Raw genomic sequence first — 60,948 nt, 5'->3', positions numbered from 1 at the left:
GATCAATAAAGCTGACACTGAAATATGTGCTAGTATTGCAAATTAGCACTGCTACCATCTGTTTATAATGTAATTAAACAACGGTCATTCTAATGTGTTTTTTTTAACATATTTAAAATTTTGGCGCTTATTATTAAATCTAAACGTCTCTCGCATGCAGACAGTGCAGATGATCCAGGCAGGTTGTGACGATCTGAAAACACAGAGCATGATTACCGGGAAAGTTTCACGTGATGGGATTTTGCCGGAATTACGAGCTACCGGCTTCCGGGAAGATTTTCCGTCCGTCCGGCTCTGCGGACTCAAGGAGAGAAAGGTAACGACATGGTCCTCAGCTAAATTCTTTATTAAAATGTCCAAAATTGCACGTAACTGTCACGTCTCCGTTACACGGAGACGCGGGAAGTATACTCAAGCTATGTTTGACATTTCAGTGAGGGGAAATAGCTGTCTGTGGTGACTTTGTTGAGTGGTTTCTGCTGACTGGTGTTCCTGCTGTGTTTTCAGGGATTAGCTAGCTAGCTGCTTGTTAGCATCTCATGCTAAGACGACGTGGGTGTTCTTTCTTCACTTTAGCTGGTTCGGCTAGCATGATAACATTACGATAGACAGTCAACATGTGTCCTTTTCCGTGTGACGTGGGGAAAGATGTTACACTGTGTGTCATATATTACACGTGAAGAGCGACAGATGGACTGTCGCGTCACACTGTTGTTGTTTTCGCCGGTTAGCGTAAATTATGCTGCTAGCTACCCAGCCGTTAGCAGTGAAAACACTTTGGATGTGCCGAAGGCGTGTTTGACTGTGGTGACCGGCTTCTGGGAGAAAGTTGTGGAGCTTGTTTACCCATATTAAGAAGCCTGGCTTTATATGGAGGGATGTCTGTTAATAGTAGTAGTATATACTGATAACCTGATAGCTGGCGATGGGTACCAGCAATCTGAAACCATTTACGTTAGGCGGTAAAGTATGCATAGTTGGTGAAAGGATTAGGTTGTGTAAAGTACAGTACGGTCTGTCTGTGAATGAGACAAATGATGCCACACATATGAACCAGATAACACAAAATGTGTGCCAATATATGTTGACGGGTGTTAAGTAGCAGCTTAAATATATAGGGTTTATGAGAGCATGGATGGTGAATAGAGTTAGAGGATGATTTAACAGTATTGTTGTTTTCAAGCTTGTAAAAAAAACCTTTATGTGCTGAATGAAATGACAGCTTGCTGTGCTTTCTGGTCAGCAGCTGTAATGGAAGTTAAAGCTATATGGGACTTGGTAAATGTAGGATTCCCTACACACTGATGCATCCCCGTTGATGCATCAATGTGAACGTAGGCTGTCGCAAAGGTGATGTTGCTATCAAAACGGGCTGTGAAATGAAACGGAGGTGTCTGACTCATTCTAGCTAGTTACAGTACTCATCATTGTCACGACATTACTGGCAGCACAGCTGCTGTGTTTATACCTAGACCGTCGAGGCTTTCAAGCGTAGTTGGCTGCGGAATGTGAGTAGCACAATGAGCTATTGAATGCAAATGTAGGAGCTAACAGCCAGGAGCCAGGTCCGTAGCTTATCTTATCTGTTGGTTTGTGTACTTCTTCGTCTTTTACCTGATCGCCGTTAGGTTTGTCTCCACTAATAACTCCTTAAAGCATCGTTTGATTGGTATGGGTTATGCTTGTACGTGAAATAGATGGTTGTCATGGCTGATTTCGGCTGAGGTGTGGCTGGCATGAAGCCGGTAGCTGCGATGTGCATCGCGCCAATAGCAGGAGAAACCACGTGGTAAATCCAGGTTGGGCCTAGGAAAGTTAGCAACATGGCTAATAGCACAACATGCAGCTGCACGTCCTCGCACTCGTATTTGCAGGTGTTTTGGAAAGATCGAGTGCTGGACAGTTATGTGTTTATTATTATCACATGCTAATAGCTGTCTTTGTCGTTCGCTCTGTGCCAGAATAGACGGGCAGACACGCCCCTGTGTCATAGCAAAAGTGTCCCCAGTTTGGACAGACGAAACACCGGTGTTTTACCTTTGGATATTTAGCTCGGTATAAACATGTCTTCCGACACTGACATTGTGTCAGATTGTTTGTGTAGAGGCTGCCATTGCTGGTGTGTTTATGTTTGAGCCGTTTGTTGAACTCCCTGCTCGCTGCAGCAGGCGTGAGGCTGATGTTGAGGACTGCAGACATGTGACCTTAGCTGAGAATGTGGGTCCAAAATGGTTGCTCTTTCCAGTGCATCCTATGTTGCAAATAGATAATACAGAAATATATTTATTCCATGTGTTTCTCCATCTACAGACATTCACCCTTGTTATGCAGTGATCTCAGACATGCTTTAGCCTGAATTGAACCAATGGTAGAAGTGCAGTCGCAGGACAAATGCATGATGTGTCACAGTCAGACTGACACAGTTTGCCTGACATAAGGACTCTGCTGAATTTCCTGTTGTGAAACTTGAAAGTCTAGAGTCTGTGCATGTGTGGTTTTTGGCAGAATGTTACTAGTGGAACATGGTGGTGGACGTGGGGGTGACGGTCTGTGGTGTTGTGATGCTGTGTGAACGGGGCTAAACTCTTGCTGTATAAACATAATTCTCAGTTTGGAATGTCTGTGAAGTCATCGACCATAAATGTTCAAATGGATCATAGAAAACCAAAACTGAAATATATATGGGTAATGTCTGCAACAGAGAAGAGATTGTTAAAGTGTTTTTTTTCTGTTAATTCTATGTTGATTCATTAAATGAAGTTTTGTGTTTGCTTATGCAAGCAGCGTTTCAGTAATTTTGCACAAGATTTACATGGTAGTAGTAGCACTATCAACCTGTGACAACAGTGGTGCAGTGTTTTGTGTGGTTTTGTGGGGATCTATCTAAAATCTGAGAGAATAATTCTAATAGTGTCATCTGGGTTGTGTTATCTTGCATTGTGCATGAAGCTTAAAAGGAAGCAGAAAGTTTGTGTGTAAAAGCTGGGAGGGTGGTGTTTCAGAGATGTGGCATTAGGCAGGGATTGTATAATGTCAGGCAACATGGAGTTGTTCTGTGGGAAATGTAGTGTGAGTTACCAGATGTCGAATGTGAATATATCCCTGCCCTTTTCACAGCATATTTTATTAATTATCCTCCCTTTCTGCTATCTCTGTGTTACTGTTTTTAAAATTCGCTTCACTATGGGAAACAACATCAAGAAGCTCTGAGTTAGCTGTCTGTCTGCTGAAAATGGCAGGTTTTAGTAAAGATTTAGGCTGTGCAATAAGGCATGCTTGCTTGGTTATTTCAGGGAATTTGCCATCTCAATAATAGTGGTTGCTTCCTCATGTGATTCTGTTGTGAATACATCTCTGGTGAATGTCCCAACTTTGTGTCAGTGCAACTTTAAATAGGTGCAATATTATTTTACCAGCAGCATAGCACTGCAGAGACCTAACTGCAAGTTTTGGTGACCTGCTTGGCTCCTTGTGCCTAGATCAGTGAGCTTCAATACAGGCCTAATTAGTTTGAAATGTGTTTGTAATGCCTACAAAATTTGGACCCACAACAGTACTCTGGATGGTTTCAAGCTGCTGTAACATTTTTTGGTGGACCTTGTTACCACCACAACCAACACAGTAGCTCTGTGGCAGGTACAGACTAACATCACAGATTGCAGGTCAGTGAATTACATGCAGAAGAGGAGCTATTGAAGGCATGCATAAGCAAAAGCTGAGAAATGAGTGTGTGCAAGTGCATTCTACATATTACTTACAGGTAACCATGTATGATGAGTGCTTTAGCATTTGGAGAGTATATTGAAATCTGCAGAAGGTCATTGACTCATAAAGATTGTGACCTATATACTTTTTTCTGTTATTTGTCCTAGCAGTAAGGGTACTTAGTTGTCACTGCAGGTGGTGTTTTTTCTTCAGATTTTCAGCAAACACTTATTTTAGAAGTTGCACTGGGTACAGTAGGACTACCTCAAGTGTGAGCAGTGATCAACCCTCTATAGGTGACATGATAGCCAACTTCTAAAGCAGCCCTGTCTTTCCCTTAGCAGGTCATGGGAGTCCATGCGGAGGTTTATGCAACAGTTAAAGGAGTGTGTTTCACCACTGGTGGTGCTGGTGGCTGGATGTCCTCGGTGCTCCATGTCAGACCAGCTCAAATAACGGGGCGCTGTGTGATTAGGGGGTGGGATAGGGTGTGGATGCCTTGACTCAGCTCCTCTAAAGCATGGCTTCCTGATTATTCTCAATATATATTTTTTTTCTTTTTATGTATTCTGCAGTCTAATTTGTGTGGCCCTGTGAAAGGAGTTGTTGAAGAAACACGCTGTTTTTCGATGCTTCTCGGTAAAGCTTACACACCTAAAGTTTTTGTTCATGTTCCCCGTTGACTGAAGTAAAGCCTGAGAGACAGTGGAGGTTGTTCGTCTGAGACTCTCTTTTAACCCTGAGATTGTTTATTCAGCATTTCGTCTGCCACCCAGCCCCTCTTAGCCGGACAGTATTTCTGTCTGTGGATGAGCCTGTGGACCGTTGCATGTCACCCTTCTATTGCCTTTTCTTACCTTAACATATATTGCTGCCGTTCTATAAGCTCTGCTTCACTTTGCTGTGGATGGGCTTGCCATCGGTGTCAGTGCTTTTCTAAGCCAGGGGTTTCATCTGGCTGTATGGAAACCCTCACTCAGTTAAAGTCCATTGTGTGTTTGTCTTCTTCTGTTTTTGTGTAGGTATAGTCATGGTAACAGTGGTGATTACAACCATTTCTGCAGCGTGATTTCCTCTTTAAAAAAAAAAGAAAAAGTACACCCTGAATCATCATGACTCAGGCTTTTTACACTGCTGCTTCTCTCTGTGTGACTGAGAGTGTGTATCAAAGTAAGGGTGTGTGTGTGTGTTTGTAATAATGTAGGCTTCTTCTATAAATACCAGACATGTCACTAATGTGAGGACTATATAACTTAAGGAGGTTTATTGCATTGGAATCAGGAAATGACCCTTGAGTGAACTGGGTGATAGTATTTGATAAAACAAACTCGTAACCCAGATTCAGTCATAAACTACATTATGTCAGGCAATTATGTGTCAGATGTCATGGTATCAGACTGAGTTCAGAGAAAATTGCAGAGCTGGAGGAGTAACAAAAATTATTAATGGATGTTTGCCAGCGGATGCAAAATGTTAAAGATTTCTTCTAGGAATGGTCACTGGATTTGAGAACAGTTTAACCGTGGTTGGATGCATTGATCTAATATATTAGATCAGCATCATTGCCACATGAAATGTCCGGTTTATTGGCTAAACATGCCTCACATATTGTTGTTTGTCAGTGGTAATATGAAATTGTAGCAGTGCAAGTTAGTGAATCTCCTACAAACTCCACTTTCAACCTCACAAGATAAATACATTTCATTCTAAATTTTGCCTTTTTTGATAGACCATTATCCCCTTTGCTCCTAAAGAATATAACATGAACCTTTTTACTTATTTTCTTTTTACCTCTGCTCAACACAGTTAGCCAATAAATTTCTCGCCTTCCAGATAGTCATTATTATGTTTTGATGCTGCATGTTTTTTGAGTGACAAGGTAGTGGGATGTGAATGAGTGGATATTAAAAAAGGCGAATTATTAATTAACTTGCTAAAAAGATTTATTTTGAGGGTATTAGTCGCTAATGTTTCTCATGTTTTGTACCAAAAAGATCAGTTTATATTCTAAGACCTCTTAATAATGTTACACTAAAGGGCACTGTTAAAAATATAGGTTTTTGTACATGATAAATATAGATCTGAAAATAATAAGAAAAGTAAGTATTTTGATTGTTGATGGTGTGTCTTTTTAAAAAAAAAAACAATGTGACACTTGCTTGTTTCACTTTGGATGTAGTTGAATATTTTTGGGGTTTGGGCTGAATACACAAAACAAGACATATTACCTTTCACCACATGCACTGTTGGGTGTAGAGTATTTTACAAATGTTTTACCTTTATGTAAACGTTCAAATTGCAGACTTGTTATATGCTGTTACTTGTTCTTCTCAGTGTTGTACCAGACCTTCTTATCTCTCTGTTCGATATTCCACATAGTAACTTAATTGGTTTAAACAGGTAATGTTGGATCCTGTGAACTATTTGAAATGTGCTGCAAGCAGATACATGCTCATGCTAACAAGGTTTCTTTTTCTGTCTGCCTTTTAGGAAAAAACCTTCCTCACTGTACTCACACTAGGGACCTAAGAAGATTCATAAATGTAAGTGTAACAGTCCATTTTGATTATTACCAGGAAGTAATAAGTTTTGGAACTCAATATCTTCTCTCCACACCAGAATGGTGGAGGGATTCTTTTATTTCCCACAAGTAAACCTCTACCCTTTCTCTCTGGCTTCCTGTCACAATGAGCACCCTGGTCACTTTGTTGAAATCCCTGTTAGTAACATTTACATATCACTCTTAACAGAGCACAAATCTAAACTGCATACAGGCACACACAAGATTACGATGTACAGATGTACAACATTGTTATGTGTAGTAGACAACACAATAGTCCATAAGGTCAAACTGCGTTGTTAAAGCTACAGCCTACCCCCAGAGGAGGCTGACAGTTAATGCTACTTTTTAACTTGTTCACTCTGTACTGTCTCTGTCTCACTTCTATGACTTACTGAATGTAGTTTGTGGATGCAAGCCTGCTGTTGGCGACCATTTTAATCAGCACCCACTAAAATGTTTGTTGACCATTTATTGCAGAATATGTTAGATGCTCTACTTTGACTCTGATGCAGCCTCTTCTCTCTCTACAGTCACTCTGTGGTCTCGCCAGTTACCACCAATCACAACTATTGTTTACGCAGAGAACACATTTGCAGAGCGGAGTAGTTCCGGTGAATTAGCTGTGTTGACTTGTCGATGTTAACAAGTGGTGCACCTGAAACTTAATTTTCTGATGGTGTAAGGTTGCAGCTAAGAGGTTTGCTGTACTTGTTAGCCTGTGGCTAATGTTATCTACCCTAAAGCTGTGTCTGTAAAACAATAAGTAATAATAAGGTCTGGGCCTTAGTATGCAACAAAAATCACAGAACAGTAAAAGATTAACAAAACAAAGAGGAACAGCAGACAGAACTGCAGAAGACAAACTGTTACTGATAATCTGACCTACCTGACCTCACAGTAAACACAGAGCAATAAGCATCATGTGATGCTAAAGTGTCTTCACTCCTATTTCTTTTGTACATATTCACTTACTTAAGTAGTCTAGTTAATGTATGTACAGTACCAGTCGGAAGTTTGGACACACCTTCTTATTCAATGGCTTTTATTTGTTTTGATTGTTTTCTACATTTTTATTTTTATTTTATTTTTGTTTAGCCTTTATTTATACAGGTGGTCTCATTGAGACGCTGAGTCTCATTCTCAAGAGAGACCTGTCCTCAAATAACACAACATTGAGTCACTGACAAACAACATCAAGGGACCTACACTAGACAATATAACAATACAGTATAACACTAGGTTCCAGACAATCAGGGTCATAACAAAAACACAACATAGACAATAAAATTATAAATAAATAAACATTGTAGATTAATACTGAAGGCATCAAAACTCTGAATGAACACACATGGAATTATGTTGTAAACAAAAGGTGTTAAATCATAATGTGTTTTATACTTTAGATTCTTCAAAATAGCCACCCTTTGCTTTGATCACTGCTTTGCACACTCTTGCATTCTCTGAATGAGCTTCATGAGGTAGAACCTGAAATGGTTTTCCAACAGTCTTGAAGGACTTCCCAGAGATGCTGAGCACTCGTTGGCCCTTTTGCTTTCACTCTGAGGTCTATCTCATCCCAAACCATCTTCACTGGGTTCAGATCAGGTGACTGTGGAGGCCAGGTCATCTGATGCAGCACTCATCATCTCCTTCTTGGTCAAATAGTCCTTATACAGCCTGGAGGTGTGTTTGGGCTCATTGTCCTGTTGAAAAATAATGATGGTCCAACTAAACTGGATGGGATGTCATGTTGCTGCAGGATGCTCTGGTCGCCATGCTGGTTTAGTGTTCCTTTAATTTGGAACAAATCCCCAACAATGTCACCAGCAAAGCACCCCACATCATCATACCTCCTCCTCCATGCTTCATGGTGGTGAACCATGCATGTAGAGACCATCCATTCACCTTCTCTGGTCTCACAAAGACACAGCGGGTGGAAGCAAAGATCTCAAATTTGGGCTCATCAGACCAAAGCAGAGATTTCCACTGGTCTAATGTCCATTCCTTGTATTTCTTGGCCCAAAATACGGTACTTAATGTCTGTTCAAGATGGAGCTTTTAATTCTGATGTAGTGTTGGATAGTTTAATGAAGCACATTGTATAATATTTTATTTTCTAAATAAAACCACCGTTTCACTCAGCTCTTCTTCTGTTGCTGTCCATCGTGCTCTGATCATTCCCATCATCACAACATTCATTTCTACAAAGTGAAAAAAAGATTGCTTTCATTTGCTGTAAATAATCAGTGTATTTTTTTTATACATTTCACTGATCACATTATAGTACTAATTAGTGATTAGTTCAAAGCAATGTTCTTGCAGAGTGCTGCTCAAGAATGTTAGTTTATAAATTATTTTATATTAATTCTGTTCTTAATTTGTTTTTCTCTCTAAAAGTACTGATTAGAGTACCGTTAAATTACTGGATCAATAAGTAGTATTGATATGAGTAGTAGTACTGCAAAGATCTTAATGATACCTATCCTTAATCTGCATGTTGCTGTTTTCTGTAACCTCCTGGCAACAATCTACCCCACTGCAGATGTACGTTGCAGTCAGGCAGCCCTGTTATTTTTTTGATGGATTATCTGTTTTAATCACAGTTCTTGTCTCCCTGCATGCAAATGTTCCACCAAAACAATTCCAACCGTCACTATTTGAGGGAACACCAAAGCCGCATCCTTCCCTTAATTCTGCCCACAATGGCATTGATTGGTCTGAAGAAATAACGAATACAGAATGATAGTGTGGTGCAGCCAGACCATTATGTTCTACAAAATGAGTTAGCAAAGAGAGACCACCATGTCTACTATGTCTGTAGTGTGTGTGTATCTAAATGAAGCCGGCTGGAACTAATGAATGTAAAAGTGACCTTTGTCTGAATGACAGAATGCTGTCACTTTAATAGACTGATGAAACTCGCAGTGTTCTAGATCCCATCTCTGAAAAGGCCTAAGATGTGCCACATTTCACTCTGTCTCTTCTGCTACCTATTGTATTACTTAGTAAGCTTTACCACTGTGCCACTGAATGTCATGATATCTTCTCAAATTCATGGTCATTTTCAGAACAATCTGCCAATCTAACCATTCTGTCCGCTCTTTTGTCAGATTTGTGCACAGGCCCAACTCCGCCTCCCCATGCAGAACTCCATGAAATGAATAAAGCACCACAGCCTATAACAGGACCCCCCTCCACCCCCCATCCTGCCCCCTCCCCTGGCCTTTCACAGGTAATGTGCTCTGTTTTGTCGCTCTCTGTAAGGGTGCGGTGCTCTAGCCCACTTAAGTTTCTCGAAGAAAAAAGGCTGTTGTTACAGTGTTTGTTAATGAAAAGCAGATCGTACAGCAATGTTTCCTCTCTGCTGGAGGATGTTTGCAACAGCTGCAAGCTGTTCTTTGGTAAAACTACCATGTTGCAGAAAGTCCCGTAACTCCGTCTTTGTACTCCATAGTGATTGTCAGAGTTAACTACAGCCACATTTACAGCTGATACCAGGTCCATTTCTGTTCTTGGCAACACATTGCCTGTTGACAGTGTAGCTTGCAGCATTTTCACTGTTTTTATCCAGTCCAGAATGTGGTTCTTTCTGAAACCCTGTGGCGTTCATTAAAGTAGACTTAAATCAACTTCAGACAGATTTTTTACTATGTTTAAAAAGACATCAGATGCAACAAAAGAAAATGCTTTTATGCCCTTTGTCTGTGCCGAATTATCATATATATGAAAAGATGGATGAATAAAGGCCGAATATTGTGAACATTTACATTTTGTGCGGTCGTTGGCTTCTTGTCTACAATATAGCCTCACTTTTTTACTCCAATCTTCTGCTCTTGTTATCACTCCCCGTCTTTTGCAGCCCTCATTCCCCCCTGGGCAGCCCCCTTCTGTTGTGTTTGCCACCCCACCACCTCCACAGATGAACCCGACACCACAGCCCCGACAGGTAGGTGTGCTCAGGCCTCACCCACCTCACTGCACACCTGCAGCGTGCAAATGACTGCTTATTCTAAAAACAGTTACTTATTCCCTCACATATTTAAAACAGCATTTTTTAAAAATTTCACTAAATTCTGTGGTGCAGGATTTCATCTTTTTCTACACAAGTTAAGTTAATTTATTTGGTGCAGTGTAGATCTTTGTTTAATTTCTAAAAGTCAGCTTTCGATGAGTACAGACAAACCAATCAGGATAAAAAGTTGGAATAAACTGTTAAGAACTTCCTGCTGCAAATGTTCCAGTGTGCAAGTCTGCCAACACTATTGCTTCCTCGTGCTATCTGAAATCTTCCCAGTGAAAAGTATAGTATACACACTATCCTGAATCCATCTGTGGATTTCTTAGAATGCCTGCATGTCTGTTTGCCTGCCTCTCACCAGTTCTGCACCATTTTAACTGCCAGTGTCAGTATGGGTTACTCACAACATTCTAATTCGTACCTGCAATATTATTCGTCTTGGGCGATCTGTTCACAAATGGATAGCTTGACATTTCCATTTGCAAAGAACAAATGAATTGTTGTTTTTAAATAACAGGCCTAGTCTACTGGAAATGTAAAAAAAGAAGATAAACTGTACAGACTGGGTCAATTCCTCAGCTTGTTTCAGGCAAATTGAATCGACAAACATACTGGATACGCTTGTAATGTATGTCTTTGTGAAACTTTTAGATGTCATGGACAAAGCCATTTTTCACAATGTAAGAACAGAGTGAATACATCATTTATTCGGTGGGGCCCAGGACACGTTCACGCACACACCGCTGAAAGAATGTGGCCATATGTGACCCGGAACACCTCAGAACGTGGTCTGACTGATCAGATCTCAGTGTGTCTCGAGTGCATTCACACCTGTAGTTTGAGCTGTCTGCTTGTTATGGGATCACCCACGATGCGTTTGAAAGGTGTGAATAGGGCAGAACTGTAACATCTTACGGTGGTACATGCTCACATTGACTTTCTCTTTGTGATTTAAACTCTTACTATTGCCCCTCGTTGCCTGGAAGAAAGAGCAGTTGGAGTTGCGTTCGTTGTGATTTTTAACAGCTAGAATCATAAATTCACTTCAGATTTTTAATGTTTCTGTATCATCTCTAGGGGAGTCTGTTTGATTTATCCGTATGTGTTTCTTACAGTTTCAGTCATTTCTGAAATAACATTATAAAATGAAAATAAATTGTTAAGCTGAAGCTACTTCCGTGAAACACGTCCAGTCTAATCAAGAGAATGTAATCAATGTGTGGTCGATTTTTAGACACCAAGTTTCTGTTTCACAGCTGGAAAGCAGCAACTGAACAACAGTTTAGTATTACAAGTGCAGTTGCAAAGGTGCAGAACTGAAGGAACCTATTAATAGAGGCTGAAATATGGGCCATGAGCTTCTGTCTATAACCTCTGTCCTGTCTGCCTCTCCTCCTCTAGTTTGCCCCAGGGCCCCGGCCTATACACCAACAGGTACTAACAGCACAACTGACTAACATGAGCTGGGACGGGTCAGTTTTCTCTCTTTTGATACCTTGTTGGAACATTGGTGAAGGCTGGTGTAGTCAGACTAATAACTAAATACATTAGAGTCGACATCCTTCCTGAAATACAGACTAAATGAAATACCACAGTTTATTTTGACGCGTTTGCCGATGACATGATGATGTTTCATAAATTAGCAACTCCAGTTTTTATCTAATCTTTACAAACTTGACACATGATTAATGGTGGAGAATATTGGTTATCAGTAGTGCATATTGAGCATTATGTCATACTATTTCAGAACCATTTTCATTTAATGCTTAATTTCCTGTTGTTGGAATCTAAACATTCAAGTCTATGTGACTTAGCTGTAGTTAAATATAAAAATGAGCTTAAAACGGACCTGAAAAGAGTGTTTTTACAGTCTGTATTAAAATGTCATGATAAAATAATCAGTTTGTTAGGAAACATTTTTTTAAAAAGCTAACAAAAAAACATGGGCACCAGGCTGTGTGGGTGATTACTGCCCATCTTCCCTTGGTGGTTTCTGGGTGCAAGTCTGCATCTTGTTCAAAAGCAAGTAGGCCTAGTTCAGTGGGATTCACTGTTGTGCTTGTTCTCTGCATGCTGCTTGTTAATTCACTGCTTGGCTCAGAGCGGATGGTTTCTGAGTGCTTTGCTTTAACTGATTGTGGTGCTTTCTTTTTCTCAATCCTTCTCTTCCCACCCTCCTCTTGCTTCCATTTGATGTGTCTGTGTGTGATCTGTGTTTGTGCTGCTGAAGGGAAGCTTCAGGTCGCTACAGGTAACTCCGTTTTCTCTTTCTTCCCTTTTTTCCCTCTCACCCTCTTGAGGAGTGCATATGTGTGTGTCTAATATTTGGCAATGTTGTGCTTTGTTGGCTTAGTGTCATGTTGCTGGCTACGGCGGTTAGCTCCCAGGCCAGCAGCAGAATGTCAATGAGGAGGCTCTGAATGAACCAGCATTAGCTGCTTTATCTCTGCTGGCAGGCAGGACCAATATGTTTCCAGTTGGAGTCTAGCCACAGATTCATGGACAAACTATGAGCCTAGCTATTAGGCTGGACAAGCTAGTTTTACTTGGTCAAGATTAAAAATCATGCAAGGGCATTTTGTTTATGTCAGAGGTTTCGGAAAGGTAACTAATCATTTTCTTATTTGCCTCTGTCTCCTTTATTTCTGTCCCCTTTCTCTTCCTATGTTTTTCTGTCGCCTCCCTTTTGTCGTCTCCATTTGTTCTCTGTTCTCAATCACCGTTGTCTTCACCTTTCGTTCGTCTGTCGCCACCTTTCTTCTCAATCTTCGTACCCTCCGTGCTTCTCCTTTGTCATCTACCTCGGTTTGCTTCGCCGTCTCTTCCCTCTCTAGCCCTACTACACCAACAGGGCCAGCCTGCCTCCCAGCAGCGGGCCTCGGGGCGTCCCACCCAGCAGTGCCCCTCGGCCTGTGACCCCCACTCACGTCTACCAGGCGGGCCCTGGCTCCCAAATGATGATGATCCCCCAGCAACAGTTGCCCTTCCCCAGCTCACCACAGGGACCCGCCTACTTCATACCAGGACAGGTAGGGGGCCACGAATTCATGTTTTCAGCAAGTGATGCAGCAATAATCAGATGGTGGAAGCTGCTGAAGCAACAAGACAAAGAACCAGTGCACACGTTTCAAAGTTTATTGTTTTTAAAAGTGTGAAGCTGCTTTCTTTTTCTACAATTCTGCAATTTCATTTAGCAGACGCTTTTGTCCAAAGCGACGTACAACACAAGCAAGAATTCAGACATAAGGAAAAATGTTTTTGTGCAATAATTTCTTCTCTGTTTCTTAACACTGCATTCACAAAATCTTCATTTAGTGATTTAATATGCCGTAAGATGTGTATGGTAAAGAGAATAAAATGATCTTTCTGTGACAAAACTAATCATTTATATATCTGTAATATCTCATCTATTCCACGCTCCCTTTTGTTTTTTGCCCTTAGTACCGGTCACCGACCTATGTGGCCACACCACAGCAATACCCAGTCCCAGGAGGAACCCCGGGCTTCTACCCAGGCACCAGCCCCGCTGAATATGGTACTTATGGTAAGAGGCTCTACCTGGGGCCTCATCTGTGCCACTTATACACAGACACACAGCAAGGCTTTTAATGACACCATGCAAAGTTCACCAGTTACTCAGAATAAAGCATTCTGACTCTGAATTATAGCATCTAAACAACAAAGACATGGATTAACACTTGTTCATGTAAGGAAAACATTTTAACATAGATGAAACACTGTAGTAAGCTAGCAGGACATGGAATGGAAACAGGGAAGGACAGTTTAACCAATATCAGCAGTGATTACAGTTGACAGTCTTTCTGTAATCATTCCGTAGTGTCATGTCTTTGAAGTTTTTTTTTGACATTCTTGTTTGGCAGCCTTTTTGTTTATTCAGCTTGTCTCTGTATATCTGTGTTTACAGAAAAGCAACAGACTTTCGTTTGTCAATCTTAGACTTGTGATTTTGTTACTAAATTCTGCCATCTCCATCTTAAGTTGTTGTTCATCTCTATCTTAAGCCAGCCTCAAAAGGCTTGTCATTGCTTTTGCATCTCCCTGCTGAGGGCCCTTTTGGTTGTCATGAAATCAGAAGTAAAAGACCATGTTCAGAGGCAGGAATGAAACTCATTGTCCCTGGTGAAAATTTGTATCTGATTATACAGCGATCGAGCTGTTCTGCTTTAAAGAAGAGGAAGTAGCAGGATGTTTTTTTTAATTGAAAGTTTTGGTGTAAGTTCCTCAGAACTAAAGGGCAACAGCATCTCTGTAGGCAGTCAGCTGTGCAGTGACATTCAGCAACCATCCAGGAAGAAATCAGCACAGAGCACTTTTTCTCAACCAGTGTAGACCATATGACCATAATGAGATGCAGCAACGAGCCATGCAGTGTTGTCAGTCGTGGGTGTGGCTGCATTCGGCAAAGTTTTAGAAATTGTTGACTGTCATCATCAGTGCAGCTGAAGTGAAATGGGCATATCATAGCACAATTAATATCTGCTTTGAGTATTACATCTTAATATTATATATGGAACACTATGGTGTTTTTATTATAAACTGAAAGAAGGCAGTTGTTATTTTTCATGCAAGTGGCATGATCTTTTCTCTACTTTATGTTTATTCATTCCAGACAAACTACTATCATATGTTGTGGTATTACCTCACATTTCTTGCAGCACTACAGACATACTGTATTTGCTGCTGATCACATGCGTTGCCACTCCCTCTAGAGGTGACTGAGTGTCAGTACAACACAGGAACCGACGATGCACTGAAACAAACTTGCTGACCCCCTGTAGCAGGCATTTGAACTATGTGTTGTCTTTGTTGGACTGTAGCTCATCACCAGTACAATGTAGAGGCCTGAATGCAGACCTGTGAAAACACAATTCTTCCTGTGAGACTGTATGATGTGCACTGTACAAGATTTAAACAATGCCTTTGCACACTCTGCATCTGTGTATACATGTTTTAAAAAAATGCAGCTACACACGACGAATGTGACTTTTTACTCGACCGAGGAACACGGTGGAGTTATGTGATGATTGCCGTACGTGAATCCGTCTGTCTGTGCACAACATTACTCAGAAATGGATTTGGATGAAATTTTCAGGGAGCGTCAGAAACGACACAAGGACCACGTCATTAGATTTTGGCAGTGATGCGGCTTATAGTCTGGATCCACAGATTTGTTAAAAAATTCCCATTGCGAGATAGTTGCATGGCGTCACCATAACTGTGACAAGCGAACGCTACGTCACCTGCCTGCCAATGATCACATGATTGTGATCCTACTATAGATCCACCACTGTGGACTTATCTGGACTTATCCATTGGAAATTATATAAGAAACAATTAAATTGTGGGAGTGTTCCAGAGTCCCATCAATTCCCTTTATTTAGGTCACTTGATTTGGTGTCTGTACATAACATATGCATGCATATCACACACCAGTGTTCAGCGCAAGGTCATTTTGTTTGTGGATACATCTATATTAAATGGCCACATTCTGTGTCACAATGATTTCTGATCATCAGTAGCTAATAAACAAATGCTGCATTTCTAACTAAAATGTCGCATTTCTGACAATGCCATATAGGGGAATGGACAGCCTTGGTGGAGTACTGCACTCTGAGTGCTTTTCTAGTTATCTAATGTTGTGTTTTTACAGTAGGTTCTGTTCACACTACAAACATTAATGTTGTAGATGTTTGTATAAATATTCAGTGGAATAAGTTTAACTCTAAGGTTTATTTAGAGAGACTATACAAAGGAAAGTTATTCAACTCTGAAATACTAAGTTTTTTATATAGAAACTAGGCGCAGAGGATGTCATACTTTCTTTAAGCGTGTAACGGCCTGATTCAGTGCTAATTAAGTGGCTCTCTGTTAGCTGTCCCATTCAGTAATTGTCTTCAACGCCACAGGCTGCTGGTGATAGGACTAAGCTATGTTGCAGTTTAGGCTCCCTATTTTGTATGTGTGCGCAGAAAACAATCCCCCATGGGTTTAGGTGAAGGATATTTATCACATTGGACAATCTGAGAGGAGAGTCACATGGCATTACATGACATCAGATGGCACATGACCTTAAAAAAACTAGTCAAGTGAGAAATGACTAACACACTCTGCTGTCTGATGGGTTTGGCCAGAAAATAGTGCACATATACTGTATATCTAGAAAAGATGAAGCTTTTTTCTTTCAGACCTACTATGCTCATCATAAGGTTCTGGTAACTGCATAGTAACAATCCCAGAATATCATTTCAACACCCCCCTCTAGGGCTCTGAGTGGTGCAGTCTGTGACCACTGAGTCCTTTTCTAGCAGTCAGGTAAAACACGCACACATACACAGTGCTGACGGAGTGTAGCGACTATTTTTAAGTCTCCCACCCGCCAAGAGTGAGTCTTGCTTAACTCATGCCACGTACATACACACAGCCCACCCCCTTTGTTGTGGGCTCTGATGTCCTGACCGGCTCAGATCAGATAACCTGTCCATGGTGAACAGGCAAGGGAGTCTTCAGGCAAATCAGAGCCAGTCTGAATGGGACAACCTAACAGTTCAGCCTGCCTGCCAGTGTACTGTAGAGGGGGGAACGGGAGGGAGGAAGGAATCAGGAAGGTCAGAGGGAGGAGCAAAACTGAGACACGCTGGAAGAGGGAGGGCTGAGCATTAAAAGAAGTCATTCTGAGAGGGCACCTGTAGAGAGGACAGGAACAAGTTAGAGAGGGGGGTTGAAAAGAAGCCCCCTCTCCATTTTCTGTCCACACACAGTTTGGCATTCAGCATGGGGAACCGTGGGTCTCAAGAGCAGCAGGACTCTGATGGTAGGTGTCGTCTAGACAGTGTGCCTCTTTGCAGCCCCCTCCTCCCATTCCCAACTTCTGCGCTTTGTGAGTCATATCTCCAGTCTCTTATTTACTGTACTGGGACACCGTCCAAGAAAAGTTCTCACTCCGTTTTCTGGTTTCGAGAATGCTCCTCTTCTCCCTCTCTCTGTCCTTCTCTCATCGTCTTCCCTCCCTTTCCCTCTCGCACGCGCTTCCCCCAGCCGGTGTGGGTTTTTGACTATATTTAGGCTGTGCTGCTCCTGGTCAACAATGCAGACTCAGTAATGTGAGTTAGACTGAAATGCATGCAGAAGGGGAGAGAGGCAGAGAAGGAGCCAGCTACCGCCGGGGCTGAAAGAGGGGCCTCTCCGAGCTTCACTTTTCCCCTTTTTGCCTCAGTACTTTGAAAGCGGGCTGCAGCTGGTTCTGAACTGTAGCTGCGGCCGGTTACAAGGCCAGGTAATGTCACTGTTGGATGTCTTGTTGACATTATAGACCAGATTGTTTAAAAGAAGCCGTTTCATCTTGTGGTAATTTTTATAATGGAAGGTTGCACGGGTAGCCGCTTCAATGACAAATTTGTAAATGTATTAAATATTTACTGCCTTAAGGGATAAGAGGCAGCAGTGGAGAGAAGAGCAGAGGTAGAGACTGCTGTGTCATGGACTGAAGGCCTACCTAGGAGTTCTTCCAGGTGCCATGTCTGCTGGACCGAACTGGTGCAAACTGGAATATGTTAATAGTTGAAGCTGCGAATATTATTTATTGGCAGAGATTTTTTTTAAAGAGTGGTGGGAATGAATCAGTTGTGGTCTTTATTGAGCCACTTAATACTTGACTTCAGCCACTTCTTAGACTGCATGTAGACATGGGACAGATAGATATAGACTGAACAAAGAGAAGTCAATTAATCAATCAGTCGATCTTTAGATAATGTGCAGCTTTTCTGATAATGACAAAAAGCAAAAATGCCAAACATTTGCTGCTTTCAAGCCCTGAAATGTGATATTCTTTGTCATACATGACACCATATTGCATTTCTGTGCAGTTGGTTGGATAAAGCATGCAGTCTGTATTGGTCACATTGAGACGTGAAAACTACTATTTTATTTATTTTATTTTTACTTTATTGTGTGTGTGCGGGAGTGTAGGGGTGAGTGTGTACATGTGCTAGTTTGTGGTACTTTCTTGGTGGTTGTTTAGCTGGTTATAACAATAAAAGTAACATCAGAGATAATGAGGAGGGCTTAAGCAGAGGCAGTGTTTTAAACAGTAATTTCATAATAAATCACTAAAAAGAAAAGGAAAAAGAAACATGGCAAACAGACAACAAAAGGAAGTAGACACACATTATAGTATGATAATGTTAAATTGAGGGGGAGATGAGGGAGCAAAAGAAAGGAAAAGAAAAAAAACAAGGATCAAGGAAATGTAACAAAATATATTTGAAGGGAAAATTAATTAAATTTAGTCAGAGTAGTAGTAATGGCAATAATAGCTGAAAAGAACTGTAGGAAGGAACTGTCCAAAGAAAATTAAACTTCAAGCAACACATTGATTCCTCGTTAATGATTGTTTTGTATGCCTATTTAGGTGTGATGCCTTAAAAAAGTAAAGCTTACTGCCGGCTCACTTGGTGGTAGTATGTATTTGTCGATTTTGTGATGCATTAAAAAAAACAAACTGAGGGATAATATGTCACAAGATTTTTTTTTCCCCCTCTTTCTTCCCCTCTCCTTCCCCCTTATTCTTCTTTATAAATATATATGTATTTTATTTTATTTTATTTTTTTATTATCCTTTTTTTCCCTTTTTATTTCCCCCTCCCCCTTCACTCCTCCCCGATCCTCTCTCCTCTCATCCCCCCATCCCTTTTTAAACTATATACAATAGCAAACAAAAAATAGTACAAGTAAATCAATACAGAAAACAATAACGATAATAATAATAATAATAATAATAAATAGTAAACCAAGGCAGCAAAAACAAAAATAAAATAAAAATTAAAAAAAAAACTGCTATTTTATTGACAAAACAATTAATCTATTAATTGAAAACCTATTCCAGCAGATAAGTTAACAGCTGTTTGTTAAAACTTTGCTCAAGAGAACTGATGTGACCATGTAACTTGTATTTAGCTTCAGAGATAAGTAGTAAGTCGTGCCAAGAAAGCAGCTGTGCAGTTGTACATGTCTGATGCAAGGCCGAGTTTTGCCAGTGTACTCAGACTATAGAACTGGTCTTAATGAAAAATATTTCATATTGTTTTGTATTCTGGCATTGTTTGTGCAAAACATTTCTGCTAGGGACTGAATGATGTGCAGTTTTCAGAGCCAGTGTTGATGAGTCGGAATAAAGTACACAGATAGCCAGTGGACATTTGCATTAAAAATTCTAATTTTTGGTGTCAAACTTCAAGACAAATGTTCATTGAAAAGCCATTTTTATTTATGTTTTACATATATTTAATTTATAGAGGACTTTTAGGCATTCATCACTTTGATTGTTGAGGTTTTGGCATGCATTCAACCGATCAGACAGTGTTGTAGGTGCGTCACACCTTGAACACAGAAGGTGACTACACACAGAAACAGGTGGTTGCAATATAGATCAAGTTGTGCATTTTTAAGTTAAATAAGTCTAGAATCGCTTAAAGAAATATTGATGTTAATTATCAGTAAAATGCTGATTATTGGTTCCAGTAATCAGCCAGGCAGATGATGGATTGACTGGACTATTATGACAATATTTAGCAATGTCACTGATGATTTGGTCAGACGGTCCTTATAGGGTTTGAACCATCGGTGTTTGTCCTTTTATGTCCTGAATGTCTTTTAGTACACTTATTTAGTCACTTTTTTCCCCCTCATTAACACAATTTCATTCACTGGGCCAAGAATTACAATAAAATCATAAAATGCTGCAGCGATGTTCCTTTTAAGATGCTTACAGTAATAATGGCAGGGCTTTATTTTTAACTCTAACTGAATAGTGTTTTCGTAGATTGGAAGTGCTTTTGAGACTTGAAGTGCAACAAATCCTCATTTGGCGGTAAAAGGCCTTTAGTCCTTAACCCTTTACGCTTCAGTGCGTCGTAGGTGTACCGCCGGCGGTACACCTACTAATTTGCATAGGAATTTCAAGAATGTCCGACGGCTGCAAACACGATTATACAAACACTATACGCCGATGGAAAGCTTAGATTCTCATGAATCCGCCGGTATAAACCACTTTCAGATGCGATTACTACAGCGGGTGAGAAAAACACATTTGTCTGACAAAAACGAATATTCATCCATCCGTTCTCTATACACAGCTTCAACGCACACAGCGCGACTCACATTTCCGGGTTCATTACTACACACAAAAAAAAGATTCCACAAAAAACGGCCATAATCCAACCTTTTACATCCAGATGAACAAGCCAGTAAACTATTTTATCCAAAACATGTCCTGAAGTCGGTATAAAATCCCCGAATCGGTCATTTTCAAGGAAATGCACCTCGTGATGCCCGTCCAATATTCCCTGTATTTTTCGTAATTTTTTTTATTTAAAAATAGAATATTAGCGATTTTTTTGTACTGAAAACGGCTGGAATTGACTGAAGCTTAAAGGGTTAAAAGAGTACATTTATGCCCCACCCACAGTATCACACTGGATCAAAGATGTATTATTTCATCTCAAGTTGGAAAAAATAAGATTTGTGATGAGGGGCTCTGAGAAAAAGTTCTATCAGTTGTGGAGGCCTTTTTTGACTTTTTTCAGCCAACCATCAACAACGGTACAAGAATGACTAGGCTCAGTAGTGTGGTTGATTTGTGTATTGATGGTCTGAATGCTTTGTTTTTAAAATGTGTTTTCTGTTAGTGGCAGTAGGGATTGGTCAGTTTGTTTTGTGGGGGGGTTGTTTGTTCTTTCTCTGTTGTTAAAATTTCAATAAAAATATCAAACACCAAAAGAGTACATTTATCTCACTGAGATGACATTATAGTTTTCAGTGAATATAAAACTGCAGCTGTTGTACTGTAACTCATTAAAGAACTCAGGCCTTCACATTTTACATGCAGCTTTTCTAAGTGCTTTAAGGTGGCCTAACAGGACTTTAAGAACATTAGTGGTGTAGACAGTAAGGTCATTGTGGAACCAGAGGCTTGGGAGTTTTTGCCTGAATATGTCTGTACATCCTGTGGCCATCAGGCTGATATGTTTGTGCCAAGTTGCAGCTCCAGGATTAAGCCAGTATGTGTTGGTTTACATTCTTCTTTCTGTCTGATCCACAGCAGGGGCCTACTACCCCGCACAGCCTCAGTTCACCCCCTCGGTGCCGGCAGCGCCGGTCATTATGAACCCTGCCCCTCAACAACAGCAACCACCACCTCAGCCTCCCCAACACATCCCCACCAAACGGGAACGCAAACAGGTACAGTCAGCATTCCTTTACACAAAACATGATTCGCTAAACCGGCTCATTGTAGCTTTGAGAGTGCCTCTCTGGTTCACGATATCTATATTACCAGCTTGTTACTTATAGTTCCCCTACAATTCCACTTCATTTCTAATCTGTAATTATTTTATTCGCTGAATAAGGAGCTTATAAACCGAGAATATATTTTTTATATTATTCAACTTGATTGAGCAGGGGCATAAAGGAACAGTTTGTCTGAAATGGAAAATTTTGTTGCTAAATACTTGAACTTTTGTGATGTCTTTGTGGTATTTCTATCTGAATGCATCATATCTGTGTTTATTACGCATGCAGAAATTTCAGGCCCAAACAGCTCCTATTAGCTGAGCTTTGTGTTACTCACATTGTTTAGACTTCTCTAGGTAATATTGCAGACTGTTCCTAATAATTGTACTGGCTCTTGCATAGTGGAAAAAGGTTTGACCCCTGCATCGTATTTTGTCGTAATGCAGCAGGCGGCTGTCACTGACAACAAGCAGAAGACTTAATGCAAACCACAGTCACATCACAGTCACTCATCTGTGGGACGTTAGTGAAGAGTAAGTGAGAGTATATGAATGTAGATCGCATCATCACTGTGACGACATGGAAGAAACATTTGGACTTGCAAGTGCACAAGTCAGTGGTTTGTTCTTTATATTCTATGCTCTACAAGCCTATTTGAGTACATTTGTTAGCGTTTTAAAAAACAAAAAGTTTTCTAACTTATACACATCTGAGTAGTTTAGGTTGGCACCGTGCTTTACTAAATAACTGTTTACTTTAGAGAATCAAAATTTTATAGTTTCACATTTCCCTTTGAAATTGAATTAGATGGTGTGTTGAAAGCAGATCTGAGATGAGTGTAAGAGCTTTTCATTGCCCTGTGATTTTTACACTAAGAAGTCCTTGGGGAAAGAATGTGCTTTATCACTAAAGGGGAACTCCACCTGTATTACACATGGACAGGTACTTTCACATATCTTATAGAGTACATCTGTTAGGGTGGAAAAAATGGTATACAGCGTTTTGTGCCTCTGCAGGGAAAGTTGGGATCACTTGTATTTGAGGACCACAAGTTGTGAAACGAGGAAGATCAAGCTAGGAAGAAGTGAGCTTCCTTTATCTGTGTTTAGGCTAAAGGCTACCTCAGCTGCTACTAGCACATCCGTCTCTGACCAAACTTTCGGTTGGTAATGTAGATGCAAGCTTGTTTTACTGTCCATTGTAACTACAGCAGTCTTAAAGTAGTGCAATGTTAAATCTGCTGAGTAATGTTTAATCTTTAACCCTTTGTACCCCAAGCACTTTCTGGGTGGGTTTTTTTTTCTAGTTTTCTAAATCTAGTTTATGTTTTCATAGCCTCTACATTGCCAGGCCTTTTTCAGACTACTCCGATTATGCAGCCAGCACATACAGTGAAATACACTACCATTCAAAAGTTTGGGTCATTTAGAAATGTCCTCATTTTTGAAAGAAAAGCAGTTTTGTTCAATGAAGATAACATTAAATGAATCAGAAATCCAGTCTAGACATTGTTAATGTGGTAAATGACTATTCTATCTGGAAATGGCTGATTTTTAATGGAATATCTCCAGAGGGGTACAGAGGAACATTTCCAGCAACCATCACTCCTGTGTTCTAATGCTACATTGTGTTAGCTAATGGTGTTGAAAGGCTCATTGATGATTAGAAAAATACCCATGTGTAATTATGTTAGCACATGAATAAAAGTGTGAGTTTTCATGGAAAACATGAAATTGTCTGGATGACCCCAAACTTTTGAACGGTAGTGTATATTTTGTAAACTACCCTGAGAAGAGTAGGAGTGAGTGCAAAAGTTTTTGTGTGTGTGTGTGTTTGTATAGAATCTGGTGCAAGCTGTTTATTTTGGCAAAATTTTGAATGAGTCGTATAGAATAAAGAGATTTTGATGAAATGCCACAATATTAAACCTCTATTTGGTTCAGGGATGTTGGAAATTTGATAATTCTTTCTGTTTTTCAGTTTCTTGCTCTGTTAAACTGTGTGGTTTTGACATTTTCTTTAAAGATAACGCGTCTTCAAAAAAAACCTGATTTAGGGTTCAGAGGGTTAAATGATTCTAAACGGAGCTGCAGGTAAAATGCTGCTTTCAAAATGTAGGTTTAAAAACTGAAAAAGAAAGTTTTAGAAATGTATGCCACAAAGATTTAATGCTGCAGGTTTTAGATCTCATTACAGATCACATCTGTCCAGTTACCAAATGGTATAAACTGATCATTTTCTAAATCTTAACTGAGCATTAGAGTCAGTGTAGGCTGAAAATAAGAGGAGGAATGTGGGACGTGATTGTTCAACATTGACCTTTTTCAGTGAAAAAAAGTACAGCTCCCTTGCAGTGATATTAACAAACACTAAATTTTTACTCCAGGGGCAATCTAATGATCTGACGGTGCTGAAGTAATATAACTCCGCTTGGTGTGTTGTAATCTCTCAGAAGATCATTTATGAGTCTGGACGCTGAGTTCAGCTTACAGATTGAAACATAGTGGTGAACTTGACCTTATATTGCTCTGCCTTAATCTGCTGTACGACGTATTCCCTGGTTCTACAGTATGTCTAGTGTTTCCTCCGCTCTCTAAGATGGCCCTCGCCTGGTATGTGGTAGCTCTCCGCGAACTGAAGCCCCAGTTTGTGCCTCTCATGTAATCATCCTTTTAATATTTGAGACTGTGGTAACAGTGGTTATGATTGAGTTTAAAGTATATGCAACTGATTCTCCCAGTCCATCCCATGTGCCACGACCCATACTGTACCGTCTCTGTCTCGCACGCATTATTGCAACTCAAGATAACAGATCAGGAGTCATGGGAGAAATTGAACCACAAAACTGCTTTAGTGAGTGGTGGCTGTACTTTGGACCTATGTAAAGGCTTCCTTGTGTGCTGAAGTACATGCTACAGACTTTGCATTCTTGGCGGTTGGGAGTGATGCACTTTGAGAGAGAGCAGGTAGAGTTTTGATGTCTTGTAAGGAAGACTTCAACAGAAATAAGGCTGTTCTGTGGGCCATCTGTGATCTTCCATTTACAGGCATTGCACATGTAACCCCACAGTTCTATTTTGCTGCCAAAAAGTACACAGACTTTATATAGGCCACGGTTACATGAAGTTTGTTAATTCGGAATTAACTCATTCGGAATTAAAGTTTTGTGCTTCGCGTCTACGTGGAAATATTAATTCCGAATTAAGGTTTACATGGAACGCACGTTTATTTCCCTTCCTTAATTCTGCTTTAACGCGTTGGAAAGGATTCTGATTGGACAGGGAGTGGACATGATGTATCCCTGTTTACCAGAAGAAAACAGACTCCATTTGCCACGGTATTTCTTTTCCCCAACAACATGGAGGAACAACTAATAAGCACGCTTTTCGCTTTGCTTTTTATTGTATTGTATTGTATTGTATTGAAACATCAACACGACAATGGCGTACTACTTCTGTAGCGCCACTTGATGTGCTTGCGCCAGTAAGGTCACAGAACGTATACGTCGCTACGTCATCGCTACGTGAGGAGCCAAGTATGCACAGAATGACCGGAATTAACTGTATAGATGAATAGAACGTACACAGGAATTAGTTTATTCGGAATTTACATCGGAATAAACCAGATAGCTTATTCGGAATTAAGTTTATTCGGAATTAGCTTTTTAATTCGGAATTAACCCGTTGCGCTTCAGTGTCCCGCCCGCGGTACACTTTGAGATCTGCATAAGCAATTTGCTAAATGTCTGAAACTGCAAACGCGATTATACAAACACTATACACCGATGGAAAGCTTAGATTCTCATGAATCCGCCGGTATAAACCACTTTCAGATGTGATTACCACAGCGGGTAATATAAACACATTTGTCCGACAAACAACGAATATCCATCCATCTGTTCTCTATACACGGCTTCAACGTACACAGCGCGACTCACATTTCCGGGTTCATTATTACACACAGATGAAAATATTCCACAAAAAACGGCCATAATCCAACCTTGGACATCCAGACGAAACAAGCCAATAAAATATTCTTTGCCAAGACATGTCTTGAAGTCGGCATATAATCCACGAATCGGTCGTTTTCAAGGAAATGCACCTCGTGATGCGCGTCCAATATTCCCTGTATTTCTCGTCATATTTTTATTTACAAATAAAATATTAGCGATGTTTTTGTACTGAAAATGGCTGGAATTGACTGCAGCTTATAGGGTTAAGTGTTTACAGGGAGATTTTAAAGCGGAATTAACTTTAATTCCTAATTAAAGAGGAATTAAAGGGCTCATGTAAATGTGGCAATAGTTGCATGTTACAGTATTGAGCATTTTCTAGTCTACAGCCGTCATGTCTGACTGCTCAATCCATTCAGTTTTTGCACTTTTTGTCCTTTTTGTTCCTACTTTCCTTCTCTCTTGCTGTCCCTCCGTGTGTCAAAGAGAAAATGCGGAGGGGAGGGGGTTGAAGGACATGTCAGCACATCGCTCAGCTCCACGTGGCCACCGATCTCCTCCCCTTTCTGAGCCGGAAGGGCTAACCAGTCAGCCTTCCTCTGCTGCTGTGGCATCCCCCCTCCTCCTCCAGGGCTGGTTTCCTCTGCTGCTCTCTGAAAGCCTGAAAAAAATCTGAGGAGTGACTTGAGCCTGGTGGATGACAGAACAGAGAGAGAGAGAGAGAATGAGGAAAGGGGGAGTTTTTCTGCTAGCTGCAGCTCATTTGATAATGATAGCTTTTTTTTTCCTGGAAACCCTCCCATTCCCCTTACCATGCCCCTCCTTCACTCTCCGGCCCCTTTAACTGTCTGTTAGTCTCTGTGGGCGGGGGTGCACATTCCAATACCATAGCTTTACAAGGCCAGTCGCTTTATCCTTTTTTTTTCGGCCCTGTTCTGTTCAGCGTGTGGTGAAGGGAGAGAGTGAGTCAAGCTGCTAGCTAGCCCTGTGACAGTCAGGCCCAGTCCTGCTCTGTTCTGCTTTGTCGGCGTGTAGCTCTCCTTCGCAGTCTGGATGTGTATTGTGAGAGTTGAGCTGAGGTGAAAGTACTCTCTCTATCCACCCGTCGTCCTGCTCAGGGGGGTTTAAAGTCCAGCCCAGGGCCCGCTGGAGCGACTACTTCAGCCCTAGAATGAGAGAGGCCTACCAGGGTTTGTAGAGCTTTGGGAGAGGAGTTGCAGACAGACTGAACCAGGTAAAGGTCAGTAGCGCTGAGCAAATATTGCTGCACTTTAAGTCAAAAGTAGGCCAGAGAGCAAAAATGTTGTAGCAGTTCGTTGGTTGCTTTTACAGTTTCATTTTGTCGAGTGACTGTCTGTGTCACTTTAGTTCGTAGCATTGTGGCTCATAGCACTTTCATGACAGCTCTGACTTCATACAGTAAATACTTCTAGTGTGATTAGGAGGAAGAAAAAAACGCCAAATAGAAAACACGTGTTTGCAATGTATGGGCACTCCTTGTGAGTGAGTGATTAGATTTCCGCTCACTTTTCCCCCCTGCCTGTGTTGTGAGTGTACACAGGAAAGTCCTCTGCAGTCAGACCTGATTGTGCTTTGCCTTCATGCAAGTCAGGCATTTTCACAACAGCTCATACTAGCAGAAGAATTAGTTTGGCAATTTGGCTTCAAGTTGGCTAATTGATTCACACTCCCTCAGACAGCTTTTGTGGTGACTCAGAGGCTGAAACACATTCAGCTGTGCAGCAGAGGAATTTGCATGGCGGTTACTGTTTGGTTATTGTGTGTCTCGGTGCTCAGGCTGTGAGAAATGTAGCTTTCATTGAATGCGAGGCATCTAGCGAGTCACAGCAAAAAGGGAGGACACAAAAAGGGTGGACGGCTGTAGGCGTCGCTCCACGGGAAGGCAGCTCTTTTTAAACATGTCACTCTGCTCACTCTGACATTTTTCTCTTTTCTCTTCTTCGTTTGAAGTAGGTTTTCTGTCTCAAGTGCTGCTGATATGTTATTTGCCTGTACTTCTTTTTGTTTTCTGTTTACTTACACCAGCAGCTCCTCTGCTTCCTTTTCTCCATAGATAAGAATAAGAGACCCAAACCAAGGAGGTCGAGACATTACAGAGGAGATTATGTCAGGGGGCCGTAGTGGCTCTACTCCAACACCACCACAGGTGAGCTACACTACAGTGTTTAGAAGTAAAGCATTTATCACAGCAGATATATAAGCAGCACACTGTTACATTTTGCATGTTTTATTTTTAAAAACAAATTTAATTCTATGAAACGAAAGACAGTCTTTTTTCTTTTTGCTTGGAATAACTGGTTCTCTGTTGTAATACTGTCATGAATATCCTCTTTTTTTGGTTTATCCATCTCAGCACTCTTTGAAATCTGTTTTTAAAAGATGCTGTATGAATAAAAGTTGTTTTTATTATTGTGAAGAGTGAATAAATCAGTAGAAATGGCAACAAGAACTTACTAACGCTCATGTTATATCGTCTATGTTCAGTCTTTGATTTTTACCTGACAGCTGCAGCTCTTTTCTGGCATCTATCTAAACATAAAACATGCAGTCTGTATGTTTCTCTCAGTTTCTACTATGTAAACGTTAGGCTAGTCTGTTACAACACTTACATCTACAACAAGGAGTTATTTGCCCTCACTGTCCTTATGTTACTACTTAGAAGGACTGCTGCAGATTGCCAGTCCTCGTGTTACGCTGCAGCCTGTCAACATCAAACTGGCTTGTTCTTGGCTCTAAGAGTACTTGAATGTGGTGCCTATAGCCAGCTAAGGACTAACATGAAACCAGCTTTTTCCCATGTCAAATGGAAACATTTGTGTTGTGCTCTCCACTAAGGTCATTTTTGTGTGTATTTCTCCCCACAGACAGCCATATCGGGATCAGAAAGTACAGCAGTGGCCCAGGCCAACGGTGAGAGCGTCACAGCTGCTGCCACACCAGCACTGGTTAGACCAGGTGAGTGCAAAATGCAGTGAGCCTTTAACACAATCACACATAGATTGCAATACAACTATATCTGATATTAATCTCAATTATCTTTATACTTAAGCCGCTAATACTTGATAGACTTTATGGAGATTTCTTGGAGATCCTGTTTCCTGAGCAGCCTTCTGCATTTTTACAACTATTAGCTTTTATTTTGCCTTCAGCGAATCCTAAGTTCAACTTGAATAGCAGAGTTCTTGAAGTGTTTTATCTTACTGATTGAAAATCAGATGTTTCCAGCTGATGGTTTCCTCTGAAGATCAGTTTACAGTTAAGAGTAACGTTAACTGGGAAAATACCTTTTAGCTAAGAGAGAATTAAGTTACCCTTTTTGCAATGCATGAGTTCATGTTTCATAAATTTGCTTACTTACTGCAGCAGTTGGGGACCAAACCTAATTACTAAAAAAAAGAGAAAATGTATATATAAGAGCATTAAAAATCACAGCCTTCGGGGACACAGAAGATCCTTTACATGTTAAACTACAGTGTCTGGAAGGTGATGGACTACTAGCCAAGACTGTTAATGGAACTCAAAACAAGTCCTGATGGATGAGTGTGACTTCTTTTGAGCAGTTATTCAGGCATGTAGTATAAAAATCATGTCAGACACAAAGGCTCCTTCCTCTTTTGATGTCATTGTGAAAATCATGAGGAATTTAAAGATCGATGTGGCATTTATTGTTTTTTTATTTGTTCTTTTTCTCCCCACATCAGAGCTACACTTTCTCAAAACTCTGTAGTGCAGTTTACTGTGTTTTTAAGTGAAGCCATAAATCTTTCAGAATTACTGACCCAATTCAACGCAACTACTTTGACTGTTCGACATGGTGTTCAAAGCTGATTTAGAGGGGATGGTGTGGATTAGATATGTGGCTGTGCAGCGCAGATGTAGAAGGAGGTTTGGTCATGCTCGATGAGAACTGGTTTGTACAACAAGTTGTTCAACTACAGCAGAAGCCAAAAGAGTTCGTAGCCCGTTATAAAGACGACACTTAAAAATGAAATGAACAGCTGTCAAAAATGAGGAAAGCTGATAGTTGTTTAAATATGGGGGTAACGATATTATTTTCAGTCAGTTTCTCCTAGAAAGGTACTCATACTGCTTCTCTTAGTTGTTCACATGAAAAGTGACAGAAATATCACACCGAGGGCATACTTTCTAATTTTATGGGAGTAAACATCGCATGGTAGGTTTTCAGAGAACTTCATTTTTGGATGCAGTGTTGACTGTTAAAACAAAAAGGTCATCAGCTGACCTGTGTAACATTTTCCCTGCAGTCTTAGTAAAAACAATGTTTTCCTTTTGACCCTCCAGATGACAGAGGGAAACCTACACCTCCTCCTCTGTCAAAGACCCCTGAACTTGCTAAGGGTGAACCCATCCCCACAGAGGCTACGTCCTCTGACACGAACACTAAAGCCCCTGCAGCCCCTCCACTGTCAGAACCAGAGAACACCTCTCTCAACACTATTTCCACACTTGCACCAGGCGCTCCTGTTGCAGACGTGATGGATGCTCCCCCACCTCCCAGGGAACCCACACCACCCCTCCAATCAGCACCTGAGGTACCTGCGTACCCTGCACCTCTTCCTGACCCTGTCCCCAGCTCTGCTGCACAGAACAAAATGGACAAGAAAGCCACAGAGGCAAAAGAAGAGGTGGTGAAAGAGGTGGAGACTAAAGCAGAGGAGGCACCTGCCTCTTTGGACACATCCCCTGCTCCTCCCTCCACTACTAATGGTGTGGCAGAGGTGGAGCCTGAAAAACTGTCTGTTACGTTACCACCCACTCACCTGGAGGCTCCTTTAGAGTCCCCCATTGCACAGCCTGAGGAACTCTGCCTACCGAATGGCCTGCCACTCCCAGCTCCTCAAGACCCTGAGGCTCCTGCCGTCAGTACAGCTGAGCGTGACGACAGCCCCATAGCTGAGCCAGATATCAGCCAGCAGCCTGTAATGCAGACCTGTACGCCTGTCCTTCAGGCAGCACCTGCACCGGTTGTTCAAACCACACCTTCAGCTGTTGACCAGTCAGCACCTGCACCAGCTGTCCAGGAAGCTCCTGCTGAACCAGTCGTCCAAGCAGCACCTGCCCAGCCCGAGGTACAAGAAACAGCTCCTACAGTCGACCTGCCTATTAAGGAAGACGCTCCTGTATCGGAATCTAATGCGAAGGAAGAGACAGCATCTCCTGCAGAGATGGTTTCCATAGCTGACAGCACCCTGGAAACAGTGCCCACTCCTCCACCTCCCACAGTGGAGGAGAGAGAGGACACCCCTCCTCCTCCTCAGACCGTTGCCCCTGCCCTCGTAGAAACTACTATGCAAGGTTAGCTCTTTATCCATACTCGTGTGTTTATTTTGTGCTGTCTACAAATTGCCACAAATCCTTTATCAAGCATGACGGTCTACATCATCCACATAAAATATTCTCCTGCACCAAGACTCTCTTGTCAGAAATGTTTGAGCTGGTCTGAGTCTGCTCGTCTCCTGTCTTGTAGCTGCTGTGTCTGTGCCAAAAAAGAAGAGGAAGATGAAGGATCTGAACAAAAAGGAGGCGGTGGGAGACCTCCTGGATGCCTTTAAGGAGGTGTGTGTGCATAAGAGCATTTGTTCATTTATTTGCATACTTTTCTTACCTGTTTAACTCGTCTACAGTTGCTCCATACCTTTCATGCAATAATTTAAGCCAAGAATAAACACCTAAATAGCACAGTCCAGGAAGACGAGAGAAACCGTTGTCAATTCCAAGCATTTTTCTGTATCAGATATACATTTTAATGGTTTTAAGATTCTAAACTGTTCCGTCTTTTATCAAGGAGCAGGTAGTGGTCCCACCAGAGCCTGAACCAGCCCCAGCACCAGAGCCCCAGGCTCCTTCTGCTTCTCCTCCTGCCCCAGAGGAGGCGGACCTGACTTGGGAGGATAAAGAGGACAAACTGGACGCTGAGAACATTCAGCCGGACCCTCCGAAGCCGACTGACAAGAAGTACCAGTACAAAGAGGGTGGGTCTCTGAACCTTGATACCTTTCAGTGCTCTTTGCTGACAGTTCAGTTTGAACAGTGACCTTATCTTGCTGAGATTCCCAGGTTAGCTGTGTGTCAGTTGACTAAGTTTGTGATTGCTTCATTGAAACTGAGGGAGTGGCATTTTACCCGACTGTGCTTATGCTGATATGGGTGTTGAGTGGAAAACGATAGTAATACGATGGCAATGCAGATTATTTGATCAATAAGCTATGAGCAGCTCACTGAAACCATCAAGCTGAGTCATGGGTCTTAACACTTTGACTTGTGATGTGTTTTTTCTTCTGCAGCTCATTAATGCATGCTGCCTGCAGATTCAGGTCATGGGAAACTGGAGAATCTCCCGTGCCAGTTTTAAATATTTCAAAGATGTTCTTTGTGTTAAAGAAAAATAATAATTTATGAATTAATAGATTTGGTTGTTAGTGTTTGTCCTTGTGGAGATGATGATGTACTGCAGTATCTACAGTCTACGGTTACTCTCTCTCTCTGTGCAGCACCACTTTGTTGAATAGGTGGCATTGCATTTCTAACATGTTTCTATTTCCTTCTCGGTAAAAAAAAAAAAAGTTGCATAACCTTTTTAGTTAAACAACATTTTATATTTTACGCTTCTGTTTCAGAACAATGGAAGCCAATAAACCCAGAAGAGAAGAAGAAATATGACCGAGAGTTTCTTCTGGGATTCCAGTTCATCTCAGCCAGCATGAACAAGCCTGAGGGTCTACCAGCCATCAGTGATGTTGTCCTAGACAAGGTACAAATATTTACTCCTGTTCCTCTGAATAATTTCTCTTAAGCACATAATCCAAGCTTATTTTTCTTGTTTGTAAATTAAAGAACGTTCTATAAGTCACTGAAGTTTTTTTGCTTGTTTTTCATCGCTGGAGAAGCATTAATGGAATGTCAATAAATTTGTTGTATCGAGAAACATTAAAAGCCAGAATAAGATCCCAGCATTACATTTTAGTGAATACTGTAATTAAGTTCTATTCCTGGTTGTTCTCTGTGTTCAGGCTAATAAGACTCCTCTGCGTCAGCTTGACCCCAGTCGCCTACCAGGCATGAACTGCGGTCCAGACTTCACACCTTCCTTTGCCAACCTTGGCAGGCCTGGCATGGGAGGAGGAAGCAGAGGACCTGTAAGTTAACATTTTCTTGAGGTCATCTGCGTTCTGCTCATGAAGATAACAGTCCTTGAGTAAAATTATGTCCCTTATACCTCTCCCACATCTTTCATCCCAGCCTCCTGGTATGGGCATCGGAGTTGGTGGTCCACGTCGCTCTCAGCAGATCCAGAGGAAAGAGCCAAGGAAGATCATCACCAGCATGTCACTCAATGATGACGTGCAGCTGAACAAGGCAGAGAAGGCTTGGAAGCCTTCACTGAAGAAATCTACTCGCAGCCGCGGGGGAGAGGAGTCTGAGGAGAACGATTCAGAGCATGCTAAGACCCAGGACCTGTTTAAACGGGTTCGCAGCATCCTCAACAAGCTGACCCCTCAGAAGTTTCAACAGCTAATGAAACAGGTGACGGAACTGACTATTGACACTGAAGAGAGGTTGAAAGGAGTCATAGACCTCACCTTCGAAAAGGCCATCTCCGAGCCAGACTTTTCGGTGGCCTATGCCAACATGTGCCGCTGCCTTATGGGGGTAAGTGGTGCCACACTCAGGGTGGAAATATGTGTTAATAAGCTGAACATTTACAGTCGGACTGTTAGAATTTAGATATTACCTTATGGTATATCTGAATATGGTGGGTTACATGATAAACTTGGCTTTATGATGGTGTCTTTTTAGGCCAAAATACAATTTGGAGAACAATTTGGAGGTGGAATTAACTTTTTCAAATGTGATTTTCCTGGAAAAATCCCTACCTTTGTCTCTAATCTTATTGAGCAGCTGAGAACAATTTGGAGGTGGAATTAACTTTTTCAAATGTGATTTTCCTGGAAAAATCCCTACCTTTGTCTCTAATCTTATTGAGCAGCTAAAGTGCTGTAAATTCTTTCACGTAGTCAGTATAAAGTATTTTTCTCTTCTGTTTGATATCTGGACTTCTTCATTGAGGGTAAAAGAACATCATTACCTCAAAATAATGATTTGTGTGACCAGTTTATCGGTCATGTTTATGCGATTGGTTGATAATAAGCACTGAAGCATTTGATTCAGTCTTCAACTCACTGGTTATTTACTGAGAAATAAGATGAGTATCCTGCTGCCTCAACTCCTACTGCAGACACATCAATCTGCCACAACATTAAAACCACCGATATAGTATATGCCCTTCTGGTTCCAAACAGCTCTGACACTCAGGACCTCTGGGGTTCATCTCAGGACCTCTGGGGTTCATCTCAGGACCTCTGGGGTTCATCTCAGGACCTCTGGGGTTCATCTCAGGACCTCTGGGGTTCATCTCAGGACGGACCATGTTCCCATATAATAGTGAAGCGGATTTGTAGTAAACTTTTAGAGTATTGTAGAAGAAAATCTGCTTGTTTTCATTACCTGCTTTGGAGCAAATAAACTAGGTTGTAATGTTGTCAGAAGGTGGTATTATGGGCCACATGACACACTGCTTGAAAAAGAAGCATACGATAGCCATTGACAAGAGAAAGAAATGGAGGTTGTTGTTTTCAGTTAGCCAAATTGTAAATATTCTTTTATGTCAGCTGATATTTGCCGTGTGTTGTACCGCCTGGAAGCGACAACAGAAGAAATTATGTTAAATGTTGGCTATGTCAGCACTTATTCAAAAAAGATGATTCCTTGTTCCATGATATGTTTTAACCCTTTGTCAAAAAACAGTAAAACCAGCTCAAGCGAGCATACTGTATGTAGTTTTTAAAATTTAGCTGTTTCCATTACCTTTTGAAAACATGGCTGGTAGTAGGCAGTTGAATTCCACCAACAATCTTTTTAAATGAGAGAAGGTGATTTATTGACTATTTCTTGGATTGATTTAAAAGTGTATATTAAATATTTAGTAGGAAGAAGTAGCTCAACAAACTTTGATCATCTCCAGTTTTGGTGTTGAGATTTGCCTTTTTACTGTTGGTATGAAATCCAACCATGCTTTGGCAGTTCTGTGTATCATGTTTGTTACAAATTTCATTACTTGACTCCAGTACGACCTTAAATTAGTTCCACGTGTCTGGGCCACTGATGTAACTGATGGAGCTTCTCTTGACCTATATTGGCCAACATTCTGTGTTTTTTTTTTTGTTTGTTCTTTTATAACACACATTTTCTCTATTTTTCAGCTTAAAGTCCAAACCACAGATAAGCCGGGAGCCACTGTGCAATTCCGCAAGCTGCTGCTAAATCGATGCCAGAAGGAGTTTGAGAAGGACAAGGATGACGACGAGATCTTTGAGAAGAAGCAGAAAGAGCTGGAAGCTGCATCAGGGGTACAATGCTGTAATACGAAATATGGGCTGGGTTCTTTATTTGTGCGCAAAGGAAATGTTGTTGATGGTTTAGCTTTGCTGTGTGATAAGTATTTGAACTTGTGTATCACATCTATATTCAACATAGGGATGTTTTACAGGTAATATCTTGAACTTCAGAGCTACAGCTAACCTTCTCTCCTCTACAAATTCAGTATCATGTACGTGTTAATGTTTCCCCGGCAGGAGGAGGAGAAGCAGCGGCTCATTGAGGAGCTAGAAGACGCTAAAGACAAGGCCAGGAGACGCTCTCTGGGCAACATCAAGTTCATCGGTGAGCTGTTCAAGCTTAAAATGCTCACAGAGGTCATCATGCACGACTGCATTGTAAAGCTCCTCAAAAACCATGACGAGGAGTCCCTGGAGTGCCTGTGTAGACTGTTGTCCACCATTGGCAAGGACCTAGACTTTGAGAAGGCCAAGGTACAAAACACACATTTACTCACAGTGGCGGAGTGTGAGGAGGAAGAAGAGCTCGTTAGACACTCACTAAAAAGTTGTTCTTGTCTACAGCCACGTATGGACCAGTATTTCCATCAGATGGAGAAAATAATAAAGGAGAGGAAGACCACCTCCAGGATCCGCTTCATGCTGCAGGATGTTCTGGACCTAAGACGGGTAAATAATAATGCAAACACACATATTGTATACATTAAGTTAGTTTGTATGCAAAGCTGGAGGACTACAAGCTTTTCTCCTACATGGAAAATGGTCGTGAGAGAAATCAGTCGTCACTGTGAAGTGTTGTGAAAGCAGCTCTGGGTATAGAGTCACATGTTGAGTAATTACCTCCATGTCAAAGGCAGGCCATTATCAGCAAAGTATTTCATCAAACTCAGACTTGTTCAAGAGAATTTAACAAGAAATTCTGCCATATTACTTAGGAATTGTTAAATACTGTTTACTGACACATCACTTGTCCTCAGACATTTCTTTTTTGTTGCACGGGCATGTTTTGTGAATTATTTGTCATCTCTTGAAGTGCTCAGTCATGGTTTTTGTGATTTAGCACTTTGTGGTAGTTTTTGTGACTGTGTGTGTGTTCAAGACTACGTCTAGACTAAGCCGGCTAAATTTGAAACCACGTCTTTAGCTCTGAATTCTGGCCTTTTTCTTCTGTTTTGGGATTATACATCGGTAGCCTTTCACGTGCCGTGCACTTTACTGTTTGGACGTAGTCTGTGACTGTGTGTGGTGCTATACACAGCCCAGAGAAGCCTGCACTGGTCCTTTAGCCCTGGCCTGTGTGAATCTCATGTACGGGCTAAGAAAGAAGCGTCTTCCTCAGCTGTTTAATGCAGGGCAGCTCCCAAACACAGAGCTACTCTGTGCCGTAGGCTGAGACAACACTGTCCCTTTTAGTAGCATGTTAATTCATCTACTCTTGGCTGAATTAACACATCAACATAATCTTTAAAAAGACTATGTTGTGTCATGTGTGTGTCTCATGGTAATTTCCGGGTTTTTTTTAATTTTCCTGAACTTCCTTCTGTTTATTTCTGCTTTGTGAAACCAGTTCAGTCTCGTGGTGTTGGAGCTTATTCCTCTGAAGAAATGCTGCAGTCCCGTAGTTATTCTTCCAGTCCCACCCACACAGTGTTACAAAACCTGCTGTCTTTGGTCTTTTTTACAAATCAGCTGCTCCAAGTCAGTGTGGTGGCCCAGTTTCACTTTGTAACTCATACTGTATCTTTTTTTTTTTCCCCTTTCTCAACAACAACCGAGGTGACAGTAGGATGTTAGTCTTTTGATCCCTTTTAATTCTAGTCCATCATGACCACAGTGGTTGTAATAGTTGTACTGTGACACTGATTTAAAGAGAGAAATGCATGTTTATGCGGTGGTACCATCAACCAAAATGAGAAATACTTCAGTCCAATTAGATCAGTGTTGCTTATGTCTTTATAGTCACTAAAGGTAACATGGACAGAAAAATAGCAAATTTCCAGTCTTTTAACACATTTGATTGAAATTATCATTATTTTTTGCCTGTTTGTGTGTTTTTTAAAGACACATCCAAAACTCCTTGTGAAGGCAAATCATGTCAGAACCAGAGCAGCTGTTGTGTTGTTTTGTCATTGCTCACTGCTGTTCTGTTCTCCCCCATCAATCCCAGAACAACTGGGTGCCCCGGCGAGGCGACCAGGGCCCCAAGACCATCGACCAGATCCACAAAGAGGCTGAACTTGAGGAACATCGGGAGCAGATGAAGGTGCAACAAGCCCTCATCTCCAAGAAGGAGTCTAGTGGAGGCCCAGGAGGCAGGATGGGTGGAGGGGGTCCTGGAGGTCGTGGGGGCCCTCACACTTCAGGTCGTGGGGCTCCTCCCCAGGACGAGGGCTGGAATACAGTCCCCATCTCCAAAAACCGACCTATTGACACCTCTCGCCTTAGCAAAATCACTAAGGTAAGAGAGGACAGGCATGTTTCACCTGGTTAGGGCTGCAACTAACGACGAGTCGTTTGAGCGCGATACGTCATCAAAAGCGGAAGTGAGCGCGCAATGCAACAGAAATCACCTTCCGACTGGAGCGCGGAACACGGACGAACGTTGGCGCGGCATCGTGCATGTATTATGTATGCACGATGCAGCGCGGACGTCCGCGTTTAGATACAGCTGTATAGTAAACGCTGACATCCATGTTTACGATAGAACGCGGACATCCGCGCTGCATCGTGCATACATAATACATGCACGATGCCGCGCCAACGTTCGTCCGTGTTCCGCGCTCCAGTCGGAAGGTGATTTCTGTTGCATTGCGCGTTCACGTCAGCTTTTGATGACGTATCGTGCTCAGACGACTCGTCGTTAGTTGCAGCCCTACACCTGGTAATAATAGACATCGTAGCCATTCAATGCACACAAACACATTTTCATCAGTTTAATGCTACACAAACCAGTTTGTCGCTTGTTTCCAACAAACACTTTCTGTTTTCCAGACTCCTGTTCTTGACTTTAACAATCAGTTACTCGCCCCTGGTGGAAAAGGCACATGGGGGAGCTGGGGTAAGGGCAGCAGCGGTGGCACCAGTGCCAAACCTGCAGATTCTGGTAAGTCTTCCAGACGGATATGGTTATACATCAAATGAAAATACAGCTGAGCAAGTCAAAATGAAACTGAACTTATGTGTCTATTTTTCTCTCCAGGCTCAGAGTCAGGCAGCCGTCCAGCCACCAGCACTCTGAACAGGTTCTCAGCCTTGCAGCAGCCTTCGTCCTCCTCAGGCCCCTCACTGGACTCGGACAGAAGAGTTCCTCAGAGGTGAGCACCGTAACAATTCTCACTACCACCTACCATCTATTCAGATCTTGCTGACAAAGTGGGACTGTATAGAATTCTCAATTCCATGATGTATTTGTTGTGTTTCTCTGCAGAAACAGTTCGAGTCGAGAACGCAGTGACCGATTCGACCGCTCTGATCGTGGCAGTGACCGCTATGATCGCAGAGATGACCGCGACAGAAACCGGCTGCAGGTCACCAAACGCAGCTTCAGTCGTGAAAACGAGGAGCGGAGCCGGGAGAGAGAGCAGCGTGGGTCGGCCGATCCCGTACGCCGAGTGGCGAGTATGACAGACGACCGAGACCGAGGTAGCAGAGAACGAGCCAGGAGCAAAGAGAACGGTACGTGGTGGAACATAGCTGTGGTGTGGACTTAAAGTAGATGTTTTATATGTTAGCTGAAGATCTTTCTACCGGGCTAAGTGATAAATAAAAACTGAGTTACAAGCTCGATCCTACTGCAAAATGGAGGACTCTAAGGTTAACAGTTATCCATTTCAGAGCTCCAGGGTCAACACCAGTACAAACATAGATACATTACCAATTCTCCTGATCTTACACATGCATGTGTGGAATATTTATAGGTCGGAAGTCTATATGGGGCTCTGTGGCCCTAAAGTCATATTTTATTTACACTTCTTCACCTGATATGAAGGAATAAAGTTTGCAAGACACAGCTTCAGTCTTATGTCAAGCACATGTAGTCATAGGTAACTACTGGCTGCTTATCTGACAAAAGAGTGTTTCGATCAAAATTTCAGTGTCCGTTAGATCAGGATTTTTATATGAATGGCGACTTTAAAATTTAATGAAGACATGATCTTTGCCAGACTTTAATAACTGCATGTGTTTTCTGCCACCTGCACAATTAAAATGCATCTCTAAGAATCTGGTTCCCTCAGAGCTCCAGATTATGTAGATGTAATTTTGGAGGGGGGGGGTGAGCTAATATTGGCACAAAAACAGCTGAGAGGCAACCAAGACCCATTTTTTCCTGCCACGTCCGAACTGTAAAGAAGCTGTTTTGCTTTTTTTTTGTCTGAAGTTGCATATCTTTAAATTTCTGGAGTTGGTGTTTTATTTCTATTTTTGTTTTGCGTGTGAACAGTGAAGCGGGAAACAGCTGCCACCCCTCCACCTCCCCAGACCCCCACCAAGCCTGCCTTGACAGAGGAGGAGTTGGACAAGAAGTCCACGGCCATCATTGAGGAGTACCTCCATATCAACGACATGAAGGTAAACACTGAGTAAACTCCCCTGCAGACATCGGTGTGTAGCCCAGAATTTGTGAGTGCATGGACTGTACACATTACTGGTGTGTTTGCTGCACGAAAGATTCTCCATCATCCACACTTTTACAATTTATCTTTAGTAGAGTTGTAATTGAAGTAGTCGCTGTTGGACTTTGGAGGTACTGTGATTTGTGCACAGTTTCTATTGACTGTTATCTAAACATCGTAGGAAGTTCTAAATTCTCCAGAAATCTTGTGCTATGTCTCGAAACTATGCTTCAGACAGAAACACAACAAACTCAGCAGAAGGGCATTCCAGAGTACTCACCCTGTGTGAGGAATAATCACTGACACGGTTCGGTCACCAGTTGCTTTATCCTGTAAAAAAAAACTCCAAATCACAGCCTGTCTTTCAGAAAGTTTCACAGGAGTTCATGTGTTTCTTCGTTTGATGTAAAAGGTGTATAGGTGCGTGTGTGTGTTGTAATATGAGTGGAACTGCCTACCTGTCTACTGTCTGTATTTACGGTGTGTTTTGGTCAACACACACAAATGCAGAAACCGTGAACTGGCCTTTACCTAATAACAGAAGAATGCAGGTACACGCTGCCAAGCAGTTGAGGCCGGAAGAAGCCTTATGAGTTACCACTGACTGTCTGTCCCCCTCTGTCCCAACAGGAGGCTCTGCAGTGTGTGCAGGAGATGAACAGCACTCCGCTCCTGTTTGTGTTCGTACGAAACGGGCTGGAGTCGACACTGGAGCGCAGCACCATCGCCAGGGAGCACATGGGCCTGCTGCTGCACCAGCTCATCAAGACCGGCATCCTCCCAACACAACAGTACTATAAAGGGTCAGTATGGAGCTCCACAGAGGTGGTGCCACAAATAAATACAAACTAATAGACGGCTATTAAAGTAAACATGAACATATGAGGCAAAGAGCAAATTCAGTTTGACCAAACTTTTCTGTGAGATACATTACTGTTTTAAGAGTTTTAAGACTTGACTAATAAAGTTTACAACAGCAAGACTTAAAATTACCAGATGCCCACAGGGAAAATGCTGGCTTTAGCTTTGAAATTAGTCTCTGAAAAGTGATTTTCTTTTCAGCAGTTGGTGAAATTAATAAATCTTTATAGCACTCCTTTGCCAAAGAAAGGCAGGTTCCATATGTCGGTGTCGGCGTGGTGCCGGCCTGCGTTGCTGTTCCATCTGTTGAGAAATGTTCAGCTTGTTCTTCATTCCTTAATCCTTAAATGAACTTTAATGTCGGTGTACTCTGTATGTTTTTCAGGCTTCAGGAGATCCTGGAGGTGGCTGAAGACATGGCAATAGACATCCCCCACATCTGGCTTTACCTGGCAGAACTGATCACTCCCGTTCTTCATGAGGGAGGCATCCCCATGGGAGAACTTTTCAGGTTAGTCCCACAACTCCAGAAAAAGTGACACGAACTTTCAAGTTGTTGTACATTTGGTAGTTTTGTGTTTAACTCATGCTGACCTGTTTGATCTCCAGGGAGATTTCAAAGCCTTTGATCCCGCTGGGCAAAGCTGGAGTCCTTCTGGTCCACATCCTCACTTTACTCTGCAAAGGAATGGTAGGAGTGATTATGATAATCAGTGTTTTATTTTGTTGTGTGTACATGTTATTAGCATGATTTAATGCAGCTTTTTTCACTGAGCAGTTTTACGTAAACCCTCAGTGTTTTACAACCTGTCAGTTTGTTACGGTAGAAAAACCTCTTGAACACCATAATTAACACATGTTGGAATCAAAGTCAGATCAGTGTTAATGTGATCAGTGAATGTGTTTGTGCATCAGTCTGCTTACGTCTGTATCTCCTCCATCAGAGCCATAAAAAGGCGGGCACAATGTGGAGGGAGGCAGGCCTCCGGTGGAAAGACTTCCTCCCTGAGGATGTCGACGTCAACAAGTTTGTGACAGAAAAGGTGAGAAATGAAACTGATGGTCTGACTCCAAGTCTGGTTTTGTCATAGACATCAATGTAATCCTGTGTGTATTAAAAAATAATAAGAACCAGGAAGCTCAGGTCCAGACTGTGTCCCTGCTGGATTCTTGCAATAAGAAAACAATCATGAAAAGTTAAATGTGAGTTTGTTTTTACATACTGGAGAACCAAAGGGAGAAAAGGTAAAGAGTTAAAGACGCTGATTTCAGTTTCATCAAAAAAGACTTAAAATATTTTTTCTTTACTTCTGTCAGTGTAACATTATTTATGAAAAGTTTCTGAATGCACTTTCAGCAAAACCCGACTGGAAAATCCCCTCTGACAAAACATAAAATTCCAATATCGACTTATTAAATTGGTTTTATTTTTAAATGTCTAATGCACTTATTCATTTATCCACTTGTTTTCTGGTGCCTATTCAGATCCATGATCGATAATTGCTTAATGATATTTGGGGTGATTATTGCTAATAGTGCTGCATTTAAGAATGATCTAGATTGTTGATGAAGTGCTCGGTCGATACAATGTGGAAAACACTGAGAAAAATACCCATTAGAAGAGTTATGTGATCAGATTTATTTGTTTTTTTTTGTGACAAGCAGTTTGTCAAATTGAAAATTTGTGATTTTTTTATATAATACACACACACACACCCACACACGTGTGTGTGTATATATATATATAGTGCAGCCCAAGAAAAATGAACTTGTGTTTTTATGATAAACCTGTAGATCAGTCAACTGATCTGTTCAGCTTAAATTGTTCCACTACTGAAAATCATTGCTAAAATGTAAATCACGTGATAAAAATGTCGATTAGTTCTTGCTCTTCTTCCATGGGTGCTTGGTATGGTGTTATGGTGGTCTTTTAAAGTCTGAAGTGAAATATGGTGAGCTCTCATGCTCATGATGTCTCTCTGTGTTTAGAATGTGGAGTTCACACTGGGCGACGAGTCAGAGAAGAGCCGAAAGAAGGAGCTGAGCTCTACGGAGTTGACCAAACAGCTGGACAGACTGATCCAGGACAAGGCCGACAACCAGAGGATCTTTGACTGGGTTGAGGTTGGTGTCCTTCTTCATTTTTGTTTCTTTGTAGTTTTACTGAACGCCTAGAAGAAGGCTTCGTTGATGTCTGGGTCAACAAGTTTTTAAGTAGCACACTAATGAAATCAGCTTTAGCAACTTTTAGATTTTTTTCCTTTAATTCAATGAAGTCAGGTTTAGTTGTGACTGCAGGGAGGGGGCATACAGAGGAAATTATTGCGATTACAGATCATAAACCAATTTGCAGTTTTGCAAGCCCAATTTAGACCAATGTAGCTCAACGTAGGATCAACTAAGAGCTAAACAGGAATGAAAACACAGAGATAACACATTAGCTTCCTTCACAAATACCACAGTATTTCCTTTAAACCATAAAGTTTAGAATCTATTGTACCTTGTTGCCATTTTCAACTGGAGTCACACCTTCCTCTACTGCTCATCTCTACTTATTTTTATCACTTATTTCTCTCTCTGTGCTCCTTATTGTCTGTACCGTGTGCTTTTCAGTTTGCTACATGCATTCAGTGGCCTTGCAATAGAAAACTTTTTATCAAAAATGGCAACATAAAACACAAGAAGTACATTTCAAAATAAAACTCCACATATTTTAATGCCGATTTCTGCATGTGTGAATACATTTTTCTGTTTGTAGGCCAACCTAGATGAGCAGCAGACCTCCTCCAACATGTTTGTCAGAGCGCTGATGACCTGCATCTGCCAGTCAGCGATCATCTGTGAGTCAATCCTGGAACGTTCTCAGTCCTTATTAAACACTGTTAGTAATAGTGGGTAATTGTGGATTATATATAGAAAGACTGAGATCACTGTGAGCATGTGAATGAAAATATGCCAGCGAGGTACAAAATATGCTCCAGTTTCAGTGTTAAACTAACGTAGAAACCCACACTTTTGTGCTGCAGGTGAAAACCCCTACAAGGTGGATGGTGAGCAGATCAAGCAGAGGGCCAAGCTGCTGCAGAAATACCTGAAAGATGAACAGAAGGAGCTGCAGGCTCTGTATGCCCTGCAGGCCCTAATGGTGCAGATGGAGCAGCCTGCCAGTAAGTAACTCACTCAAACTCATGGTGTCATTTGTCATATAAATATGAGACATGATCAAAAAAATCAGTGGCTATAAAACAGAAAAAACTGTTCTGGATTTAAATTTAACAGCTTTCCCCTTCAAAGTAATCTTTCCGTGCAGTGGTACATTCTTCCCACTGTTGCTGTCACATTTGGAAACATCCAGTTCTGTAAAGCCTTAGTTATGCTCCTTTGGGAACACGTTCATGAGCAGCTGTGGACACCACAAGCCCAGAATTGTTATTATAATATCTTATAGGCTGCTTGGAAAACCTGTTCCATTATTGATACTAGATAAACTTTATATGTAGCGTTCAAGTGCACCACACTCCTTGTAGTCCGTCATTCGGATCTCTAGAGATCCCGGTAACACTGGTCTGCTCACGTCAAACACAACACACGCTGCATCTCCTCCACTGTGTCGGAATATTGACCCTTCAACTTTAATTAGATTTTGGGGAGGAGTAAAAAGCTGCAGGGGGCAAAATCTGAGGTGGAGAGTGACGATGTGTTTTGGTGCAGACAAGTTACTTGCATGTTCTCAGTGAGTGAGTGCATTGTCATGATGGATCATTATTTATTTGCCAAAATGTTTTCCCTCAAGTACCCTGGGACTTTACAGTAGAACTCAGTGTTTACAGCTCAGATATGGGGACTCATTTAGAGTACAACCCCATGAATGTAGAACAAGGCCGCACTCCTCGTTCAGTCCTGGACTCTGTGCACTCGTTATGTCCCCAGAGCCAGGGGATGAGGAGAGTATCAAATGTAAAGAAAGCCGGGTAATGAGGCAGGAAAACTGATCATGTAACAAAAAGAATATTTATCTACAAAAATGATGAACGAAACCAAATCCAGCACAAAGCTTCCTAAACACGAAGCTGATCCCACTATCAAAGTCCTTTAAGCACCACACTCTTGGCTTTAGGTAGAATGTGAGACATGACCACAGCACAGTAGCAGCTGATCTGGTCCACTGGCAACGACGATCAGGGTGGCTCAGCTTTAAACAATCCCCGCTGTTTGTAAAGGAGACACAGGAGCACCTGGCCACTCCCACTGGGGATAATCTGAGAAAAAACACAACCTACCTTACCTACACACAAACACACTCCTCCACTGCAAACAGTGGCTGTTTGATCTGTGGATGGGAGCTGCAGATGAACCTCTCATCACCAGTGATGGTCCTCAACATGAAGGTTGGCTAATCCCAGCCTGCTGACTGAGATCTTCTCTGTCCTCAACACAGTCCTGATGTTCACCGGTGATGTTACAGAAAATCTTGCATCATGAGAGTCACGTCACGCCTGATGTTTGCACATCAACGCTCTGCACTCTGTGCTCTGCAGGAACAGATTTAAAATGTTTTCATCACACCTCATATTTGACATTTGTGACCACTTTCAAATGCACATTTCTGTCACTATATATATTTTCTGCTAAAACAAATGAGATCGATTCACTTCATTCCCCAATATGACATTGTCAGAAATGCAGCATTTTTTTCTTTGTAAATGCAGCATTTGTTTATCAGTTATTGATCAGGAATCACGGCAACATAGAACGTGTTCATTTAATATAGATGTACCCACAAACAAAATGATCTTGCGCTGAGCACAGGTGTGTGTTCTGCATGTGTACGTTATGTACGGATACCGAATGACGTGACCTAAATGTGTAGCAGGCGGGGGAATTAATGGGACTCAGAAACACCCCCACAATTTAATCAGTTGTTCCTTGTATCATTTCTGATGGATAAGTCCTGATAAGTCCTCAGTGGTGGATTTGTCGTAGGATCACAATCGTGATCATCAGCAGGCAGCTGATGTAGTGTTCACTTGTTGTCATGGTTACAGTGAAGCTGTGCTGCTATCTCGCAATGATACAGAAATCTTCAACAAATCTGTGGATCTAGTCTATAAGTCGCGTCACTAAAAATATCTAATCAGTTGGTCCTTGTGTCATTTCTGACCTTCCCTGAAAATTTCATCCAAATCCGTTAGTCTGGTTTTGAGAAATGTTGCGAACAAACAGACAAACCAACACTGATCATCACATAACTCCTCCACTTTCCTTGGCGGAGTAATAAATGTTTATGTTGGTGGCTTTGTGGTGAAATTTGCTTTAAATAGGAAATAACTTGAACCTTTCCTGTCTCCCTCCCCCCGTCAGATCTGCTGCGGATGTTCTTTGACACTCTGTACGATGAGGACGTGATCAAAGAGGAGGCCTTCTACAAGTGGGAGTCCAGCAAAGACCCCGCTGAGCAGCAGGGTAAGGGCGTGGCCCTCAAGTCCGTCACCGCCTTCTTCATGTGGCTCCGCGAGGCCGAGGACGAATCCGACAACAGCTAGGAGCCAGTGCAGAAGCAGCGGAAGTTCAGAAAGGATTCTTGGGGAGAGCGAATGTTCTGTGGATGATTCAGAAGCTGAATCAGCGAAATCCTTCTGCATAAACAGAAAAAAAATCAAGAAAAAAAATTCTTCAACTGGGAGAGATTGTATTATGGATCGAACGTTCGATCATTTTTTTTTTGTTTTTTTTTGTTTGTTTTGGGTTTCTCGTTTTCCCTGCGCAACCGAATGTCTTTTTTGAAATAAATAAAAATATGGGATTAAATAGAGAGAATAGATATGAGAGAGAGAGAATGCTGAGAAGCGTTACAAGCCGTGGGAGATACAGTAATGCTGTTTCCTCCAGTATTTTTTTGAGATTGTTTTCAAATGGCTTTTCCTCGCCACGGCAACACTATTCAAGACATTTTGCTTAATGACAGATATTAAAAAACAAACTTGAGGCTGTTCACATCTATATTTTTGATGAATCACCCTTTGTCATGTGGACGCGACGCGGCACATGTACGCTGTTTGATCTACATGACGCGATGATGTAGGCAACTGGCTTTTTGTTTCTGTTTTCCGACGACGGATGATTGGAGTGCGTGTTTTTTTAAAAAAAACAGAAAACTACAAAGAAAAGTGGTGAGAGCTGTCTAACAGACATTTCAGACAGGAGCGACAGTAACAGTTGTGGACTACCGAGGATTTCACGCTGACTTTATGAGGACGTGTCACTGAGGAGAGGGGTAACGAACACTGAGCGTTTTGCTGCTGGGGGTGACGATGCTTCCCTGACACCCCGGCCCCCTCACCCATCCTGTAACGTGTCTGTTTTACTCGTGACCTGCGCTTCAAAAAACAAACTGTGGACTGAGAAAGGGAGAGCAAGAGCGAGGGCTCACGGCTGCACCCTCCTCCAAAGCCTGTTGTTGAATTTTAAAGGAGATAAAATATCACTATTGAAACTTGAATAAAGTATAGAGACAAAAATCCACTTTAATGAAAAAGGACTTTAAAAAAGTAAAGTTTAACAGTACCAATCCTAAGGCCTTTTTTTGCTTCCATGAATGGAAATGCATTTCAGGAGAGTTCTGTAAATATGTGATGGATAGTTTTTTGGTTTTTTTCAAAGAGAAAATGCTAATGTAACCCCCTCCTCTGAAACAAAGTGGCAGTTTTTCCCTGTATTTATATTTTTCTCTCCACAGCTGGCAGAAGGTGCTTGTAATTATCCAACCCAAGTCATTGATTACAGTTTAATTGAAAATTTGTAAATACTTTTTTGCTTTACTTTATTAAAAAGATATTTAATTAAAGAAAATTAATGCCTCTTTTCATGTCCAAAACTGGAAGAGTTAATAAAGATCGTTGCAAATACACGTGAGACGCCAGTGCTTGTGCTTTTATGATGGCAGGTCGACTTTCCTTTGCCTCCTTGATGCTGAATGTTCACTTCCCTCTGTGCTGCCAGACAGTTTTATGGTGGTGGTCAGGCTGAGACCACCACTGACGTTAGGGAGGCAAAATGTCATGTACATTTTTTTTTTTTCAACAAATCCCTGTAGATAACATACAGTGCCTGCCAAAAAAAAGGTTGTCGCTTGGATTTAACTCAGCAAATAGTTAAGATCCTTCCATTGGATAATTACTGCAGTGATGAATATGTTTCAGCTGCAACAACTTATTTATCCCTAGCTGATGCAGTGAGGAGCTTCTCATTTCTTAAACAACCATGTTGGAAGACCTATCCTGTAGTCATGGAAAGGATGTTAATCTGTTTCAGAAGGGTCAAATTATTGGCCTGCTTCAAGCAAAGAAAACAACTAAGGAGATTTCTGAAACTACTAAAAGGTAAAGAACCGTCTAACGCGTTATTAAAAGCTGGTAGGGTAGTGGTGAACCATCATCTACGAGGAACAAATGTGGTCAGAACGAACTCTTAGCTGATTGTAGGAAATCAACAGTAGAACTAACGGCTATGTTTAATAGTGACAGTAAGAACATTTCCACTCTTGCAATGTGAAGGAAACTCAAAGGATTGGGACTACACAGCTGTAGCTCTAAGAAAACCACTGAACAGTGAGGATAACCAGAAAAAAAGACTTAAATTTGCTAGGTAACAGAAAGATTGGACTCTGGAGCAATGACAGAAAGTAATGTGGTCTGATAAGTCCAGATTTACCCTGTTCTAAAGTGACGGGGGCATCAGGGTAAGAAGAGAGGCAGATGAAGTGATGCACTCATCATGTCTAGTGCCTACCATCCTGTGGGGGTTAGGGTTATGATCTGGGGTTGGTCAGGTTCAGCAACGTTATGTTCCCAAAGAATGAGGTCAGCTGACTACCTGAATTATCTGAATGACCAGGTCTTTACATCAGTGGAGTTTTTCTTCCCTGATGGCATGGACATGTTTCAAGATGATGATACCAGGATTCATGGGGCTCACATTGAGAATGAGTGGCTCAAGGAGCATGAGATGGATCGACCTCCACAGAGTCCAGACCTCATCCCTACTGAGAATCTTTGGGATGTTCTGGAGAAGACTTTGTCCGACTCTCCCATCATCAATATAAGATCATGGTGAAAAATGAATGCATCTCTGGGCAGAAATAAATGCTGTGAGACTGCAGAAGCTTATTGAAACGATGCCACAATGAATGAGTGCCGTACTCAAAGCTAAAGGCGGTCCAATGAAGTATTAGAATGTGAGACTTTTTTTTTTTTGGACTGGCAGTGTAGTTATGTACTGAATTACTCATTCATGTTATTTACCAAAACTGAAAAAAATGTGTTTAGAAGTACATGAGAGCTCATGTACAGTATACCGGTAATTACTTTTTTACGTTACCTTTAGTTGATTACAATTAGGAAAAGTCGCTAAATTTATGTTTTTTAAATTGTTAATAAAGCTTATTAGATAATTACTTTTTAATGCCATATGATAATTACAAGAAAGACACTTAAAAATGTCCTTGTTTGGTTGAGATATCACACTGTCCATCCAACTTTTGTTTTTTTTCACTTTCAGCTGCAGATTCTGGGTCAGTCTCCGTTGTTCAGAAGTTTGTATGACTTTTTTCATAACTCTTAAATGTAGCTTTCATCCCTACAGTCTTTAGGAGTCGTCTGTGTAGGATCTCATTCATCCAGGTCATGGTTATCCAAAGTAGTTGAAATCAATCCACTGGACTTAAGAAAGTTCCTTGATGACGTTTCACCTCTCATCCAAGAGGCTTCTTCAGTTCTGGTGGTGGTTGGTGTTGCCTCAGCTTTTAAACCTTTGTCTTTAGGAGTCTGTACAAAAGCTTCAATCAAATCCACAGCAGGATCTAAAACATAAACTCTTTACATTCTAAGACATGTACAGTTTCTTTATATAAAAAGGTGCATTTTTATATTGCATAAACTTTTCAGTAGCGATAATACAAAATCTTTGAATTGCTACAAAATCAGTGTAAGTATTTGAATCAGTCTATTTAGTTTTATATGGTTGAATGAAGGGATCAGGGCTGGAGCTAATGTCAAGCTAACGGCCTTCCAAAGCTTCCTTTCTTTTTTGTTTTTCTAAAAAGCTGAGGCATGATATTTGTCGCTTGGCTTTTAGCTAAACCTTGGCATTTACCAGCTCTAGTGTAGACCTCACAGGAGCTGTAGCTGCTGACGTGTATCAGTTGTTAGAGCAGATATCCCGTTGCAGGTTGGAGACTGATTCCCTGAGAGACGGTGCGTTGGGACAGACAGCCTGTTGGTTGGAACGTTTCAGCTGGCCTCAAGAAATAGTTCTGTGGTCAGCGGGAGAAATTATGTAACTGGTAGCTGGGACCACAGGCCAGAAAAACATGGATGAGGCATCTGTTATGTCATCCCCGTGTTTCTAGCGTGATGGCTGCCTACAGTCAGGAGCTTCACACTGAACTCAACACTGCTGGACTTTTAGGGGAACTCCAGACGGCGAGGCATCTGAGAACCTTCATTTGGTTACAAAAAAAAAAAAGAGTTCAAGATGGACAAAGAGCCAAGAAACACCAGAATGATTCTGCAGAGTTGCAGTTTTGAATAGATTTCAAGCGTTTATTTTCCTCCCTTAGGCTTTGAGCACTGCAGTGTTTTAATTCATTGCAGTTTGGGAGTTAACGCCGTTTAATGTCATGAAACAAAGACTGATTTACAAATGCTGAATTATGTTTTAGTCAGTATTCAGACAAATAATACAAAGCCTAAATGTTTACAGCAGAAAACTTGATGAAGTAAAAGGAAAATATATAAACAAATCATCATTTTTAGAATTGGAATATCAAAGCATTCAGTACAAAAACCCACTGGAGTGTAAATGTCCCTGGGAATTGCAGTCTTGACTAAAACTAAATTAGATATGTAGAAAATGTAGGTAGATGCAACATTAAATGGGGTTGATCCCATCAAATATTTCTTGATAGGTTCTTTATAGGTGCAAATGTACATTTTAAGTTCCAGCTAAACACATTTTCTACTTTCACTACACTACCTGCAGCTGCCTGTCTCAGGTCTAATCCAGTGTCATTCTGGACAGTTGTAGAGACCAGTCAAACCACTACATCCACTGGTCTCACTGGCGTTGTCAGCTGTGAATGTCAAGGTACCGTGTATGATTACTGAGGGCTTTTACACTACACAGTTCATAGACTGTTTCCACAGACCTCCTCATTTCAAAAATCCTCAAGTAGTTTCTCTTTACAAAGACTGTTGAATACAAACTGAATCTTTTTTCCTGCTACGGTGTATTCACACACCCTATTTGTAGGAGTTTGCACTATTTATTTACCATAGCATGTTTTCAACTGTGTAGGGGAAATTATTTCTATTTCTATTATGACACAATAACTGAGACCCAAAAAAAGTATTCAGCTTCTCAAACCCGTTCCAGCTCCTTTAGTGACATGAGTTGTGTTTATGTTTTGCAATCATCAAAGCAATTCATGCCACAGACTTTCACAGTTCTGGTCCACAGGATTTCAAGGTGCATCACATTGGCGGCTCCCCATTTGTATAAAGTTTATGTTAACGCCACAAAGCATTTGTCCGTTAACTGTAGCCTACTTTTTCACAGACTCAACTGGTTTCCTGTTGAAGAGCACCTGCCAATCATCACCAGTCACATGCCCATCAAGTTTTCAAGCAGCACAATCCCTGACATCCAAAAAGCACTTTGGACATCCATGTTTCCTTTGATCCTGCCCAGTTTTCCAGTCCCTGCCAGTGCAATTATCCCAACAAAATGATGCTGCCGCCACCATGCATGTTGTTGATAGGATGAAGGGAGGTGTTTGTTTTTGTACATGATGATCAAATAATTCAGTTTAGAATCTCTGTGTGTTTGGGGAATCTGTCACATGCTGTTTGGTGAACTTTATACATGTTTTCCTGTTTTTTTTCTTGCTTTTATATTGAATACCTGCAGTGGTCACATGAACAGGTACCCCCACCTCTGCTGCAGATCTTTGCAGCTCCTTAAGTGCTGTATTTGGTGTCTTTGGAAGTTTAAAAACAACATAACAAAAAGAACAAGGCCTCAAAACTCCTCAGTTTTGATCCAACATCCATCGGAAAACCTATAAAGAGCTCAATCCACGGAGGCCCCACCCTAACAATCACAGGACATAAAAGATCCTTTGCCAACGTCCTGGTGCCGTACACAGGACACCACCAGAGCCCAACAGGTAATACTGGGATGATCCAGCGTAGAGTTAATCACATGCATGTTAATCACACAGTACAAGTTAGCCTCAAGCTGACTTCACTTGTTAAATATAATTAAACTTTAAAACATCCATGGCTCTGGTGGCAAAACGCTGCCCCCAAACTTTTTGTCTGAATGTAGTTGTGATCATGCCTGTGCTGCAGTCTGTACTTTATTAAAGGCAGAGGGCTGAGCATATTATGAGAAAGTTGTCAGTTCACATCTCCACACATGTTCCACAAATATCAGTGCTGCAGAGGGAAGTGGGCTCTCTGTGAACGCTCAGCCCCCTCCCTCCCTCCAGCACCAGCCAGAAATAGAAAGTGTGGTTGTGCTGGACAGCTCCTAAATGCATCTCGGTCCAAAAGAGTGTGTATGCTCAGCAAACTCTGCTTGTACAAATAAGAAGCAGCACTGTGTTGCCACATTTTTAGGCAGTCGATTCTGGACTCACAGTTTCCCTTTCGGCCCAACACCCGAGCTCTGATGCTCTCTGTTCTGCAGCACTTCACACAATGGACCTACAGCAGAGCCCTTTGTAGGCTGTAATTCAACCTGTGTGTAACCTTACCCAGAGGCAGGCCATCATTTTAAACTGCCAGTATCAGCTTATCTCACTTGTTACAGGACCTGCTCTCTCCCTGCTGACACATCCACCTCAGGGAGGACAGGGGAGGAGGTGGATCGCCTTATCTGTAACCTGCTTTCACTCGGCTGCACTATCACGGTCAGCTGGAGCCGGTTTGCACATGACATTTTCACGCTGTTGCGTCACTTGTGCACCTATCATTCTTTTCCATGTAATATTTCCAGAGTATGTTTGCACACGGTATTCACTGTAAAAACTCCAAGTCTACCAAGTCTGTCTAAGTTTTAGTCAAAATGTCTCATCCCACTTGATTTTAGATAAATTTACTTAACAAGAGACATTTCAGCAGATGGAGGGACTTGTTTTAAGACAATGCATCTTAAATATCTTGTTAAGTCAAACAATCTTGAAATTATCTTGTTTTAGAATAGATATTTTCACAGTGAAAACAACCACATTTTCACAAATTTTTTGGGAGATTTTTGAACATTTTTTGGTGGAATAAAGAAATGTTTTAAAAAATGTTTCTTTAAGAAACTTCACATAAAAATCAACCTAAATCCACTGGATTTTGGTTGATTTTTATGTGAATGTTCTTAAAGAAAATATTAGAAGTTTTACTGATATATATGGAATCACTTTAGATATTTTTGGGATATTTTTTGAAAGATTTTCTTCATTTTTGGAAAATAGTTACAATTTTTAGATTTTTTTTAAATTTTTTTAATTCTTATTTCTTGCCAAATTTGGGGATTTAAAAAAAAAAAAAATTGTCCGAGAAGGCCAAAAAAGCCTAACTCTCCCCCCAGTCAAATCAGATGATGGGCAGTTGGCCATGGCTCGGGATTGGAGGATGCTTGTTGATATTGACCAAGAAACTAACATTTCCACTGGAGATTGCAGCCACAACCCTAACAACACGGTCTCACGGGGATTCGTGAAACTGTTACGTAAATTTTTTGTTTCTTTTTCGTGCGCACCAACACGATTTCGTCATGTTTTTCGTGCCGCTCACCACGAAATGTTTTTCGTGTTGCTCACAACGAAACCCGCTGTGGTAATCACAGCTGAAAGTGGTTTATACCAGCGGATTCATGACGATCTAAGCTGTCCATCGGCGTATACTGCTTGTGTGATCGCGTTTGCGGCCGCCGGCCGCCGGACATTCTTGAAATTCCTATGCAAATTGGGAAAAAAAAAAAAAAAAAAAAAAAAAAAAAAAAAAAAAAAAAAGGTAAGTGTACCACCGGGTTATGGTTATGGTTAGGGTTATGGTTAGGGACGATGTCATGCAAAATATAGCGTTGGATTCGCCATGGTTTTACATTAAAAATATAATACACACATTCGTTTGAAATACGTTCTGGGTGGCACGAAAAGTCCGCCGTTTAAAATACATTGGTGCGCATTTCGTGGTGAGCGGCACGAAAAACATGACGAAATCGTGTTGGTGCGCACGAAACCGAAACTAAAACTTACGTGACAGTTTCACGAATCCTCGTGAGATCGGGCTGACCCTAAGGCCAGACTTGGTCCTTTGGTCCCCTTCACTGAAGTCTGTGTGTATCATGAAACTCACAGTTCCATGGGAGAATTCCGCAGAAGAGGCCTATGAGCGCGAGAAATTGCGCTACACAGAGCTGGCGGCAGATGCACAACAACGAGGATGGAATCCAAAAGTCTATCCAGTTGAAGTGGGATGCAGAGGATTTGTGGCTGCTTCGTTCATCAGGCTGATGAAGGACCTAGGCATCCGCGGACAGGCTCTGCGGCAGACGATAAGATCAGTCTTTGAAGCGGCCGAAAGAAGCAGTCAGTGGATATGGATCAAACGGAAGGACCCTTGCTGGGCTCATAGAACAGCAATATAATTCACTTGAGGTATGCGCCCAGCTTAGGGGCTGGCTCAGGGAGTTGCCTTGCAGAGCCCCTTGGGCTATCTCATGCCATTCATTCCACAGCATTTTCTGTCATTTCAGGACTAGAGTTGGGGCTTTTGTTCCCTGTTCCTACATTACCAGGTTAATGAAGTATGATTTGGTGCGGACACAAGCTGAGGCTTGATCAGCCTGTTCCTGGCCACCTTTGAGGGGGCTGTCTAGTGTTTAAAAGGCTGAAACACCCTATGATTCAAAGGCACACTACTGATGATGTGTCCCGAAAGTAACATCTTTCCCAAGTCATACTCTCCTTCCATCCCACATCAAGGTATACCTTATGTGAGTGCATACCATCTACTGGCACAATGGATAATTTAACATCTTATCCAGTGTTTCATGATTCTTTTAAGAAGTTTTCTTCCTGAAGATTTTGCAATTTTTTTTATAAATTTGGGGAATTTTTTGGCTGAATTTTTGGATCTTTTTCAGACAAGGCAACAATATTTTTGGTGCTGTAAATGAGGACAACAGGAGGGTTAAGACACATAAGCTTGACAATTCTGGTAAAATATAACTTAAAATAAGTTTTCCCAGCTAATTTAAAATCTCAGTATTCTAAATATCATATATTATTTCAAGAAATCTACCAAGCCATCTTTCACTTGTTCAGTTGGTAGATTTTGTCCCTTATTTCAAGGTAAAAGTTCTTTGAAATAAGTTTTTACCGCTCGGCAAAACTGCGTTTTCCGGAAGGTATTGTTTTGAGCTGCATGGTCTTGGTTGGTTGCTTGTTTGTTTGTCTGTAACAATTTGGTTTCCGTGCGATAACTCCATAAAACATTGATGTAGCCTCACCATATTTGGTACACAGGTGTACCATAATAACACACAGGTCAAGTTCCAATTTGGTGACCGTGACCTCATTTTCAAGGTCACAGGGGTCATCTTTGTCGCCGGGCGGTCCAAGTTTGGTAAAACTTCTTGTTTTGTCTTGTTTTGAGAGGGGCATTTTTTTTCCAGTGTTGTGAGCAGGTAAGCGGCCGTGCTGCAGTTTATTATTCTACAGAGGAAAAACTCTTTGACAGATTGCAGAAGATTCTTTATTTCCATGTGGATCAGCACGTTTTAGCCCACTCTGCCTCAAATCTGATGAATGCACAGGCCTGAAACTGCAGTATAGAAGCAGTCCCCTCTGCAGCGGTGGCTCATAAATGCAGATCAAACGCAGTGAAACTGGCTGAGCAGAAGATTTGTATTGAAAAGAGATTGTAGTCTGACATTTCCTCAGGATTCCACACTTGCTTGATGCTTTGTAGATATGGCAGGATTGTCTCTTAAATCCATCTGCAAAGGGCTTTTAGATACATTTCTTCAGTGGTGTGTACATCTGTTGGCTGCTAATGGATTTTAAATGGCTAATAGAGCAGCCTTCTGTGCACATCTGTAGGTTGTTTGAAGTGTGTTCATATTTGCTCGCAATGTGACTCCACCACGGCAGGTAAATTAAAAAAAAATATCAAGAACGAGAAAAGTTGAACTGACTTCCAGATGAGCTTTTATTACGGTGTCTCAATTCCATACTGCACATAAAGTGAAACGGCTTGAAATCAGCATGTGTGTAACAAAATGTTTCTGTCTTCATCTTTGTGAAGTTAATTAATAATAGAGAACTGACAAAATAGTCAAGGCCACAGCTGAGGGCTTATTTAGTAATTCTACGCCGTGTTGGCAGTTAAATGCCACCAATATTACCACAGTGGTATTGAAAGCAACACATCTGAAGTACAATGCAGATTTTTGAAGTGAAACTAAGTAAATACAGCCCAAACAGCAAGATGAGCCTCTCTTCACTGTTGCTTTTTTTGTCTGTCCTGCACACACACCAAGTTCAGAATCTACCCACTGATGTCACATGTTGGTCAGAGGAAATTCACAAGCTGGAAACACTTTCATATCTTTGTGTTGTGTTCCCTTGCTTTGTAGGAATCAGTTAGCTTCATTTCAGGTACACTGACACACTGTTTGCTTTATTTCTTTGTCCCACAGTCACATACACTACCGTTCAAAAAACTTGGGGTCATTCAGACAATTTCATGTTTTCCATGAAAACTCACACTTTCATTCATGTGCTAACATAACTGCACAAAGGTTTTCTAATCATCAATGAGCCTTTCAGCACCATTAGCTAACACAATGTAGCATTAGAACACAGGAGTGATGGTTGATGGAAATGTTCCTCTGTACCCCTATGGAGATATTCCATTAAAAATCAGCTGTTTCCAGCTACAATAGTCATTTACCACATTAAAAATGTCTAGACTGTATTTCTGATACATTTAATGTTATCTTCATTAAAAAAATGCCTCTCTTTCAAAAATAAGGACATTTGTAAGTGATCCCAAATTTTTGAATGGTAGTGTGTTTGGTTTTTACTGACCAACAGCACAAATCAATCACATATCATAAAATGTCAGGGGCGGAGGAACTGATCAGATTGTCAATAAATAGCAATAATGTAAAACATTTGCACACCACACAAAATTATTAACTTTCAATCAAATATATGTCAAATATTAGGATTTTCATGTGTTCAGAGTTTGTGTTTGTGATCCATACCAAGAAATGCTGGAAAATCGTGATGAACGGTCGACTTCAGTTTGTTCACAAACATGCATCAGCTTACATTAACTTACATTAACTTATGCAAATATACTTAAACTCACTTATGCTGATTTGCATTAACACTACTTTACATGTAGAATCGTGTGAAAAAGTGAGTGGAAACGGTAGACTTTGTCAGCTTTGTTGCACAATCAATCATTTGATCTATTTTAAAACACTGCATGCATATAAAGGTGATACTCAAACACATAAAATCGAAGTTTTTGGCGTTTCATTTTCATGATTTAGATAAATCAACAGCTCAGTCACATGGGTAAAGTAGCAAACCACTGCATCACACTTTCACATCTGTACAGTTAGAATCAGGGGTTCAGATTAGATGTCAGTCATCAGAACCTCCGTAAGAAGTGACAGTGGGAGCCTGTCATCACGCCAACATCTAAAGAGCTCTCTAAGGCCTTCACAAAGACCTCTAAAGGTGGTGTAGCTGTGCCTTTTTTATATACACCCCCTTTTATTTAAAGTGGCCCCTCCAGTGAAGGTTAAATGTTAAGTAACGCATATGACGACTCTGCATTATTAGCTCACCCGAAAATGTTCACTTCAAGAGTACTCAGTCAGCAAATATGAACCCTTTAGTGTGCAAATTTCCACTGCGCTGCTGAAGAATCCAGAATTTCATTAAAAAGTACTGAGAAGTCGACCGCCTCAGTAGCTGCTGCAGTTGCACATTATGATTCTTATACAGCCTCAATACACTAGAGGGGGCCATTGCACTGAAGATATTCCCCACATTTAGTTTACTGTAAACCAAGTGTTCATGACAGTTGATAGAAAATATCTAATGTCTCTGTTTCTCCCAAACAGCACATAGGAAAATACTTTGAAAAACACATTTTCTGTAAAATAATTTGGGCTTTGTGCTGGATCTAAGTGCTGTCTGCGTGATGAAAACCTTACAGTGTTCAATTTGTGTTAAAGCAAGAGAGCAAAATGGATGTTTTCTCTTCCTCTCCAACCAATGTAAAACAATCAACGCACAGAGTCACATTATGAACCGAGTGCATTCGTTTTAGTCTGCGAAATGAAATGCCAATACAGTGCCGTGTGTTTCTGTCCCCTTGGACTTCATTCAATTATTCGAACTGCTGCCTCCGAGACATTTTAGATTCATGAGTCATCAAACAACACCCATGTGGAAATACAGCAATGGCGTTATTGTTTTCTGTGCCTGTTTTCTTGTATTTGTCTCCCATTGTTTCTAATGTGCGTTGTGTGGGTGTGTTACATGTTTTTGGCTGTCATTCCTCACCTGTCCACCAGGGGTCCTCACTGTGTTCTCCTGCTCTACACACCCACCTCATCGCACTAATTTATTCTGGTCTGTTCAGGTGAGGTTTTCTCTTTCAGCTTTAAGATGATGAGTAGGACCATGAAATGCTGAAAATATGGGCATTAATCTGGTTAATGTGGGGTTCAAACTGCATGATATTTCAGTCTAACAAGATGGCCGCTGTGTGATGTAAGGCAATTATAACTGACTGCGACAGGAGTTGATCAGGGACAAGCATGTAATCTGCATACTACCATATTTTACAACCAGTGTGATGTAACTGGGAGCAAAGACTGCCTTAAACAACATCCAAAGTAGTATGATACCAGCTGTCCTGTGTTGGAAAAGCACCAAAGGGAAACACTGAACACTTTGGCTGAAAAAGTGATTTAATCTTGTTCCTTAAAATCATCCTATATATCACAATCTAACTTTTTACTACAAGACATTACCCTGAGTAACCATCTGCTGAGAGTGAGGGTGGAGGAGAGCTGTGGGACCAATCAACCATCTGTAGAGGGTTTAAATAGTGACTTGATTGTGCTGACCTTCCCAACCACCTCATTTCCACTCACAGATGAAACATACAGGAGAAATGGGCCCATCTTATGTCCTATTTTCTACCACTGGAATATGGAACATGTTAAGCCTTGGAGCTTTAAGTTGATTATTCTGAGTGTAGCAGCAATAGTAATACACACTGCCTAGCCAAAGAAAAAGTTGCACACTCTAATGTTTAGTTGGACCACCTTAGTTTCGAGAATGAAACTCATTTGCTATGGCATCGTTTCAGTGAGCTTCTGCAATGTCACAGCATTTATTTCTGTCCAGAGATGCATTAATTTTCTACTAAGATCTTGCATTGTTGATGGGAGAGTCGGACAAAGTTTTGTCCAGCACATCCTAAAGATTCTCAGTAGGGCTGAGGTTTGGACTCTGTGGAGGACAATCCATCTCATGCTCCCTGATCCACTCATTCTCAGTGTGAGCCTCATGAATCCTGACATCGTCATCTTGGAACATGTCTATGTCAGGGTACAAAAACTCCACTGATGTAAAGACCTGATCATTCAGTGTATTCAGCTGACCTCATTCTTTGGGAACATAACGTTGCTGAACCTGACCAACCCCAGATCATAACCCTAACCCCCACAGGCTGGTAGACACTAGATATGATAAGTTCATCACTTCATCTGCCTCTCTTCTTACCCTGATGCCCCCATCACTTTGGAACAGGGTAAATCTGGACTCATCAAATCACATTTGTTCCTCAAAGATGATGGTTCTCCACTATCCTTCAGGTTTTAATAAAATGTTGGACGATTCTTTACCTGTTTTTAGTAGTTTCAGAAATCTCCTTGGTTGTTTTCTTTGCTTGAAGCAGACCAATAATTTGACCCTTCTGACACAGATTAACATCCTTTCCATGACCAAAGGATATGTCTTCCAACATGGTCGTTTAAGAAATGAGAAGCTCCTCCCTGCATCAGCTAGGGTTAAATAAGTTGTTGCAGCTGAAGCATACTCCTCACTGCAGTAATTATCCAGTGGAAGGATCTTACCTATTTGCTTAGTTAAATCCAGGTGGCTATTTTATTTTTTGGCCGGGCAGTGTAATTTACAGGGGGCCAATTTTTGTCTCCTGCATTCATTTCTGCCTGCCTAACAGTCTTCCTCCTCTTTCCTCATCCTCCTCCACCATCTACTCATCTCCCAGGATTTGCTCCAGAGGTCGGGGATAAAATCAAGCTGTCGACACCTCTCTGCCTCGACCTGAGCATCCACAGCAGCAGCAAATCCCAAGACCCGAGACACCGCTGAGTGCACACACACATTCACACAAAGGGACACGCACAAGCACCTTCACTTCCACCCACACTGGTGTTTACATTATGGATTGATGTAGGAGGCTGTAATACATGCACATGCAAATACTGCAGCATATGGTATTTATTTATTTCTCCTATTTGCTGTATTCACGTATCCTGATTTCTCATTACTCTTGTTGCATGAGTAAGTTCATTTAAAAAAGTTCACTTTTTTGTTATTTCTATTTTTCTTACACAGGCATATTCTTTTTTTTTTTGCTCTACTAGTGGTGTTATTTACCACTTTGCATTGAACACACAGTATGAATACGCAATTGTGGCAGTTAGGAATTCTCAGTGAAATGATAACAAAAGATGGAGTTTGATGGGAATAGAAATACAGAAATATAATTACTTTATTAATCCCTGAGGGGAAATTCAGTTGTTATGGCAGAAAGAGTACAGTTACCACCACCATAAATACAGATAAATATGCAAAAATATGCAGCAAGTAAAAATAATCAACAAGGAAAATATACATAAATGCAAAATGTACAACAAGTGTGACACTCTATGTAAATGATGATGTCATGAATCATGGGATCATGGGAGTTGTTGTCTTGCAGAAGAAAATCTATCTTAGACAGAAATTGTGGGCAGTCTAAGGCACACCTGTGAGGTGGGATGGATTATCTCAGCAAAGGTGAAGTGCTTACTGTCACAGATTTAGACAGATTTGTGAACAATATTTGAGAGAAATGGTGATATTGTGTATGTGGGAAAAGTTTTAGATCTTTGAGTTCATCTCATAAAAAATGGGAGCGAAAACAAAAGTGTTGCGTTTATACTTTTATTGAGTGTACATTGAGCTAAATTCCTGTAAATTCCAAGCACAGTAGCTTGGTGGTTAGCACGTTCATCTTGCGGCTAGAAGATCCCAGGTTCGCGTCCCGGCCTTTCCAGGATCTTTCTGCATGGAGTTTGCATGTTCTCCCTGTGCATGCATGGGTTCTCAC

General features: G+C 41.3%; 1 protein-coding gene and 1 non-coding gene across 10 annotated transcripts; both read left to right on the top strand.

The window, feature by feature from the left end:
- Nucleotides 1-234: 234 nt before the first annotated feature.
- Nucleotides 235-47,363, top strand: LOC110971897 (eukaryotic translation initiation factor 4 gamma 1). Of its 9 annotated transcripts, none has more exons than XM_022222322.2 (33): nt 235-316; nt 6,196-6,248; nt 9,379-9,500; nt 10,128-10,214; nt 11,688-11,720; nt 12,517-12,537; nt 13,121-13,315; nt 13,728-13,821; nt 21,403-21,542; nt 27,620-27,712; nt 28,431-28,521; nt 29,869-30,882; nt 31,055-31,143; nt 31,373-31,559; nt 32,205-32,338; nt 32,598-32,723; nt 32,827-33,237; nt 34,848-34,994; nt 35,220-35,456; nt 35,547-35,651; nt 37,150-37,440; nt 37,974-38,085; nt 38,182-38,296; nt 38,410-38,657; nt 39,424-39,551; nt 40,226-40,398; nt 40,842-40,967; nt 41,066-41,147; nt 41,401-41,499; nt 42,446-42,580; nt 43,215-43,296; nt 43,483-43,623; nt 45,818-47,363. In XM_022222322.2, exons 3-33 carry the CDS (start codon nt 9,426-9,428, stop codon nt 45,997-45,999), a joined length of 5,193 nt encoding a protein of 1,730 aa, XP_022078014.2. In that variant the 5' UTR covers nt 235-316; nt 6,196-6,248; nt 9,379-9,425; the 3' UTR covers nt 46,000-47,363. The 9 variants fall into 9 exon arrangements, with proteins under 9 accessions (XP_022078014.2, XP_022078006.2, XP_022078001.2 ...); XM_022222314.2 differs by having other exon boundaries at nt 13,728-13,830; nt 31,379-31,559; XM_022222309.2 differs by having other exon boundaries at nt 13,728-13,830.
- On the top strand, nt 34,707-34,764 carry LOC127536957 (small nucleolar RNA SNORD66). The gene has a single exon (XR_007946212.1). It is a non-coding gene; the product is annotated as a small nucleolar RNA SNORD66 (small nucleolar RNA).
- Nucleotides 47,364-60,948: the final 13,585 nt, after the last annotated feature.

The sequence above is a fragment of the Acanthochromis polyacanthus genome, chromosome 13, assembly GCF_021347895.1.
Source record: "Acanthochromis polyacanthus isolate Apoly-LR-REF ecotype Palm Island chromosome 13, KAUST_Apoly_ChrSc, whole genome shotgun sequence".
Classification (NCBI taxonomy): Eukaryota; Metazoa; Chordata; class Actinopteri; family Pomacentridae; genus Acanthochromis; species Acanthochromis polyacanthus.
Note: the sequence above shows the minus strand (reverse complement) of the source record. Positions and strands in the feature narration are given on the sequence as shown.

Excerpts from the sequence above, each read along its gene's own strand:
- LOC110971897 (XM_022222309.2), top strand. The coding sequence starts at position 9,426 with ATGAATAAAGCACCACAGCCTATAACAGGACCCCCCTCCACCCCCCAT. Across the intron at positions 12,538-13,120 it reads GAAGCTTCAGGTCGCTACAG|CCCTACTACACCAACAGGGC; the intron begins GTAACTCCGTTT and ends TTCCCTCTCTAG. Across the intron at positions 37,441-37,973 it reads GCCTTAGCAAAATCACTAAG|ACTCCTGTTCTTGACTTTAA; the intron begins GTAAGAGAGGAC and ends TCTGTTTTCCAG.